Consider the following 72089-nt stretch of genomic DNA (forward strand, 5'->3'; position numbering starts at 1 on the left):
TTCCTGTAATGCCAAGTGCCTGCTATATATGTCCAATCGTCAGTGCGAACAGTTAAATTCATCGCGGGTGTGGAATTTAATTTGGACTGGGTAAATAATTCTCGCGAGGTGGGTTTTTAATGGGATTGCATGACATGAAGTGTCTGCAAAAGGGTTTGCGGATCACATTCATTGGGAAGCGCAACAGGCCTTTAACTAGGCATTGAACTCAGAGGACGTAATTGCTAAAGGTGGTGCCACCATGGAAAATTATGTTTTTGCGTCACACCAAGACAATCTTCCCTGCCTGTCAAACATCCCGCTGTGACGAAACGGCGACATTCCTCAAACTGGCGTTGCGTGTTATTGATAGGGTATGTCATTTAGATAGCGGTCGGAAGGAAGGCGAATCTCCAAAGGTCGCTTAAATTTCAAATTAATGAATAAATTCTGATAGCACGCCTCACGGTGTTTGGACAAATGGTCACTGATGTGTTCATCGAAGCAGTTTCAAGCTGAGTTTAATGAAGAATGAAGTTAGAGGAGGATCGTGCTTTTCAGCAGGCAATGGGCTCAGGCAGCAGCAGGGTACGCTTGTCATGTGCAGCTGGTACAAATTGATGCTACATGAGCCCCAGTGAAAGAGCAGTGCAGTGGTGTGAAGAGAATTGCAGACACATTCAGCGATGATGGAGTTTGCAACAAAGGATTTATGTTCTTTTTAAAACTGAAGACTTGACTGACCAGAGAGGCATGCAAATCAATAATCATTGAGCTGATTTGCAGAGAAATCGAAGCTGAGATAACAGGGACACATTAGAGAGCCTGACTATAAGGTCAGTCAAGGTGTTCGGATTTGAGGAGGCTGAAAAATTACAGAGTGAATTAGTAGCAAATGTTTTTGATGGTTGAAACCCAGGTAGTTAAACAAATCTCTTCTATTGTGGACAGAAGTGAATGACCATGAGAACGGTACAGGGATGGCGGAATGCAGATGTCGATCAGGTTTGCGTTCTCAATGGACTTCATGAAACGAAGGAGGGACGGTGCCATATATCAAACCCTCTGATAGCAATTTTGGCTTGGGAATTCTGGAGAAACGGAAGAAATCAGCCTATCGCAGATCGGCTACCGAGCATACATTTTGCATCAAAAGGAGATCGTTAGTTGATTGCTTGTGATGTTAGAATTTATATTCATATTAGATTTTGGGAGTGTTATCGATGTTTGAAACATGACGTTGCTAAATGAACCGCTTATTGTCACCGAAATCATAGTTGGAATAGGAAAGTGCCAAGCAAATATTATTTTGGACTGTATTTAAATTGTTTTTTAGTCTTCTGAAATTGCGTTCTCGCGGTTGGTTTTTGGTCATAATGATATTCTTACACTTAAAATAAATAAACAGGGTTGGCATATAAACATTTTCAAACCTGACCTAAAACCGGCATAGCTTGCTAAATCAACACTGGAAAGTATCTATTTTAGCCAAAAGCAAAGCATATTGTAATTTGCACCCTCTTTGTTTACATCTCTCTTCCCCCTCTGTAACCTCTTCCTCTCTAATTCTTCATCTGCCAATCGTTGTCTCTCCCGTACACTCCACACGATTGTTAACTTATTTGGTGTCACTCTACAACCTGGTGATGTTGCACACTACCATTAAGCAACACAATAAGTTATTTCAACTCTCAGGGGAAGTGGTAGCTTCTTGATTCTCTGTAAATGTGTGATATGCACCATCTTTTGCATCCTCATGGCAAATCTGAAGTTCAGTGATTAATAACGATTTAGTGTACATTTATATTGAATTATTGTGAACAAACACGACTTTAAAGGCAACATTTTGTTTGTCATTAAGTTTATTGCTTAATTTCCTCAGCACCGAACGAGGGATGAAACAACAGTATTATTGTACAGCCCGCTGTATTATAAGCATACATCAAGTTGATGTTGTTCCGAAGAAGGAAAGGTCAAGATTTGGAACCTAATGCTGAAGAAAGAGGTCGGTTTGAAGCTGTGGTCTTTAGGAGGAAATTTAGGTGATGTGATTTAGACCTTGGATGTCAGAGATAATGTCCCAGACGTCCGAATGCACTTTCGTCAATGATCGAACTCATGGAGTGACGAATAGGTTGTATGAGAGATGAGATGTGAAGGAACGCAGAGATACGGAGTGATAGTCAGGTGTTGAAGGAAGAGTCACTGCTTCAAAATCGAGATGATGGCAGAGAAACAGCCGGGACTGCATGAGGAGTGGCAGTTTGTGTGAGTTAATAAATGGGGTGCTAAAGCTCAGGAATAGTGTGGCAGGTGGAATAGTGGGTCTGGATCAAACGAGACCACGGGGTACATGGACACCATATGGCCTCACACGAGTGCAGAGACTGGCATCAATATGGAAGTGCTTTATGTGGTCCTGGCGATGGAAGGGAAAAAAATTACATTGTCATAATCAAAAGATCAAGTCCTGAATATTCGCATCGGCATCTGTGCAGAGAAGCCGAATTATCGTTGTGAATCTAAATGGACCTTCTGTAGAACAGATTTTATTCTGTGCTGTAATGAATAATGGAACATGGCTACTGAATTTCATTTTTAAAAAATTTCTACAGTACTGTAGAAGGATCATTTAGATCCCAATCGTTAACTTTGTTTCTCCACAGCCAATTCTCCCGAGTTTATAAATGATGCTTTATATCTTATTTAGGCTTTCCAGCATCTGCAATATTTTATTCATACGTGTATCACTTTCTATTCAGACTTGTCAATATTTGGCAGAAGAAGGATGGTATCATATATGTTCCAAGATGACCAATCAACATAATTGTTCGCAGCAGTCATGAATGAATGTCATTATTTGAATTATAATGTTAGCAGTGGCGATTTGGGCATTATCATTTCAAAATTAATCGTAAAATGCCATCAGTGCAGAAGGAAGCCATTCGGCCCATCGGGTCTGCAGTGACTCTCCAACAGCATGTTTCCTAAGCCCCATCCCCGAAACCTCACGTCTTTATCCCGCTTATCTCCCTATATTCATATCTTCGGAAAATAAGTGAGGCCAATGCACCTAATGTGCAGGTCTATGGATTGTGAGAGGAAACTGGTGTACCCGACACAGACACAGAGAGAACGTTCCAACTCCAGATAGTCACCTGAAGCCGGAATTGTTCCCGGGTGCCTGCTGCTGGGAGGCAGCAGTGCCGTCCACATCTTTAAGTTTAAAGTAACATGCAGGATGCCTTACAATCAGCTCATTGTCATGTTCTGCTCTGTCATTCATACACACGACCAGATTCCGTCCTGAAGATCCAGCTTATTGTTCTATGAATGTGATAAAATAAGGTTTCTTTTGCGATCTTCTTGACGTGAGCTCTGTGTCATTCAGAAATTCTGTACTGTGGTTTGCGAAATAGGCGCTCCCTCCGTCCTCTTGCGCTTCGGGCTCCAGACCCTTTTGTAATTGAAACATACAATATTTATACATAATTTCCTAACATCAGTTTTCTGTTTCAAAGCAAGCTCGCTCCTATGTATGTGTACACGTGTGCGTAAAGCTGAGTGTGTGTGTGTGTGCCTGTATGGGTCTGTATTTGCATGTATTCTTGAATCAGTGTTTGCTCTTGTGTGCCTGCGTGAGTGTGCAAGTCTGCTTGCTTCTGAACTCGTGCTTTTGCGTCTGCCTGTGTCAGATTATATCTGTGTGTTTCTCTGTGTGCATGGACGCATGCCTGAGTGAGTGTGTTTGTTTTCCTCTGCCTGTGTGTGTTTGTGAGTATCTCTCTCTCTCTCTCTGTGTGAACTTGGGTAGATATATGTTTAGGCGTTTGCGTGTCAATGTGTGCTTGATTTGGAAAACGACTATTGATCTTCCCAGTAATTCTGTTTGTTTTACAATTTATTCAAGGATACCCTATAAATTCGTACTTGAAGGTCCCTGCTTTGAAGCAGTCTACGACACCATTAGTTTCTTTTTCGGTCGTTGTTGAAGGGATATTTAGAGAATAGGTTCAGAGGGAATAATATAATTGGTTTATGTGCCCGTATAACAATTTATATTCGTAGGTACCTGTATAGCAATTTGTATCGGGAGGAATAAACAGTATATAATAAATATGTATGAATTTATTGTTATACGATCACAGAAGACATGCATGTAAGCTCAACCATGTTAATAGGAGTTCAGAATATTAAAACGACACAAAATGGATACTCGCTGGGTTAGCCACTTTCCTAAACACCATTAGTTGGCTTGAGCATAAGCTTGTTACAATAGATCATAGATACTGGTGACTGGTACCAGTCCATGATGCGAGGTCTCGGATGAAAACCAGACACGGAGGATTAGGGAAGACAGTCATGGAAGATGATAAGGAGGCCCACTGGACAAGGAGTATTGTACACGCAAGGACTCCAGATGGGAGAAAGAAAGATAATATTGATGAGGTACCATGAGTCGTGTCCATGAGACCACGTACTGATCAAGCATAAGCCCACCTTACATGATGCCTTTTTCATTGGATATGTGACTGCTGTATGTAATCTGTAATTAATATTATTGGACAAAGTCCAGCCGTGGTGGGCTGGATAGATGTTTGAAAAATGTATAAAAATTGATGTTTTTCCTTTGTTCGTCGGAGAGAGGCACTGGGTTCAACAGAAGCCATCTCCCCACCGTCGAAAATTAATCGTGTGATGCGAGGACCAACCCTGAGCGTTGAGTGATTTCTTTGAAACTCTCTCCCGCAAACAGTTGTTTTAAAAAGCAGCCTGATATATTCGTCATGATGAAATAGAAAGACATATAAATGAAAACGTTTCCCGTAGAGAGTGGAAATGTTCAATACGGACATAAGACTGGAATAATGAAAAGCCCGAATTGTACGGAGGAATGAATAAAAGTTGCAAACTTACTCGTGAAAACCTGAAGGACTGGCGGTTGTTCATTGTGCCTTTGGAAGAAGAGAATATTATTTAGCTTGGGTAAGAAGGAAGGCATTTTCCAGGGTGAAACAACTATAAATGGATACATTTTGTTAGCCTCCTGGGACCCAATGCTGCAGGCCAAATGGATACGCAACAAAAGGGTAATGTTGCTTCGCTAATAAAGCCATTGCAAACACGTGTCATGCTAAGAGATGTCAATAGCTTAGTAGTTATCGAAGGTAATGACGCCGATAAAAAAAACGTTTTTTAACCAATTACGTCATTTACTCAGACCTCAACGTTTGAAGGATGTTCTTTCAGATCGCGTGTCCATTTTGCCACCTGTTCATTTTTTTTACTTTCTTAAATAATTGCAGTAAATGTTTTGGGAAGTACTCGATAATGCAATTTATGTTTTGATCTTATTTATTGCGCCCAGAGGAAACCTTCAAATGTGCGGCCTAAGTCATACCAAAGACTGCTATATAAGATAAAGATGCACGGTGTTACGGGTAATGTATTAGCATGGCTAGAGGATTGGCAAACTAAGAGAAAGCGAAAAGTGGGGGTAAATGGGTGTTTTTCTGGTTGGCGAACAGTGACTAGTGGTGTGCCTCAGGGATCAGTGTTGGGACGGCAATTGTTTACGATTTACATAGATGATTTGGAGTTGGGGACCAAGTGTAGTGTGCCAAAATTCGCAGACGACACTAAGATGGGTGGAAGAGCAAAGTGTGCAGAGGATGTTGAAAGCCTGCAAAGGGATATCGAGAGTCTAAGTGAGTGGGCGAGGGTCTGGCAGATGGAGTACAATGTTGGTAAATGTGAGGTCATCCATTTTGGTGGGAATAACAGCAAAATGGACTCTTATTTAAATGGTAAAAAATTGCAACATGCTGCTGTACAGAGGGACCTCGGTGTCATTGTGCAGGAATCTCAAGGAGTTGGTTCGCAGGTGCAACAGGTAATTAAGACGGCACATGGAATGTTGTCCTTCATTGCGAGAGGGATGGAGTCTAAAAACAGCGAGGTTATGTTGCAGCTGTATAAGGTGCTGGTGAGGCCACACCTGGAGTACTGTGTACAGCATTGGACTCCTTACTTGGGAAAGGATATACTGCCACTGGAGGGGGTGCAGAGGCGATTCACTAGGTTGATTCCGGAGTTGAGAGGATTGGCTTATGAGGACAGACTGTAGATTGGGGCTATACTCATTGGAATTCAGGAGAATGAGGGGAGATCTTATAGAAACATATAGGATTATGAAGGGAATAGACAAGATAGAAGCAGGGAACTTGTTTCCACTGGCGGGTGAAGTTAGAACTGGGACAGAGCCTCAAAACAAAGGGAAGCAGATTTAGGACTGAGTTGAGGAGGAACGTTTTCGCACAAAGGGTTGTGGATCTGTGGAATTCCCTGCCCAGTGAAGCAGTTGAGGCTACCTCATTGAATGTTTTTAAGGCAAGGATAGATACATTTTTGAACAGTAAAGGAATTAACGGTTCTGGTGAGCGGGCGGGTAAGTGGAGCTGAGTCCACAAAAAGATCAGCCATGATCTTATTGAATGGCGCAGCATGCTCGAGGGGCCAGATGGCCCATTCCTGCTCCTAGTTCTTATGTTCTTATGTTCTTACACTGAATATGATTGCTCAAACTTCAAATGTACCCATATCTTGCTGGTATTAAACGTTTACACTTCAGGTAACATTGTGTTAGTTTACTTCTGCTGAAACTACAATGCCGTCATCACATGTTGGTATCCCAATGTATTTTCATCAATTTATTTTTTATTGCAGTTTCGGCATTATATCTATGCCTCTTTTTTTTTCCAGTACCATATCTTAACGAAGAAATTGGTGAATATGGACAACCATATTGTAGGGATGGCAAATACTTGCAGTAACTGGCCCTGTTGTTTAAGGTTCTGGCTGAATAAGAGACACTGGCATTTATGCTGCTTGTTATCAGAAGTACGGGAAGCATCTGCAGGCTGATGATCAGCCTGTTTGGCCACGTTATAAGCACACCTTCGTGTACAGCAGGTCTTGAATTGGGTTGTGAAATCAGACAATGTAGAAGCCATACCAATGCAATATAACACAACAAATCAATGATTAAATTTACATGATTTTAAATCTCTTAATCGTTTCCTTGCTCTAATTTTTTAATGCATATTTTCCTGGTCTATGTTATAGGAGACCTGCATAAACCAATCCCTTAACTTGAGTTTGGCATGTATTCTATTCAATGTCGTGCGCCTCATAGAAACTTAGTAAATATGAGCCCCTCGGCCCTTCGAGCCAGCTCTGCCATGCATTGTGATCATTGCTGATCATCCAGCCCAATAGCCTGACCCCCACTTCCCACTATATCCTTTGATATCCTTCGCCTCAAGTGCTATTTCTAACAGCTAATTGAAAATATAAAATGTTTTTGGCCCTCACACTTTCCTCTTGGATTCCATAGGTTGACCACTTTCTCAGTGCAGATATTTCTCCTCATCTCTGTCCTAAGCTTGCTACACTGTACCCTCAGACTGTGATCCCTGGTCGTGTACGCCCCAACCATCGGGAGCATCCTTCTTGCAGCTACCCTGTCTAGTTTTTTGGAATTGTGTAGGTTTCTATGAGATTCCCCCTCATCTTTCTGTACTCCAGCGAATATAGTGCTAACTGACTGAATCAGTCCATGAATGTCTGTCCAGCCATCCCAGAAATCAGTCTGGAAAACTATCTCGGCACTCCCTCCACAGTAGGAACATCCTTCCTCAGATAAAACGTCCAAAAATACACAGAATATTCCATGTGTTGGCTCACGAATGCGCTGTTTAAATGGATTTAACCTGTTGGACTTTAACCTGGTGTTGTTAAACTTCTTAAATGGATTGAAGCATCCGTGTTCCCGTATACGAATCCAATTTATATGAAGGCCAAAATACGATTCGGCTTTTTTACTGCCTACTGCCACTGTGTGGTTACCTTCAGTGACTTTTGTACGAAGACAACCAGATGCCATTTTCCACGTACATTATTCATATTTTCTGAAATATTCTACATCAACCTCAGGGATCAGTGCTGGGTCCACTGTTTATTTGTCATTTATATTAATGATGTGAATCAGAATATAAGAGGCATAGTTAGTACGTTTTCAGCTGACAACAAGATTGATAGCATAGTGGACAGTGAAGAGGGTTATCTCGGATTGCAACAGGATCTTGATCAATTGGGCCAGTGGGCTGAAAAATGGCAGATGGAGATTAATTTAGATACATGCGAGGTGATGAATTTTGATAGCTTAACCAGGGCAGGACTTACTCAGTTAATGATAAGGCTTTGGGGAGAGTTACAGAGCAAAGTGATCTAGAAGAACAGCTTCATAGCTCCTTGAAAGTGGAGTCATCGGTGGAAAGAGTGGTGAAGAGGGCATTCTGCTTGGTTTCATTGGTCAGAACATTGAGTACAGTAGTTCGGATGTCTTGTTGAAGTTCTCCAAGACATTGGTAAGGCCACACTTGGAATATTGTGTACAATTCCTTTCACCTTATTATACAAAGGATATTATTAAACTAGTAAGAGTTCAGAAAATATTTACTATGATGCCACCGAGACTTGATAGTTTCAGTTATAAGGAGAGGCTGAATAGATTGGGAATTTTTTCTCTGGAGCGTAGAAGGCTGAGTGGTGATTTTATAGAGGTCTATAAAATGATGAGGGGCAGAGATCAGCTAGACAGTCAATATATTTTCCCAAAGGTAGGGGAGTCTAAAACTAGAGGGCATAGGTCTAAGGTGAGAGGGGAGAGACGCAAAAGTGTCCAGAGGGGCATTTCTTTTTCACACAGAAGGTAGTGAGTGTCTGGAACAAGCTGCCAAAGGTAGTAGTAGAAGCGGGTACAACTTTGTCTCTTAAAAAGCATTTAGACAGTTACATTGGTAAGATGGGTATAGACGGATATGGGCCAAATGCGGGCAATTGGGACTAGCTTAAAAAAGTCCAGCATGGTTACTTTGGGCCGAAGGGCCTGTTTCCAGACTGTACACCTCTCTGACTCTATGACTCTATAACCGGTGCTGCCTGTGGTGCCCATCCACAGCAGAATGTTTGTCTTTACAGCCAAATACAGCGCGATGTCTGACCTGCTGGATTTCCCTGCATTCTCTGCTGCAAACCTATCTATGCATCAAATATTCGTCTGAACACGCACATGTGTTTTATAGTTGTAACCAAGATGTCAATCCATAATCTAACTTAATGCAGAGTCTACATGCTGAACGATAGTCTTTGTCAACTCTGCTGAATTATCAGCGACAAACCTTGCATCAAGTCATACGCAGAAATGAATAGTGTAGAATTTTACATAAAGGTCGATCATAATGTGTTCCTTAAATGCTTTACCGCTGTTAAATTTATCAGAAGTATCGAGTGGAAAATCGGCTAACTAAAATTTAATTGCCTTTTTCTCTACCGACAATTTTGAAATGTCACTTACGTTCCTTCGATTGTTTTGAAGCACCTGGCGGTGCAAAATGTATTACGTAGAAAGACGTAAGTAGCTTTGCAATTTCTGTGATGGTCATGTTGAAATGTTTTGTGATGTTGTTTCAGATATTTCATGAATAATATTAATATTCGGCAAAATTATGTTGGATATAAATGTTTAGACTTACTTGGACTGCCAATGTTGCTGTCAAATGTCCACAAATTGGAGCTAAAAAATAAAGCAGATGGCAATTTTACTGTCAAAGGTCCTCAAATTTGTAGTGATTATTTCAGTTTATAGAAGAGCTCAAAACCTTGTATTGATTACATTACTTCTTCATTACTCATAAAGTCATAAGAACCATGCAACTTGAAGCAGGAATAGGCAATATAACCCATCGAGCCTGCTCTACCATGTAATGCAATCATGGCTGATCACATCACGGCCTCAAATCCACTTAACTGTCCTTTCGCCATCGCCCTTCTAACCTTTATAATTAAAACTCCGTCCAGCTCTTCCTTAAATTTACTCAAATTTCCGGCATTCACCACGCTCTGGGGCACAGACTCACGATCCTTTGAGCGAACTAATTTCTCCTCATCTCTGTTGCAAACCTGCCACCGCTTCTGCTAAAACTATGACGTCTTGTTCTAGATTGCACGACAAGAGGAAACATCCTCTTCACGTCCACGTTGTGAATCTCATACAGCACTTATTATTCCAGACTCCAGGAAAGTATAGATCTAAATTCCCCAACCTGCCTTGGTAAGGACAAGAGATCTGTAAAGTCCCTCCCTTAACTGGGGCTATCCTGTCTCGTCTCACATTGGTTATGAAACGGCATGGATTATCCATGTGGCTTTATTAACATTTTATATGTTGAGTCCCACAAGTCTCAATTTATAGTCTGCATAATGGCCTTCGAACCTGCAAGAGTCAGCATTCAGAACGAGACCTCATCACATTTTCATTATCCACGTCATATATCTCGATGTCAACATTTTCGGACATCCACTTAGCTCGCCAGACCTGCAAACTTGCTTCTTATCTTTGCTATACACTTTACATGAGAAGTACTATTCAGGATCATTATGGAGCACTCGCCACTTCCCTTGATATGTGTTTGACGCCATACCTTTCTAACTAGCTCGCTTGATTGTCATAACATGCAACACAGCTCCCTCGATAAACAATCATCTACAAAATACACAGTAGCATTTCCTCCACACTGTGATATACGTGTAAAAGAAGACATAAACTCAAGTACTTTCAAGTAACAAATCAACACATTCTCAAGATTCATTCGGAATGGTCAAACAAGGTTGGTCATACCAACAATAATTACATGCTGTTGAGCAATAAAGCAGCACAACCGAATTCCCTGCCTTAGTTGTCGTGAGGATATCAAACAGGAGATTACATTTAGTTTGGGGGCTGCTGAGATATTAATCTCCTTATATTATTGTGTATAATCTATGTTTTACTTTCTATCCTATACAATAGCGACCTGGGTTCTAATTAAAATTTTGAAAATTTTGTCTAATGTTTTGGTGGAACATTTCGAGAATGAAGTAAACAGCTCTTCGAAAGTCTAGAAGCAGGGTATATGCTCTTAATGTTAGATGCACTGTTAGAGAGAACTGCAACACTCGATGTAGTAATCCAGAAACATTTCACACAAAAATATGCATATACTAGTTTAGTTGTACCTCTGAAGACATACATTGATAGACTATATGAATATGATGAATGGCCATTAAACTAGGAAAGCAGATGGATTGACAATACAGCTCGGCAATCATCCATTGGAATGGCCGAAGTGCGCTGAGATTCTTAACGTTCTGTACATATATTTCTCCATAAGGATAATATTTGAGGACAAGGACTGTGAACAAGTGACTGCAGAAAGCTGCTCAACGTATCAATCGCCATGATACTAACAGTAACATCAATTAGATTCATTTCAGAATGCTGTAGGAAATGGAAGGCACATGGCAAGATGCAAGTATTAAAATGTTGTTCGATATGCGAAGCCTATTTTGTCATTTAATTGGATGTTCACTAATCCTGCCTGTCACATAGGCACTTTAAATCTGCGTTCTCGTATGTCCTTGTCTGAATAAACAAAAATGTTAGCTGTATTGGAAACCCGATCTGATATCCAGCATCCACATTCCTAAATAAGATGTCAGTTCAGTTTTCCAACTATTTTAATTAACATGTGCATTTTTTGCTTCTGAATTGTCAAATCAAATTTTGCAATCGTTTCTAATTTCGCAGAATTTCACCAGCAGGGGGCATTGCTTCGTTATGCCATCAAATGGGAAAAAAAACAACAACTCTGAATTCAGATGATAACTTAGTGCAAATTCCAGAAGTAAGGCAAACTTAAATGAACATATAACCCTGGGTTTATTTATCAGGAAGCAAAAACATATACATTTCCATAAACTGCCTCACACTATGTTGCTGAAGGTGATTCCACGACATTGAACTTTAATTGAAAGCTAAACGTTTCTCACCCATCATTTTTCCTTCTCCTGGATTCGGCTATAAGACAGAAAAGCAAGAGCAGTTTAACTGTCGATCCAAATTGAAAGTTAATAAAATGATGTGTGTTAGCAGAGAGAAAGGAAACAAAACAAGACATGGACCGTTGATGGACGAAATTGCTCACTACGTGCAACTGTTACAAAGTATTCTTAAATGCGTGGTATTAATATATTTGGGCCGATAATAAAATAGACCTTTTCGACTTGAGCACGTCCCATCCAACATCCTCATTTATGAATTCAATGGACAAGTCAAGCGACTATAATCCAAAGAGTAGGCTAATAGTAGTAAGATCACGAAAGGCTAAATTGATCCAAATTATTTTGAAACTTAAAAGCCAGTGGAATCGATATCATCCTCGTAAGGAAACAGCCAATTTATATTGACTCCCGGATTTATAGCCTCTGGCAGAGATTCAATTTCTGCCAAAGGTGTTCTTCTTTCACTTACAATTTAGCACATATAATGCAAATGGCACATAAGACCTGTTTTAAAATATTATACAAACAAGTTATTTTAAATTTGAATCTTGGATGAACAAATTGGAACGTAAACAACTCTGACAAACATCAACATCCATAAGACTAATGTTACTGGACAAGGTTGTCCATGTCCTCAGAATACCACAATGCAGAGGGGATGATCAGAATTTGCCATGAGCAACCACCTGAATTATCCCTTAGTGTCGATGCTGAAGTATTAATTTCGAGATAACTTGATTGTACAGAGAGGGCATGCTGATAAAGGACTCTATTAAAGCGATGGTACTCACCTTTCTTTTTGCAGATGCACCACACAGTCACTATGACAATGACAATCAACACAACCACACCTGCCCCAGTTGGGATCCATATCCACTTATTTTTCATTCCTAATGGATGAAGTTGACAACGCATAACTAGTAAAACAAATCGACATGCTTCATTCCAGAAGTCAAACAATATTACTTTCTTCACAAGGCCATGAATTAAATATCATGCTTTTGGCAACAATGTGAAGAGGATTACCAACAGAAAATCATTGTTTAAATATAAACTGTTGACATCTCTATAGCAACAACGCGAATGACTGACTTTGTGATATTGGCAGCCCCAAAGCCATCGAAAAAGACGTGCATGGGCTATTAACATTTCAGCACCAATGGTTAATCGTCCCAAAATGTCACAATCATGAAAGTCTGTCTCGTTACTTGCCACACTTAATACTTCAAGGTTGGTTCCATATGATCCAGATGTCAGAAACAATGCTTAAATAATAAATCTTCCTCTATGGCACACTTGTACAGCAATAGCCGACAGATTCAAATAAAAACAGACAAATGTATCAACACGCCGCAGTGTCGCCAACATCTGCGCAAAAGGAAACTTAGCTACCATTGAGTTTGATGGCAATTCAACACATGTGGATACAAGAACTTTTGAAATCACAATAAATGAAAAGTAAACCGTGTTCTCTCTGCACGGGTGCTGCGTCACTTTTGAAGTGTTCAGAGCAATTAATGTCAGTATTGCTAATTACTGGCAACCGCAGAATTGTACTTATACTTTGGTGCATTCATCTCACTCTGATAATATGCACATCCAACCCTTTAAACACTCCACAACCAATTTCACCTTCGTTTCTTTGGTGCAAAGTTTGTCATCAAAGTGCCTATTAATATCTACATAAAATAGAGTTCTCTTGATTCCAATGTTAGTATTCAATGCATCCTATAATCCTTGGGCAGAGACAAAATACCTTCGGAAAACATGGCCAATGTGTGTTTTGAAGTAACTAATCATTAATTGCTATCCAAATGTTCTCGCCGCGGGCCTTACAACTCTTTACGTTCCGACGCACTTTGAAGTTCTGTATCATATCTTAAGATGGTAAATGCTCAACTGACGAAGAATGCAAGCAACTGATTTATTTCCTGGTACTTGCATTAATGCAAATCTCGAATGAGATTAGTCACGCCTTCCCATCCGGCCCCCAGCCGCCAGCAAACACCCTCCACCACGTCAGCAATTTGAGACGAGATACGTTGGATATGTCAGGATGCCACTATACAGTGAAGTATGGAATGCTGGGGCATCAGACATCCTTGGAGTCCGCAAATAGGACAGGGAAAAAAATAAATGCAATCCCATTACGTCATCCATCATTTATGTAGATTCCTCTCTTTACCTTGTATTTCTGGCTATTGTGGTTCCAAATAGTCATCAGGAAAAAAAGGAAGTTATTTATCAGTGAGTTCCTCTTCATACATAAGATGCCATATATCGTTCAAGGGGATGTCAGTCAAAGTTTGACGAAATCGGAGCAATTGTTTTTTTGCCTTGGAATTCTATTCTAGTGCCCAACAAAAGCATTCTATTTATTTTAACTTTCAAAGGGAATCTGCTTTCGAACTGAATATCAATGCGTTATGCTTCTTTCAAAGATAATCGTGAGCTGCTCCCCCTGCAGAAATGATTCCCACTGTATTGGCAGAGATCATAAAATCTAATATATTCATCAGTTGCGCATACAAGATTGATGGTTTGCGCAGATATATAATTTTGTATTTCTCCTTCGAGTTCTAAAATGTATCGCCAATGTCTGTTCATGAAGTAACCTCTTGCGGCTGTTCAGTCTACCTATGTCATTAAATTTGTTTCAGAAATGCACAGAAGTCTTCAAGTTACTGAATCCATGTAATACTTTACAGCACCTGATCTGACGGTCTAACATTAACATTATTCTTAAACCCCCCACCAGAAATAGGGGGGGTTGAGTCAGTTTTCTAACTTTACTGCCAGAAGCGGGAAGACGTCTGTCCTGTGGCAATTATATCCGCATGTTGGTTTTTTAAATACAGTGAAATTTCACTCGGATCTCTGAAGTTTTTGAACTACTGTATAATTAGCACCCGCCTATTTGGATATATTTTCCCACTTCCCTACTTGGATATATTTTCTCATTTCAGAAAAACATTGAAACTCAAACAAAATACTGCATGCACGTCTAACAGACTAGCAAGTGAAAAGTTCAACAATCAATGGCGTTGAACTTACCCATTTTTAAAATCCTCTTTTCACTCCCAACCCGAGGAAACAAGTGCATTTTCGGGTGGAAGAATGAGATTTCATAGGCATTCTACTTTTTTTTGGAAAAACATTGTCCAAAACCGTCTTACCATGCATGGTTAAGTGAACTGGATCGCTGAGACTTGAATCCTTCCATTGGCCTGACTTTTTATTTCGGTAAAAGCAACGGTATTCCCCTTCATGTTGAGCGGTGAGGTTGTGGAGTTCAAATGTAGCCGTCTCCTCTCCATCTGGAACGGTTTCTTCCACAATTGGCATGTCCTTCCCCTCTTGCATCAAATAGAACATGCTGCCTGCATGGTAGCTGGGGGTCCTGCATTCAATGCGAGCCGAACTTCCTTCCCCAAATGATCCATCCTTTGGATCTATCGATATTGTTGGTGATGGCAACTCTTGGGCATCATCTTTCAAATAATGAGAGAGGAAGAAAGTTGAAGGGAAATATCAACATGGAAACTGGAGTATTGTTGAGAAAAAGAGAAAGACCATTACAGATGTTCAACTGTCATCTGAATAAATTTCCTTCAGAAACCGTAGAGCATCAATGGATGTTCAGGGGAAATGTTACCATATCCTGGCGTAATAGCAACCCATGTTGATATATTACAGGTTAATAGAGCAGCTCATCCAGACAGATGTTGATACAATATTCTCAATTTCGCAGTAGCAAAGGCAGCTAGCTGTGCGACTGCGTGTTCATTTCTAACATTAAAGATGTCGCGAATGAATTTTGGGAGAGTCACACGAGCGCTGAAACAGGCTTCATTGCAATCCCATTGATACACCGATTCATTTTGCTTATTTTATCTACAAACAGCGAAAAGGCCGTCGTAAATACTGCTATTGTTGGGAAAGATATCTTGATTACATTTCAATCTAGCCTTTTGATTAATGTCACTTGCTGTGATTCCAATCAATTTTAAAACAAATTGTTTCTAATTAATTCTTGTGGTTTGTACAACTATGATACAATCATACATTTCGATCTGATGCTTGTTGAAAACAATGTCCTTTCATTTTTTTAAAGGTTCACGTGCATGTACTGGCCAATTTCAATTCTCATCCCAATTCCATAGCTGCCCTGAACAGGTCGTTAGACTGCTGCTCGGGGCTGATGACACATTTCACAGGAAGCGCTGGGAACCTGGAGTCTCTTGCGCTCTTACCCCCAATTGAAGCATTTACAGGTTGACACGCTCAAACTATTTGACCTCCCTTCATCATTTTCTTATGGGTTGGTTCGCAATTCCAGAGCTTCTAGCTCAGAGGTAAGGATGATATTACTGCACCACAAGACTTTTTTCGCCAACAGTTTAGTTCCGATTCATATATGCAATCCTTTAAATATATTGCATGCATTTATGTATAATATATATTTAAAGAAGTGCGTATTATATATATATATATACGTATATATGTGGTAAACCACGTTAAGATTATTGCCTGTGTGTGGTGTGTAACATGCCTGGGCATGCCCCTGCCGGCCCGGCCTGAGACTCCTCCCCCCCGGTCCGTTATAAAGGTGACTGCTCCCAACACCCCTGCCTCAGTCGCCGGACCAGTTCATCAGCATGGGTGTGCTCCAAGTGTTTTAGTGGGTAAATATGTAGGGAAATGTGGATAGGGCTTGGGTGGGATTCTGGTTGGCGAAGACGCAGTGGGCCGAATGGCCTCTTTCTGCATTGTAGGATTCTATGATTCTACCTTTGCACTAAACGTAGAATCAGGCTCTGATCCCAAAGCTATCTGTGGTAAGTGCGTCCAAAGATTCTCAATTCGTTTTCTTGTCCCGTGCACGAATAACCCAATGTTTCAACAAGAATTGCAGGCGGGAAGTAAAATAAGCAGGCTGACAATGGAAAGTGGGAACAGAAGGACAACAGAAGTAAGAGCACTAAAAGGCAAAGGCAATAACGAAGACGCAAATAGGGACACAGCACAAAGAAAAAATAGAGTGACTATAGATGGAACAAAGGTTGTCCAAAGGATTATGTACCTTAATGGACGAAACATTCAAAATAATGTTGACAAACTGACAGCAAAATTCAACGTAAATGGAAATGGCATCACTCACATGCTTTAAAGGAGTTCTAAACTGGGAACATAATTTCCAGGGATATTAGCCATTTTGGAAAGTTGGGAAGGAAGGAACAGATGGTGGGTGAGCATACTTAACAAGAGATGCAATTATGTCACTTGTGAAAGTCGAAATATATTCGGATGATGTACAGTCATAGAGTCAAAGAGGTTTCCAGCATGGAAACAGGCCCTTCGGCCAACTTGTCCATGCCTAAGCTAATCCCAATTGCCCGCATTTGGCCCATGTCCCGCTATACCCATCGTACCCATGTAACTGTCTAAATGCTTTTTAAAAGTCAAAATTGTACCCGCCTCTACTACTATCTCTGGCAGCTTGTTCCAACCACTCACCACCCTCTTTGTGAAACAATGGCCCCTCTGAATACTTTTGTATCTCTCCCCTCTCACCTTTAACCTATGCCCTCTAGTTTTTGACTCCCCTATTTTTGGGAAAATATATTGACTATCTAGCTGATCTGTGCCCCTCATTATTTTATAGCACTCTATAAGATCACCCCTCAGCCTCCTACGCTCCAGAGAAAAATAGTCCCAATCTATCCAGCCTCTCCTTATAAGTCAATCCATCAAGTCCCGGTAGCATCCTAATAAATCTATTCTGCACTTTTTTCTCGTTCTTATAATATCTTTTCTATAACAGGGTGACCAGAATTGCACACAGTATTCCAAGTGCGGCCTTACCAATGTCTTGTACAACTTCAACAAGACATCCTAACTCCTGTATTCAATGTTCTGACCGATGAAACCAAGCATTCCGAATGCCTTCTCCAGCACTCTGTCCACCTGTGACTCCACTTTCAAGGAGCTATGAACATGTTCCCCAAGAACTCTTTGTTCTGTAACTCTCTCCAACGCCCTACCATTAACTGAGTAAGTCTTTCCCAGGTTCAATCTACCAAAATGCATCACCTCGCATTTGTCTAAATTAAACTCCACCTGCCATTCGTCAGCCAACTGGCCCAATTGATCAAGATCCCGTTGCAATTGGAGATAACTTTCTTCACTGTCCACTCTGCCACCAATCTTAGTGTCATCTGGAAACTTACTAACCATGCCTCCTATATTCCCATCCAAATCATTGATATAAATGAAAAATAACAGTGGGCCCAGCACTGATCCCTAAGGTTGATGTACAATATTGGGTGGAGCTAAAGGAAAGCAGTGAAAATAAGACATTCGTGGGAGTAGGATATAGACCACCAACCAATAGCATACCGTAAGAAAGGGTGGAAAATATAGGAGCATGCATAAAGAACAGAGCGATAATTATGGGTTACAATAATCTTCATGTCAATCGAGTTAATCAAGTCAGAAACATTCGCTTCGACCACAAATTCATAAAATGCATTAGTCGCAGTTTGCTCCTGAAATAATTCATGGAACCAACTCAGGAGCAAGCGATCCTAAATCGTTTAATAGGGAATGAGGCGGGTTTAACGGAAGGCATCAGAGTGACAGATCCTCTAGAAATATTGACCATGACATTACATAATTTCATATTCAATTTGAAAGTTAGAAACTTGGGTAGGAAACAATTGTGTTTGACTTAAATAAAGGCAATTGCAATGAAATGAGGATAGTGTAAGATGGAGTGCACCGGGCGGATAGATTAGCACGAAAGACAACAAGCATGGTTAGGCATTCGATGAGGTAATTCATGACCACCAATGTGGTGTTATCTGCAAATTTGGCTAATCTACATTGGCTTCCTCCCTCCAATCATTAATTATAACTATTTGTGGTTCCACAACTGATCCCTGTGGAACCCCACTGATTACAGGTCGCCAACCTGAGAAAGAACTTTCTAACTGCACTCGCTGTTTCCTGCCAATTTGCCCATTCTCTATCAATGCCAATATATTACCTCCAAAACTATGGGCTCTGCTCATACGTGAGGTACACGGACGGAACATAAATGCAACACATTTACTGTTCCCCCTCTATTCACTTTGGTTGAGACATGCACGAAAAATGCAAACCAACACATTCAGACACGTTTCCCCATTCATGAGGCCTTGTTCATGCTGTTTGGTCAGATTATAATTTTTCGAAATGTGCATGCAACTACTTGTTTAATAATTAATTCCAGCATCTTTCTACCAACTGGTGTAACGCTCATCGGACTATAGATGCCCGGATTTTTCCTGTCTCCCTTTTTCAATAAGGGTGTCAGCTTGGACGTTTTGCAATTCTCCATTCTGTCTGAAGACTGCAAGGAATTTTGGAAAATTACAAGCACTGTATTCCCTATCTCTATAGTTACTATTTTTTAAATCGTTAGGTTCAAGTGGTCAATGCCAGGACACTTCCTTGCCTTGAATTTCCTCAGTTTCTCTAACACTGCTTCTCCAGTGATGGTGATAGTACTTAATCCCTCTCCCCTTTTAGTATGGATGAGATGTTCGAAGTATCTCCCCACATAACGACCGTTGGACATTTTCTCATGAATTCCCCCACTGTTTCCTTTCTCCCCATGACTTTCTCTGAAGATTGATGTTCTAAGAGGCCCATGTTCTCTTTGACCTCCCTCTTCATCTATGTTACTTTAATCTGACTGTAGTTCTTTATTTTTTATATACTTCACTTGTTTACGGTTGTAGAGTATTTTCTCTCTCTTTATTATATTTTCAGTCCTCGTTTGCTGGATTCTGCATTGATTCGAGTCTTCAAAGCCAGCACTGACTTATGCCTCTGCATATATTTTTTGTTTCAACTTAATATCGCTCTTAAACTCGTTGGTCAGTAATAGTTCATTTATCGCTCTCATGGAATCTTTCCTCCTGAACGGATTACTGAGCATCATGAATTGCCACACCAGATGTCTACCATTGCTTGCTTGCTATCTTTCCAGCTAAGCTATCCAATCAGTTCAATTTAGCAAATTTTATGCGCATTTCATTGACATTTCCATTATCAAATTGAAACACAATTCTTCCTGATCCATTTTCTTCACTATCAAGCTGTGGCGATATAAACAGGGCCTAGTTTTAAGGCTGATAAAATTGGATATCATAAATTAAAGAATTGGACATATTGAAAACGAACACAGTCAAACCTCAGGCATGCCAATTGTACAATACACAAATGTGTCTGGGCCTGACCCATCAACCACCCATCAAAGGTCGTTACACTTTACTTGAGACTTAGCAAGAGATCATGGCACCTCATTGAAATCCTTTGGTCTATTGTTAGAAGCCCAGATCGGGCCAGACTTTCTGTCACCAAGAGTTCTGATAACAAGTTCAACAACATGGAGATGGACACCTGGGGGGCGGACCTTGGTGTCCTGTCAGGCAGACATCAAGAAAGCCATTGGGTATTGGAACCCCATCCCGTGACCTCATTGGCCGGAAGCCAGAGAAGTTTCTGGAAAGGCTGGGGATAAAGGGACACACTCAGAGGCACACTGCAGCGAAGACTCGATGAGGGAGGAAGTTGTGACCATTCAGAAGACTGACCAGAGAAGAAAGAAGCTGCCATCGAGACTCACCTTCGTGATGACAGACCAGAGGGACTCAGAGAATCTGGCCTGCAGTTTAACCAAGCCATCTTTACGGGTAGTATACTTGAATCTGGGGTATCCTCTTGTTTTATGTGGGTAATTTAAGGGTTAATAGTGTTATTATTAATAAACTTGTTGAACCTTTACTTGTGTTTGTCCTTTGTCCACCTTGCAAATAAGGGCACCGGGGTAAAACCTTGGAGTAAGTAAACTGGTTGAAAGTATCTGAGAATTAACAGGTACAACAGTGGCACCCCAGATGGGACTTCGATAAGAAGTAATATGTTGCTCCGAAGTCGAACCTTCAGTCCGGTATTCTCCAACACTCCGTCTGAGCCTGAATTAAGAGGGCAGCTGCCCCACGTGACCCCCAGTCTTAAGTGAGTGAAGGACTAATACAGATTCAACCAGTAAATTGGGCCATAAACCCGGTGTCTGTAACACAAAGTGGACAAACTGTGTAGTTAGAACGAGAACAGTCTAGGGATTTTGGGTAAAATCTGCGAGAGGGCATTTAGTGAAAATCGGACCCCTACGCCGATCCCTTACCTGTACTCAAGTGACGAATCCTAAAAGGAAATAATCATGGCCAGTCATGCTGCATGGGAGGACCTCTGGATTGGGGTTCAAATGTCCAAATCCACCCATGGGTCCGCATTCTGTCACAACTGGCCATAATAGGAATCCTACTTATGATAGTGTATCTAACCATCATCACATTTAAGTGCGCCCGATGGAAGACCGCGCACATACAACAATTGGAAGCGGAGGTGAGCACAGGAGAAGCAAGGAACCAGATTAACATGGTAGACATGAGCCAGTTCCAGGCTCAATGTGATAAAGCCTACCAAAAGGCACGGCGTGCTGTCCATGAGAGAGAGGCTGCGCTGCAACAGGTAGAGGAAGTTAAACGTAAATGCAGCGACCGACAGGCTGCAATAAAAGTTTTGCACCAAGCAGGAAAAGTAAATACAGCCCGCGCAACAGACCACTCCAAATGCCTGCGCGAGATTGAAGATTTAAAAGCACAACTGGCCATAAAAAGTGGGGTAATGTGTGCATACACGACTGAAACAGGGGATAGTGACCCAGGGGTAGAGTGGGGGGATTTAGAAGAGGATGCCTGCCATTATGCAACAGCTCGCGTCACTGCCGACTGGGGACCCCCACCTCCCTCCCCGGTAGTGGAACCAACCGCATCACCTAATCCAGCCCCCATCTGGGGAAACTCAGTCTCAGCTCGTAGTCCTTTTACCATCCCAAAAAGCCCAGTCACTAATCCGGTTCCTGTGCAGATGAATCCGGTCACCACCCAATGACAGGACTGACAGAACCACAATGTGACTTATGTAACTCCATACACCATGACACAGCTTACTGACATAGCTAAAATGATTGGAGTATTTGAACCCTCCGGGGATCCACTTGCTCTATTTGACCAGGTTACCCAATATCGTGTTTCCGAGACCAGGCAGAAGTGGTTAAACCTATTCTGTTATGTTTAAGTCCTGCCATCCGTTCCGCCCTACCCGAACCCCAGAACGTGTCCGGGGGAACCCTACCAGAAATGAAGGCGGCCGTTCTGGCCGCCATAGGCTACAATAGGGATGACCCGGTACAAGGCTTAAGCAACTGCCAACAAAAGAGAGGGGAGCACCCGACAGCCTATGCTGGCCGACTATGGAACCAATTTGTTGCGGTTTTTGGCCAATTAAATCGAGTCCAATTAAATGCACACCACCGGCCCATATGGATCCGGACCCTGATAGCACACGCCACCGAGGGCAGTCGGAAAGGCTTTGAGAATTTTGATCCCGATGATAATACACACAGAGAAGCCTGGGCCATCCGCAATATGACTCGTGTGTGGGAACGGGAAGTCAGACAAACAGACACCCCCAAGCCCACAAAACACGGAAAGATGAACCCAATCCACACAGACCTGGCCCCGGTTTGGCGTAACGAAGGGGGTGGTGGAAACAGGGGATCGGGAAACTCACCCCCATATACCCCTGCCAATCATCGACCCAGAAAACCACTGCCCCATGCAGAATCCCAATATATCCCCAACCCCAGGTACAGGGAACAATACAATCCAGATATCCACCCCCACAAGTGCAGTATTATAACTGTAGCCAGATCAACCCTTTTGCCCGGGACTGTAGGGCACCACCAAATTTCAGGGGACCAGCAAACCCCGCACACCCATACACTATTGCTGATCGCCGACACAGGGAACCACAAAGCCGCACAGGACTTAGGCCCAACCCCCGACACCGAGAACTATATAGAGTTGAGCCCAGAGGCCCACGCCCACAAGCACAGTGTTATACCTGCGGGCAACCCAACCATTTCGCCCGGAACTGTAGGGCCCGACCCAACGACCCCACATGGCCATCTCAGCGGTTCCCCGATGATGGACCCCGACCCATGCCCCTTGAATGACCGGCCCGACAAGCAGCTATAACCCCTACATTCCTGGCAGACAACCTAACCGACGGCGGGGAACCCCATGAATGCCAGGTTCCGGCAATAAAAGACCCCAAGGGGCCATTTTTGCCAAAACAAGAGGGGGGGGGAGCCAGGGGAATCAGCCAAACCCTGGCCCAGGGGACCCCGACGGAAAGAATGGGGAACCCGCAAACCTTACCCCCTATGGCGCCCCTGGTACCGGGACTCCCAGAACCGTTTGACCCGGCGCTCACTACCAGAGGTGGTAATGCAGTGGGTACCTGGCAGCCAAAGCCCGCCCATGTAGGTTCTCTCCACTAAGAAAGAATCAGGACATCACAGTCCAAATTGTAAATAGCTTTATCCGTCCACTCCTCGCATCACCCAATTGAAACGGCTTTCTTATCTGCCCACATTATACTGCGTCATAATCTTCCAACACGCCACAGTATGGTTCTGGGATGAAGAATCTATTGTTATACCGTGCCATAGTCCTCCAACAAGGACACATGCCACATACCCAACATTTTACTTTAACGCTCTGCACACTCTTTCGTATCAACACTTCATATGAAACTATTGGGCCTTTATTATTCCTTTACTTCTTTCTTTGTTTTTTTTTAAAAAAGAGGAGTCAATACGGCATTCTAGTAAAGAAAAGGAAAAGAGAATCAGATATTAATAAGAATTAACAGGTGCTACGTTGATCTTCCCCAAAATGAACTACATACTTCCCTGTAATCTGGGACTCCTCGTCTCAGACCGAAGCACAGACACCACATCAACCAAAAGATCAGCCTAAAATACCCCGGATATATGTGGTTCACCCCACGCCCAATGGAAGTACATTCGTCAGAGATCAACCTTTTGGCACCCCTTAGAAACTTTCTGGAAGGGGACTACAGAACAATATCTAAAGAACGTAAACTCTTGCAGAATAAAAAACTTGATTTAGATGCAGCAAAAGCAAGACTGAAGAAGGCAAAGGTCTCAGAGGCCCGTTCAGCAGCAGAACAGGAAATGCGAATTACACAAAGTGAATTTGATCGCCAGGCAGAGATCACAAGGCTTTTGCTCGAAAGAATTAGCAGTACACATGCTCATCACCTTCGTTGCCTGCATGACTATGTTGATGCCCAGTTGACCTACTACGCTCAGTGTTACCAGTATATGGTTGATTTACAGAAGCAACTTGGATGTTTTCCAACCATGTTTTCTTCCAACAACAATCAGATTGCTCCGGCTTCCCTATCGCCCTAAGGAATTTCAGCAAGTGCCATCCGACATCGGGAGAGTATCAAGAGCCTTGATACTCTCCCATCTTGGTCACTTGTCATTTTGTACTGTTTATTGATTTGTTTTGTATATACCCAATTGACGTATTGTTTCTTGTTGTTTTTTAAATTATTTTACTTCATTTTGTACTGTTTATTGCTTTGTTTTGTATATGCCGTATTGCTTATTGTTTTATTAAATTATTTTACTTCATTTAAATTTGTTGGTACGATTGTGGGTTAGGGATGATACTGTCAACTCCAGATTCGGGGTACTTGCTTGTTGAGATGGTTTGGTGAGAATTGTGTGATCCAGTTCGCTGACGCTCATTGTATCAAGAGGAGGGAATGAGGTGATATAAACAGGGCCTAGTTTTAAGGCTGATAAAATTGGATATCCTAAATTAAAGAATTAGACATATTGAAATCAAACACAGTCAAACCTCAGGCAGGCCAATTGTACAATACACAAATTTGTCTGGGCCTGACCCATCAACCACCCATCTCCTGCTAAGTCTACTTGAGACTTAGCAGGAGATCATGGCACCTCATTGAAATGCTTCGGTCTATTGTTAGAAGCCCAGATCGGGCCAGACTTTCTGTCACCAAGAGTTCCTGGAGATACCTTATCTGATCACAAGTTCAACAATATGGAGATGGACACCTGCGGGGCGGACCCTGGTGTCCTGTCAGGCAGACATCAAGAAACCCATTGGGTATTGGAACCCCCTCCTGGGACCTCATTGGCCGGAAGCCAGAGAAGTTTCTGGAAAGGCAAGCAGGCTGGGGATAAAGGGACACGCTCAGAGGTACACTGCAGCGAAGACTCGATGAGGGAGGCAGTTGAGACCATTCAGAAGGCTGACCAGAGAAGGAAGAAGCTGCCATCGAGACTCACCTTCGTGATGACAGACCAGAGGGACTCAGAGAATCCGGCCTGCAGTTTAACCAAGCCATCTTTACGGGTAGTCTACTTGAATCTGGGGTATCCTCTAGTTTTATGTGGGTAATTTAAGGGTTAATAGTGTTATTATTAATAAACTTGTTGAACCTTTACTTGTGCCTGTGCTTTGTCCACCTTGCAAATAATGGCACCAGGGTAAAACCTTGGAGTAAGTAAATTGGTTGAAAGTATCTGAGAATTAACAGGTACAACAAAGCCAAAAAATATATTTCATGGTATGATTATGTTTTTTCCTATGGGACCGTTTTGTCTTTATTTGAACTGCTTCATCACCCTTCACCAGATTCAGGCAGTCTATTCCATCGTTAGTTCCGTTACATATCGCCGTAGGAAACTGACCCCAATGCTCTCTATGATTTATTTGCCACCGGCAAGCTTTCCAACATAATTGACTGAATCAACATGAAGAGCATAAGAACCCATAATTGTGACATCTTCCTGTTATTATTTGGTTTATTAATTTCCTCCAGTTTGGTTACTGGTTTATGTGCACCAATACTGTCACTGTCTTTATTCTGTTGACGTTTTTCTTACCTCTACGCAAATTGACTCTACATCATTCAAGCTTAGATTGTCTCCCAAAACTGACCGCATTTCATCTCTCCAGAACAGTGCTCACTCACCATCTTTTCCTTCCCGACTGTATTTCCGAATGTTCAAATATCCCTGGATTTTAAGCTCCTACTTTGATCTTCTTTAAACAATGTCTCCGCAATGGTTATGGAATCATGCCCATATACGTTGATTTGCACCGTAAGTTTTTTTTTCAGAATACTCCTTGCATTAAAGTATAAAGCATTGAACTTTGTTTTTTTTTGCCATTTTCAATCATCCTTATTTTTATTTGTGCTTTGGCTCTATTTGCTTCTCGTCCTCGATTACCTTCGCTATCGTTTTTGCAATTTACTGTACATTCTTTCAATATTGTTTTGTGTCAATTTTCCTTGACATCCTGCTTAGGTTTCCATGCCCATGCATTTCTGGTTTACAACCGCACAACGTTGGTTAGGCCACAGCAGGAATACCGTATGCAGTTCTCGTCACCTCAATATTGGAATGCTGAGATTGCACTCGAAGGTACAAAGGAGTTTCACAAGGACATTCCTGGGATGTAATACTTAAGCTTGAAGGAGATACTGCGGAGAGCCAAACTGTTTTCTTCAGAGCAGTGAAGGCTAATGAGGACATGGCTGAGGTGTGTATAATTCGACAGGGTGAATAGGAACAAGCTGGTCCCATTTATTGAGGGGGCAATGACAAAGGGGCTGGCCTTACGGATATATAGTAAGAGATTCAGAGTGAATCTGAGTTTCTTTTTCACACAGCGAATGGTGAGAATCTGGAATGCATTGAACGGGTAGATAGTGGAGGCCAGAATATCTCCAAACCTTTAACATGTATTTGGATGGACATTTTAATATAGCAAAACTGAATAATGTGGGCATGTTCTGGGAAATGGGAATAACACGAATTGTGTGGTACTTTTTATCAGTGCAGGCTCGATGGGGTGGTGTCATTTCTGCGCTGTACGAATCTGAATAGGAAATATTCGGTCTGGGACACTTGTACTATGCCTTTGGAAGAGGTTTCCAAAATGACAATTTGAGATGAGGAGATGATGAGTTGTTTCTGATTTGGAAAATACTGCTTCCAAATGTTCTCGAACTAAATTTATTCGCACATTTCAGAAGGTCGCTGCATGGAGTCTTTGATGATAAGACAAGCAGTGAATGTTAGAGCCTCAACCTGGTAGATGCGATTAACTGTTATGTCTTCAAATTTGATGGAGCAGGATCTACATTTCTGGAACGGGGGTGGCACGGTGGCATAGTGGTTAACACTGCTGCCTCTCAGAGCAAGGGACCCTGGTTCTATTCCCGGCTTGGGTCACTGTCTGTGTAGAGTTTACATAGTTTCCACGTGTTGCCACGTTTCCCCCTGGTTCTGTAGTTAGGGAAGTGGCAGCCCTCCGGACTCAAAGTTAACTTAGGCCACTTTAGATTGTAACATTTCTCGTACTTCCTGATACCCTTATTAAAAATGCATATATTGCTTCATTGCAACCCGCCCTACTTCTTCCAAAACAGTCTTTTGTTCATAGCGTTTTTTTCCAATCTATTGCAACTTTGATATATTTTCCCTCCCTTCAGTTCTGACTCCAAACGTCAAATTTGCTCGTGCTTCTTGCAGATGTTGCCACTCTGTTTTTATTTCTCTCTGGCATTTTTGTTCACACCATTTGCTCTTAAATTGCACAGTAAATACTCAACTGGATGTGAACTTGGACGGGCGACAGATGTTGGCCTAGCCACCGACGTCCAGATCCAAATAATCAATTATTTCATGTACATATATGTTTTTTCCCTATATTTCCTATATATCCTTGTGGTTCTTTGGAATTATTGCACATGAATACTACTGACACGCCTAATGTTTATTTCTCATAGAATCCCATAGAATCCCTACAGTGCAGAAGGAGGTCATTCGGCCCATCGAGCCTGCACGGACCACAATCCCACCCAGGCCCTATTCCCGTAACCCCACATATTTACCCTGCTTATCCCCTGACATTACCAGCAATTTAGCATGGCCATTCAACCTAGCCCGCACATATTTGGATTGTGAGAGGAAACCAGAGCACCTGGAGGAAAACCACGCAAACACGGGGAGAATGTGCAACCTCCACAAAGACAGTGGCCCGAAGCCAGTATTGAACCCAGGTCCCTGGCGCTGTTAGGCAGCAGTGCTAACCACTGTGCCACCATGCCGCACCTCAGGAAATACCGTCATGCCTTTCTTGAGCCAACCTTATAAATTACAAGTTAAAATCGATTATGCTCGCGTCTAATAATTAAATGCACTTGAATGAACATTTCCTTCCCTCCCCTGCTTTTGTACATTATAGTTCTTCAAACATTGTATTCCTGCTCTTCCTGCGTCGAGTGGCCTTGTGAGTCAAATGTTAAAGACAACTTTCTGCTTTGCTCTTGAGAAAAGCTGCAGGAAATATTGCGACAGTTCCTCTTTATTTTATCTCTATTAGTTGCATTAATCGCCCTAACAAGCAGATGCATTCACGTAGCTTTGGTAACAAAATATACTTCACCATTTAGATGGTGCATTGCGTATATGCAAGAGAAGTCCATATTTATAACTGTGGCTATCCAAACACAGATCGGCAGAAACATCTATCATTTTAGATTCCCATTTTCTATCGTATCTCAGCTCGTCGCGAGGATATTATAACATATTTTTAAAACAAATTCTGAATTATGCTCATGGCATTGTTACTCAATTCCTTCGCCTTTGTGACTCGCCGGATTTGAATAGCAGAACTGAAACACAGTGACTCAGGGGGTCAATTACTAAGCCAGCTTGGGTAGCAAAAAAAGAGGCTGCAAAACAAGCAGAGCATTTACAGCCGTTTGGGAACACATGCTTTTGAAGCAGCTATTTTAAATCACTGTTTTTTTTAAACAGACAAAGTCATTGGCTTTGGATTAGGAGGCACTAACCTTTGTTGGAGATTCTCTGTGCTTGTGAAAAACAACCTGCAAAGATCGAGGAGATACAATGTTCGTCAAATAGTCCAAATAGTGATCATTTGTTCGCTCTAATGCGCAAATACAGCGATTTTACAGATATTTTTCCCTGGGGCAAGACATTTTGTCAGCCGATGAGGAAACGATTTTGGCGAAATTACTAAGTGAGACAGTGAGACGCCAGCATCCCCATTCTGTGACAGGAATACTAGCATTGTGCAAAGGCTTACAAGATAAAATAAGATCGACCCATCGTCGCTCTCTGCCTATGAAAGCAAGGCTCTCCAATGTCTAGCAAAACCGACAGCATTATTGTTAATGCCTTATGGCACTGGGAGAAACAAACTTACCCAGCGTAAAGAAAAGCAGTTTGAACAACATTTTGAGGTGATATTAAATACGTTGTAAAGACAGAGAATGCTGAGGAAACTGCACTGAAACTCATTTCCTGTTCGTTTCAACGTCAGGCCAAATCACTTTTTTTTCGAAGCACACTTCCCATAACTGAATGTTAACACAGTAGTTTCACAAGATAACGTGGTTGAGTCATGACATTTGTCATGTATAGAATATGACAAAGCTTTGAACATGTCCAATCGTAGGCAATTTCAACTCCAATCAGGAAATCAGAAGATTATGAGTCAGATACCAAGTAGCTTAGCAAAAATATCCAAAGTAGTGTCAATCGGATGTGGACACTTGTTACGTTTTACAGTGTCTAAACTAGCGTGGGAATTGAGTGCGTAAGTGTGTATAAATATGTATAGCCTGAATGAAAAACGAACCTTAATATTGACTAATGTCTCTCTCTCTCTCTGTTGGGCTTGTAGGCAGGCCCTCTTGAGGTACAAATACAGAACGCAGGGAGGCAGCGGAGGTTGAAGAGAGGTGCAATTTCAGCACAAATATGTAACTCCATTAATTGTGCATAAGATGCTCAGTATACTGAATGCACCCTTTATGCAATGCACCATGAAAAGGAGACAGTAAACGTCAAGTCCACAGATTCGAAAAGGTGACACTAAGGGAGCATGGAATGGTTGGGGCCGGTGGAGCAGATAGTAGTGTGGATGCGTGTATGTTCGGGGCGCAGGGTGGGGGGCTGGGGGTATGGCTGCAACACTTTTGTTTTGAAATGCAGAATCCACCATCAGAATAGAATACAGGAAAGACACAGTGAATTGTTTGCAGGACTTTTCGAACATTGGAAACCAAATATGACAATCTGCAGGTGACAGTCTCACCATGTAAAAACATGAAGTTTCGGGACATCCTTTTCAATAAGGTTTTTCGACGCTTTAGTCATCATGTAAAATCATATTATCTGATAAGAAAACATTATTGTGCCAATGAATGATGAACTATTAGGAGATTGTTTCAGTAATTTCTACTCAGCTCTTTTGTGTAGTTTGCGGGTATAAATAACAACAAGAGCAGTTAATGAGCAGTAAAGCATGCACAGCGACCTGAGTGTTCCGTTAGCACTGCTGACGTTTTCAAGACCACAAAATTAATGTGGCGATTGTTCAGAGCGCCAGCATACTTTTGATATTTCGGGGTCATTTTTTTTGTGCAGGATCAAAGTTGACAATTTGACAGCAATTTCATTGATATTGAGTGTGATTGTGTTCACGGGACCAATTGCCAGCGTTACAGTTTTCAGAAGAACACTGTTCACGCTGAATATATCCATTCAGCTAGTACTGTGTGTTGCAGTTCTTGTGGTCAGACTTGCTGTTGTGAATGACAAAAATAGGCAAGGAACAGTTGTTAGTGTGGCATTTCGCACCGAAACGGTTGATGATGTCACGTTCATCGGGATAAGAGTTCTTGAGTGACAACACTTACAATCTAGGTCCTCATTGTAAAAGTTAACAACATGTCGGGTGACAGCAGTTATTTTGTTTAGTCAGTGTGACAGTGGTCAAATATACGATTTTCAGTGTGTGGGCAGTCAGAGTGAAGGTATGATTGACTGTTAATATGACAGTAGTGAGGTATGCATTAGTTGGCATGAAGGTTAGAAACATATCGGTGATAGTTGTGCCAGTGGCCAGGTACTTACTAACAATTTGAAATGTAGGCTGAGAGGCAGAGGTTAGCATGAAAATAACCAGTCTTACAGGGCACAGAACCAGAGCATGAAACCTTGACAATAGCATACAAAATTAACCAGAATGATATCTCCCATGACCCTGCCCTCCGCTATATAAATAATATGTCCAGGGATTGTTCCTTTTTCAATTAAAAAAAATGAGGGGTCACGGTGCCACAGTGCCACCATGCCACGAGACAATGCTTTGATCAATCAGAGTTGACTTGGGCCTCTGAATAAATATAAAATAATTGGGCAACTGTTCGCTGGAGATTTCCCCATGTCTATGCCTCAGCCAATCAGAGTAGAGTTGCCAAAAACATCATTACCATTTGTACATGCAGTATGAATATATTTCCTCTCTGAAATTTGTATTATTTTGCCTGGTATTTTGTGTGCAAGATGAAAAGATTCAACAACATGGCTCGGTTTTCAACATCACTCTGAAAGTGGTTGTTGAGCAAGTGTAAAGGTGACAACTGTTCAGGTGGCAGTATACTACATGATATAATTCTGTAATAACAGCAGTTAGATACATCATTTGAGTGTCATTGATATAACTTCGATATTAGGGTATGAAAAGACCAACAGAGCTAAATCATTCAGACGTATTCACCATTACCAGAGCATTGCCACAATTTGATTCAGGTTGGGAACGAAATATCAACACAAGAACATTTTATATTTCTGCATAAACAATGTTTGGAAAAAGTAACCAGAATTTCAGAAGAGGTGGGGAAATACTTACAGAAAAGGATAACTCTCAAGGACGTTATTGAGTAAGGATCTGGGATCAGACGATCATGAAGTGGAGTCAGCAACTATCGAAATTCGATATAGCACGTGTCACAAAACACTGTTGGGCATAGTTTGTAAACTCTCTCACTGTAGTTATAACATTTGAAAGTGCATCAATTAGGAAATGATTGGCCCACGAGTGGAGAAATTCGTTAGGTTAGAAAAATTTCGAACTATTCGTGATTTAAAACATTAATAAACTATCAGCGCTAAGTGAAATGACCTCAGATCATGCTCACAGATTAGCAGGTGATCTGTCTGCATGAAGACAGTATGAACAAAGTAAGATATTTAAACACGTATGTGATTTGAACAAGTATTTCTGATTTTAACATGTATTTTGGATTTTAAAATGTATTTCAGGTGTGTTTTTAACTTTAGCCAAACTTTAGCCAAATGCAGGCTGTTTTGCGACATGATGGGATGAAGGCTGAGCAGATAAACTACATCCTTTGGAATAATGAAACCACAGAATACACATAGTTTTATCAGCAAAAGTTATGAACTGTTTTGTTCCCAAAGCCACTTCATGAATCGGGCTGTTGAAGTTGTCCTGACAAGACAGTTCTCCTCAGACGTGATAATTTCAGCTGGCTAGTTCGGCCATTGAGAAAATGAGAGTTGGTGGGGATAGTAATTTGACCTTTGTAGCTAAGTGTATGGGTTTGGGCGCCAAGCAGGCACAGTGGTTAGCACTGCTGCCTCACAGCACCAGGGACCGGGTTCAATTCAGCCCTCAGGTTACTGTCTGTGTGGAGTTTGCACGTTCTCTCCGTGTCTGCATGGGTTTCCCCTCGGTGCTCCGGTTTCCTCCCACAGTCCAAAGCTGCGTGGGTTAGGTGGATTGGCCTTGGTAAATTGACTCTTAGTGTCAGGTCTACCAGCTAGGGTAAATGCATGCGGCTATGAGGATAGGGCCTGGGTGGGATTGTGTTTGGTGCAGACGAATGACCTCCTTCTGCACTGTAGGGTTCTATGATTCAAGGTTTCTATGATTCTAAGCTACAAGGGGAAAAGACATCCAGATCCCATGACCAACGAAATCCCATGACGTCAAATGGTAGAATGTATTTGACTAAAGTATATTACAACTGTTCACAATGATTAACGTGTACTAATGATGATTGCTTCATAACTAATGAAAGGCAGGAAAAGCAAAGTTGAGAAAAGTATAAGATTTTTAACGGATGTATAGTTAGTTTACTGATTGGTCAAAAGTAGGCTTACATTAACACTGCAATAAAATTCCTGTGAAAATCCTCAAGACGTCAAATTCTGTTGCCTGTTCGGATACACTGAGGGAGAATTTAGCATGACCAATGCACCTAAGCAGCATGTCTCTAAGACTGTGAGAGGAAACCGGAGCATCTCGAGGAAACCTACCCAGACACAGGGAGAACATGGGGAATCCACACTGTCAGTCACCCAAGCTGGGAATCGAACCCAGGTCACTGGAGATGTGAGACAGCAGTGTTAACCACAGTGCCACCGTGCCGCGACTGCAACCTTCGAGTTGAGTTTGAATGCTGAGGGCATTCTCTTGAGAAAGGTGTTGCCCAGTGCGAAATCTCTCCGATTGTTCGTTGGTCAAATAAAGATACGACTTTAACCGGGACATTGGCTTTGTGAGTCATTGTATTTGCTGAGGATTTTTGGTGATACCTAGTCTCTGAAAAGACCCCACAACACAATGTAAACATTTAATGTAATAACTGTGGGGTCTTGGGGGGAGGGTGCTTAAATCTTCCTATAGACTGGCACAATGTGATTGGCAATAATGGTGCAAAAGTTCCGTCTGTAGCAAATTTTCATGGAAGATACAATTATCTTCGACCTAATATCATAGAACGTGACACAGTTAATCATTAATCATGTAACATAATCCATTGGGGAACAGTGATATTAATACAATTCAATTTCTAATTAGATTTGAAGGTGACGCATTTTGATCACAGACACCATTCTTGAACAAATCCGATTACACAGGTATGAGGGGAGAACAGGCCAAGTGTAAATTGGAAAAAAAGATAAAATGCATGAAGGTACCTGAACAACAGAAAACATTTAAATAAACTATCTAATTTGTTCCAAAATATATGCATTGAAAAATAAAATTTCAGCGAAACATACAGATTCTTTGCTCACTCAGGAGGTCAAGGACAAATTAATGAAAGGCTGATGATGTTGCGATTTGCAGTGAGGAATCTTTGGATTTGGAGTTATCTTCAAAACAACGAAAGTTCATAAAAAGGGGACAATAGAATATTACTGCAAACTATCCAGAAATGTGAAAACAAACTTTATAAAAAAACATTAGTCAGTACATAAAAAGTAATGTACACAAAAGAAAGTTATTCACCACGAAGCTGAGGCAGGATTTTTGTGACGAATGAGGAAATGAGGGAGACGTTATTTTTGTTTTCTGCATTCCCATGAGCAAGCACAAGTTTCGTATGAGAAATGGATAGTAAAACATGCATAAAAAGACTGCAGAACTTAAGCAAAATAGGATCAGCAGAAAAATAGCGTTGGAGAGTTCTAAGAGATAGAAATCTGACTGAACACCATACCTAATTGTCTAGAGCTAGTGGCTCCAGACGAGATAGCTGCAGAGATGGTGGTAAAGCTTCCTATGATATTGTAATATTTCTTTATTTTGCCTTTGGTGTCATTGCATACTACACACACACTTGATCTTAGGTAATGAATTTTGGAAGGTCTAATAAAGACAGGAAATGTACAGTAAACGACAGAACCCTTAAGAGTATGGATAGGCAGACGGATCTGGGTGTACAAGTACTCAGGACACTGAAACTGGCAAGGAATGTTCAAAAGGCTGTCAAAAAGGCATACGGCATGCTTGCCTTAATCGGCTGGGACAATGAGCTTTAAAATTGGCAAGTCGTGTTGCAGCTTTAGAGAACATTAGTTTGGCCACACTTGGAATATAGTGTTCAATTCTGGTCGCCACTATACCAGAAGGGTGTGGAAGCTTTGGAGAAGATATTGGAAATATTTCAGGGTGTTGTCTGGTATGGAGGGCGTTAGCGATGAGGAGCGGTTGGAGAAACTTGGTTTGTTCCAACTGGAACGGCGGAGGCTGAGGGGCGACCTGATATAAGTCTCGAAGATCATGAGGGGCATGGACAGAGTGGATAGTCAGATGTGTATTCCCAGGGTGGAAGAATCAATTACTAGGGGGAATAGGTTTAAGGTGCAAGGTTTAAAGAAGATGTACGAGACAAGTTTTTTTTTTTAAACATAGGGTGTTGGGTGCCTGGAACTCGCTGCCGTGGGAAGTAATGGAAGCAGATACGATAATGACTTTTTAGGGCGTCCGGACAAATACATGAATAGGATGGGAATAGAGGGATATGGAACCCGGAAGGTCCGGGGTTTACATTCTGTCAGGCAGCATGGTCGGTGCAGGCTTTGAGGGCAGAAGAGCCTGTTCCTTTGCTGTAATTTTATTTGTTCTTTGTTCTTTGTAGATTGGAAGTTGGCCAATGTTATCTTGCTTTTCCAGACATGAAGGAAATAATAAATACTAAACTTTAGGCCCATAATCTTATGTTAGATATTGGAGAAAAATTGGAGGCTAATCCTGAGGAAGTGTTATCAATGCAAAGTGGCAAAGAATTATAAAATCATTGTCTGATTAAAATGAGTCAAGATGGTTTTACTGAATGGAAATTCATTTTGCGAAATTCATTCGAATGTTTGAGGATGTAATCAGTAGGGTGAATGAAAGGCAAACATACATGCAATATACCTGGGTTTGCAAAATAAGTGCCTCACAAATCTTCAATAGTTAGGATAGGAGCTTATGTAGCTTGGGTAATGTATTAACATGGATAGATAATTGCTCAAAGCACAGAATGCAGAATGTCAGAGAAACCTGGTTTTATTCAAGGTGGTGGGTGGTGAATAATGTGTTGCCCCACGGATCATTGTTGGGGCCCCCGCTATTTACTATCTACATTACTGTGTTTGCTGAAGGGACAAAGATTAATTCATTTAAGCTTGCTGAAAATAAACTAACTCAGTAATACAGATGGAAGGTTAAGTTTCGGGGAGGACACATGAAGGCTTCAAAAATGAAAGGGTCGAGGAACTGGTGATGCATCAAGATGTCAGGGGGAGTGTAACATAGGGAATTCGGAAGTGATCCTTTTTCAATTTCAGAAGAAACATGTTTTTCCAAACGTGAGAAGCCTCTTAGTGTTGATTTTCAAAGAAATCTGTAGATGTTCATGCAACGAAATAAGAATTTGCCGCGTAGTTGCTACAAGCAGAAAGGCGTTTTGATAGAAACATAGAGAACATAGAGAAACACACACATTAGCGGCAATATACTGGATCCTGGGAGCCTTATCTGCCATTCAATATAATCATGGCGAGTCATCCAACTAAGTAACCTCTTCCCGCTTTACCCCATAACCTTTGATCCCACGAGACCCAAGGATATATCGAACTCCTTGTAAATCTATCATGTTTGCCCACAACTGCTTGCTGTGGTAGAACTTTCCACGGCTTTGTCAATCTCTGGGTGATTAATTTTCTCCTAATCTCAATATAACTTTTTCCACGCCCGATGCTTAATCTGTGACCCCTGGCTCCATCTTCCTCAGCCACCAGAAGCATCCTTCCGGTAATCCCCCCCTCCCCAACGCCCACGTCTCTCTCCTCTCCCCGTCCCCCCTCCACACATAGCAAGAAAGCTCTTCCTCTAATAAGCAGACCGAAACTCCACAGAATGTTCAATGTGTGGTCTCCCCAATGATCTGTTTAGCTGCACAGAGGCATCCCTCTGTGAGTACTCGGAACGTCTTGCGATGAGCGCCAACATATTTGCATTCTTTACACTCTGCTGCACCTGCATACTTACTTTCACCGACTGATGTACAAGGATTCCAGAGTCGCATTACAGACGCACCTCTCAGTCTTTTGCCATGCAGAAAAGTAACTGTTTTAGAACCATAGAACCATAGAAAATTACAGGTCAGAAGCAGGCCTTTTGGCCCTTCTTGTCTGTGCCGAACCATTTTATGCCTAGTCCCACTGACCTGCACTTGGACCATATCCCTCCATACCCCTCTCATCCATGAACCCGTCCAAGTTTTTCTTAAATGTTAAAAGCATTTACCACTTTATCCGGCAGCTCATTCCACACTCCCACCACTCTCTGCGTGAAGAAACCCCCCCTAATATTCCCTTTAAACTTTTCTCCTTTCACACTTAACCCATGCCCTCTGGTTTTCTTTCTCCCCGAGCCTCAGCGGAAAAAGCCTGCTTGCATTCACTCTATCTATACCCATCAAAATCTTATACACCTCTATCAAATCTCCCCTCAATCTTCTACGCTCCAGGGAATAAAGTCCCAACCTATTCAATCTCTCTCTGTAACTCAGCTTCTCAAGTCCCGGCAACAGCCTTGTGAACCTTCTCTGCACTCTTTCAATCTTATTTACATCCTTCCTGTAACTAGGTGACCAAAACTGTACACAATACTCCAAATTCGGCCTCACAAATGCCTTATATAACCTTACCATAACACTCCAACTTTTATACTCGATACTCCGATCTATAAAGGCCAATGTACCAAAGGCACTCTTTACGACCCTATCCACCCGTGACATCACTTTTAGGGAATTCTGTACCTGTATTCCCAGATCCCTCTGTTCAACTGCACTCTTCAGAGTCCTACCGTTTACCCTGTACGTTCTTCTTTGGTTTGTCCTTCCAAAGTGCAATATCTCACACTTGTCTGCGTTAAATGCGATTTGCCATTTTCCAGCCCATTTTTCTAGTTGGTCCAAATCCCTCTGCAAGCTTTGAAAACCTTCCTCACTGTCCACTACACCTCCAATCTTTGTATCATCAGCAAACTTGCTGATCCAATTTACCACATTATCATCCAGATCATTGATATAGATGACAAACAACAATGGACCCAACACCGATCCCTGCGGCACACCACTAGTCAGAGGGCTCCACTCAGAGAAGCAATCCTCCACAACCACTCTCTGGCTTCTTCCATTGAGCCAGTGTCTTATCCAATTTACTACCTCCCCATGTATACCTAGCGACTGAACCTTCCTAACTAACCTCCCATGAGGGACCTTGTCAAAGGCCTTGCTGAAATCCAGGTAGACAACATCCACCGCCTTCCCCTCATCCAATTTCCTGGTAACCTCCTCGAAAAACTCTAATAGATTGGTCAAAAATGACCTACCACGGACAAAGCCATGTTGACTCTCCCTAATAAGTTTTCTTGGGTTTTTTCCCACCGAAGTAGATAACGTTACATTATTCTACATTATACTGCATATGTCATGCAATTGTCTGCTTACTCATAATTTCCAAATCATACTGAATCATCTCTGCATTATTTTCACAGCACATGATCAAATCCAGCATTGTCTCAGCTACAAATCTGCTGGTTTTACATTTAGTTCCCGCATTTAAATCATTTATATGCATTGGACACTAATCCTTGCTGACTCCATTAGTCAATGTCAGTCATTTGAAAATTGACCCCGTTTACTCCTACTGTTTGATGTTGCCTGCCATCTTGTTTTCTACCCATCACAATAAAATACCCCCAACCCCATGCATTTCACTTTACAGGCCAATTTGTGACATAGAAACATCGAAACATTTGGCCCTTCGAGCCTGCTCCGCCATTCATTATAATCATCCCACTCAATAGCCTAATCCTGCTTTTTCCCCATAACCTTTGATCCCATTCACCCCAAGTGCGATATCCAGCCGCCTGTTGAATACATTCAATGTTTTATCATCAATTACTTCGTGCAGTAATGAATTCGACAGGCTTACCAACCTTTGGTTGAAGAAATGCCTCCTCCCCTCCATCCTAAATGGTCTACCCTGATTCCTCAGACTGTGACTTCTAGTTCTGGACTCCCCCACCATTGGGAATACCTTCCCTGCATCTACCCTGTCTAGCCCTGTTAGATTTTTATAAGTCTCGATGAGATCCCCCTCATTCGTCTGTTTTTCAGCGAAAACAATCCTAACCTAGTCAATCTCTCCTCATATATCAGTCCCTCCATGCCCGGAATCAGCCTGGTATGCCTTCGCTGCTGTACCTTCATTGCTGCTCCTGTACTCGAAACTTCTCGCAATGAAGGCCAACGTGCCATTTTCCGTCTTTACCGTCTGCTGCAGCTGCATGCTTAGCTTCAGTGACTGGTGCACAAGGACACCCAGGTCACGCTGTACACTCCTCTCTCCTAATTTACAGCCGATCAGGTAGTTGTCTGCCTTCTTGTTTTTGTTTCCAAAGTGAATAACATCACACATATCCAAATTACACTGCATGGGACATTGAGTAGCCCACTAGTACAAGCTGCCCACATCATTCTGAAGGATCTCTGCATCCCCGTCACAGTTCACCCCCCGCCCCCCATCCACCCCACCGATCTTGGTATCGTCAGCAAACTTTGAGACATTGCGTTTTGTTTCCTCATCCAAATGATTAATATATATTGTGAAGAGCTGGGGTCACAGCACCGATCCCTCTGGCACCCCTCTAGTTACTACCTGCCAATTTGAAAAGCACTTATGAATTCCTACTCTTTGTTTCCTCTCTGCCAACCAGCATTCTATCCATCTCGAAGCTCTTCCCCCAATGTCATGCGCTTTAATCTGGCATGATAATCTCTTGTGCGGCACTTTGTCAAGCCCTTTCTGAAAGTCCAAATATACCACATCGACGGGTACCCCCTTGTCAACTCTACCAAGCACTTCTTCAAAGAATTTCAGCAGATTTGTCAAGCATGATTTCCCCTACATAAATCCATGCCGACTCTGTCTGATCCCGGTACTGCTTTCGAAATGCTCCGCTATAAAATACTTGAGAATGGATTCGAGATTTTTCCCCACTACCGATCTTAAGCCTACAGGTCTGAATTTCCCTGTCTTCCCTCTCACTAAATCTTGCAATCTCCAACGTTTCTTGCATTTGATTTGTGTCCTCTTTTGTGAAGACAGGACCAAAGTATGTATTCAGTTACTCAGCCATTTCTTTGTCCCCTATTATACATTTCCCCCTTGTCAAAAGCCACCTCAAATTTCAACTAAACAGCCACATTCATATGCTACCCCTCATCAACTCGAAAAATTTCAGTATACTTGTGAAGCATAAATCCATGCTGACACTTTCTGGTGCTGCTGGGTTTTTTTTAATGATTGCTCTGCTGATAACATTTTGATAATGGGCTCCAGCATTTTCCCCAGTACTGATGTCAGGCTGACTTCTCCATGCTCTCTCGGTTTCTCTCTATCTCACTTCTCTAAATGGTGGGCTTGAATAAATTACCCTCAAATCCGCAATAATTGTTCGAGAGTTTTAGAATGCTGGAAGGTGAACAGCAATGCATCCATTATTTCTAGGGCAAATTCCTCATGTACTCTGGTATGTAGATGGTCAGGATCTCAAGTTTATATCGACTTCAAAACCACCAAATCCCCCAACACATTCTGACTACAAATACTGATTTCGTTCAGGTCATACCTATCATAAAACCATTTGTGCCCAGAATATATCTAAGAGGTTATATTGCCCTCTTTCATGAAGGGAGAATCAACGGGTATCTGTAGTAGGTCAGCATTGATCTGTTCACCACTAAATAGAAACGTTGTAGGAAGGACAGGGAGGGAGGCAAGAGAGGGGGTGGAGTGGCACTGCTGATCAGGGATAGTGTCACAGCTGTAGAGAAGGTGAATGCTGTGGAGGGATTGTCAACTGAGTCTCTGGGGGTGGAAGTTCAGAGCGCGAAGGGGCCGGTCACTTTGCTGGGAGTTTTCTAAAGACCACCCAATAGTAACAGGGAGGTGAAGGAGCAGATAGGGAAACAGATTCTGGAGAGATGCAGTAATAGCAGAGTTGTTGTGATGGGAGACTTTAACTTCCCAAACATAGGTTGGAATATCCCTTGGGTAAGGGGATTGGGAGGGGAAGAGTTCGTTAGGTGTGTTCAGGAGGGTTTCCTGACACAGCATGTGAACAAGCCTACAAGAGTAGAGGCTGTACTTGATCTGATAGTGACCAATGAACCTGGACAGGTGTCAGATCTCTCAGTCGGAGAGCATCTCCGGGATAGCAATCATAACTCTATCTCCTTTAGGCTTGCATTGGAAAAAGAGAGGATCAGGCAAGCTAGGAAAGTGTTTATATGGAGTAAGGGGAGATAAGAACATAACATAAGAAATAGGAGCAGGAGTAGGCCATCTGGCCCTTCGAGCCTGCCCCGCCATTCAACAAGATCATGGCTGATCTGAAGCGAATCAGTTCCACTTACCCGCCTGCTCCCCATTTCCCCTAATTCCCATATCGATCAGAAAACTACCCACCCGTGATTTAAACATATTCAACGAGGAAGCCTCCACCACTTCAATGGGCAGAGAATTCCAGAGATTCACTACCCTCTGAGAGAAGAAGTTCCCCCTCAACTCTGTTCTGAACCGCCCCCCCCCCTTATTTTGAGGCTGTGCCCTCTACTTCTGGTTTCCCTTCTAAGTGGAAAGAATCTCTCCACCTCTACCCTATCCAACCCCTTCATTATCTTATATGTCTCTATCAGATCACCCATCATCCTTCTAAACTCCAACGAGTACAGACCCAATCTGTTTAATCTCTCCTCATAAGCTACACCCCTCATCTCCGGTATCAACCTGGTGAACCTTCTCTGCACTCCCTCCAAGGCCAATATATTCTTTCGCAAATAAGGGGACCAAAACTGCACACAGTACTCCAGTTGCGGCCTCACCAGTGCCTTGTACAGTTGCAGCAAGACCTCCCTGCTTTTATATTCTATCCCCCTCGCGATGAAGGCTAACATTCCATTCGCCTTCTTGATCACCTGCTGCACCTGCAGACTGAGTTTTTGCGATTCATGCACAAGGACCCCCAGGTCCCTCTGCACAGTCGCACGATGTAATTTTTCTCCATTTAAATAATATTCCAATTTACTATTATTTCTTCCAAAGTGGATAACCTCACATTTGCTAACATTATATTCCATCTGCCAGATCCTCGCCCACTCGCTCAGCCTATCCAAATTTCTCTGCAGACTTTCCGCGTCCTCCACGCAATTCGCTTTCCCACTCACCTTCGTGTCATCAGCAAACTTGAATACCCTAAATTCAGTCCCCTCCTCCAGATCATCTATGTAAATGGTGAACAATTGAGGCCCCAGCACCGATCCCTGTGGCACGCCACTGGTCACCAACTGCCAACCAGAAAAGCACCCATTTATCCCAATTCTCTGCTTCCTGTTAGATAGCCAATCCCCAATCCACGCCAACACCTTACCCCGAACTCTGTGGATTGGATATGAAGACATTAGACAGCAAATTAGAGGAGGAAATTGGAAGGAGGTATTCTCGGGGAAATGTACTGAGGAGAGGTGGCAGTTTTTCAAGGAATGTCTGTCTCGAGTTCTACAGGACAACGTTCCGAGCAGGCAGGGAGGTGTTTGTCGGTTAAAGGAACCGTGGTGCACGAAATCTGTGCGGGACCTAGTTGAGAAGAAAAGGAAAGCGTACAAAAGGCTCAGAGAGCTTGGCGAAGATAGGGATTTAGAAGAGTATACGGCTTGTGGGGAGGGACTAAAGAAGGAAATTAGGAGAGCCAGACGGAGTCACGAGAAGGCCCTGGCAGGTAGGATTAAGGAGAACTCAAAGGGGTTCTATAAATATGTGAAGAGTAAAAGGATGAGACGTGGAGGAATAGGGCCTATAAAAGGTGAAGGAGGGAATGTCTGTATGGAACAAGTAGAAATGGCAGAGGTGCTCAATGAGTATTTTGCCTCAGAGGTTTTCACAGAGGAGAAAGACCTGGGTGGATGTACTGCGGGCGTGCGGTGGACTGAAAGGATTGAGTATGTGGACTTTAAGAAAGAGGTTGTGCTGGAATCTTTGAATGGCATCAAGATAGATAAGTCGCCGGGTCCGGATGGGATGTACCCCAGGTTACTGTGGGAGGCGAGGGAAGAGATTGCAGAGCCTCTGGCCTTGATCTTTGCGTCGTCGATGGAGACGGGAGGGGTGCCGGAGGATTGGAGGATTGCGGATGTGGTTCCTATTTTCAAGAAGGGCAATAGGGATAACCCAGGTAATTACCGACCGGTGAGTCTAACCTCAGTGGTTGGTAAACTGAAGGAGAAGATCCTGAGGGACAGGATATATGAGCATTTAGAGAGGTTTAGTAGGCTCTAGAATACTCAGCATGGCTTTGTCAAGGGCAGATCGTGCCTTACGAGCCTGGAGGAGTTCTTCGAAAATGTGACTAAACACATTGACGAAGGGAAGGCGGTAGATGTGGTTTATATGGATTTTAGCAAGGCGTTCGATAAGGTCCCCCATGCAAGGCTTCTGGAAAAAGTGAGAGGGCATGGGATCCAAGGGGCTGCTGCCTGGTGGATCCAGAACTGGCTTGCCCAAAGGAGGCAGAGAGTGGGTGTCGATGGGTCTTTTTCTAAATGGAGGTCGGCCACCAGTGGTGTGCCCCAGGGATCCGTTCTGGGACCCTTGCTGTTTGTCATTTTCATGAATGACCTGGATGAGGAAGCGGAGGGATGGGTTGGTAAGTTTGCCGACGACACGAAGGTTGGTGGGGTTTTGGATAGTCTGGAGGGATGTCAGAAGTTACAGAGGGACATAGATAGGATGCAAGGCTGGGCAGACAAGTGGCAGATGGACTTCAACCCAGATAAATGCGTCGTGGTCCATTTTGGTAGGTGAAATGGGATGAAGGAGTACAATATAAAGGGAAAGACTCTTAGTACTGTAGAGGATCAAAAGGACCTTGGGGTCCGGGTCCATAGGACTCTGAAATCGGCCCCGCAGGTGGAGGAGGTGGTTAAGAAGGCGTATGGTGTGCTGGCCTTCATCAATCGAGGGATTGAGTTTCGGAGTCCGGGGATAATGATGCAGCTATATAAGACTCTCGTCAGACCCCACTTGGAGTACTGTGCTCAGTTCTGGTCGCCTCACTATAGGAAGGATGTGGAAAAGATTGAAAGGGTGCAGAGGAGATTTGCAAGGATGTTGCCTGGATTGAGTGGCATGCCTTATGAGGAAAGTCTGCGGGAACTCGGTCTTTTCTCCTTGGAGAGACGAAGGATGAGAGGAGACCTAATTGAGGTGTATAAGATGTTGAGAGGCATAGATCGGGTGGACTCTCAGAGGCTTTTTCCCAGGGTGGAAATGTCTGCTACGAGAGGACACAGGTTTTAGGTGCTGGGGGGCAGGTAGAGGGGAGATGTTCGGAGTAAGTTTTTCACACAGAGGGTGGTGGGCGAGTGGAATCGGCTGCCGTCAGTGGTGGTGGAGTCGAACTCAATAGTGTATTTTAAGAGACTCCTGGATGAGTACATGGAGCTTAATAGGATGGAGGGTTATAGGTACGTCTAGAAGTTAGGGATGTGTTCGGCACAACTTGTGGGCCGAAGCGCCTGTTTGTGCTGTAGTCTTTCTATGTTTCTATGTAATCGCAAAGGAATTGCATTTGTTTACAACATTCTGTTTCTCTACAGATACATACAGAAGTTTTTACAGTTTGCTTTTACGTTAACCGCCAGCTTATACTCTTATTCTATTTTCACCTTCTTAATCAATCCATTTGTCTTCCTTTGCTTAATGCTGAACCGTTTCTAATCCTCAGGTCAGCTGCTTTTCTTTTTAACCAGCTAAAGTGTAAGTCTCTTCCTTTGATCTAATACCATGGCTAATTCCCCTTGGAAGCCATGGCTTGGCAAAACTTTCCCGTTTCATGTTTTTTCTGAACGGAAATGAACGAATTTTGCGGTTTTCCCTGCACTCTTTGAATGTTTTCCATTACCTATCCACGTAATCCATTCGAGTAAAGTTATGCAATCTACCATAGCCATTTGGCGCCTCTTACTTTCATAGTTTATTTTGTTTGAACAAAGAACAATCAATAAAATTATTGTTATAAATAAAATCACAGCACTGTAACAGGCCCTTCGGCCCTCCAAGTCTAATTCGATCATGCTGCCCGACTGAACTAGAACCCCTACCCTTCCGGGACCATATCCCTTTATCCCCATGTTATTCATGCATTTGTCCAGACGCCCCTTAAAAGTCACCACTGTATCTGCTTCCACTATCTCCCTCAGCAGCGAGTTCCAGGCATCCATCATCCTCCATGTTAAAAACTTGCCTCGTACATCTCCTTTAAACCTTGCCCTTTGCACCTTAAACCTATGCGCCCATGTAACGGACTCTTCCACCCTGCGAAAAAGCTTCTGAGTATCCATTCGGTCCATGCCCCTCATAATCTTGAAGACTTCTATCAGGTCGCCCCTCAACCTCCATCGTTCCAGTGAGAATGAACAAAGCTTCTCAAACCTCGCCTCATAGCTAATGCCCTCCATACCAGACAATATTCTGATAAATCTCTTGTGCACCCTCTCCAAAGCCTCCACATCCTTCTGATAGTGTGGCGACCAGAATTGAACATGGTATTCCAAGTGCGGCCTAACTAAAGATCTATAAACCTGCACTATGACTTGCCAATTTTTAAACTCAATACCATGGCACATGTCACATGCCTTCTTGACTACCTTCTCCTATGTTGCCACTTTTAGTGAACTGTGTACCTTAACACACAAATCCCTCTCCCTATCAATACTCTTAAGGGTTCTGTCAATTACTGTGTAGTTCCCAACTGTATTAGACCTTCGAAAATACATTACCTCACATTTGTCTGGATTAAACTCCATCTGCCTTCTCTTCGCCCAAGCCCAAACAGAACCATATCCTGGTGTTTCCTCAACCGGTCCTCTTTGCTATTCACAATTTCACCAACCTTTCTGTCATCCACAAACTTTCTAATCAAACCAGTTTCATTTTCTTCTCAATCATTTATATATTTATCTATATATTACAAACAGCAACGGTCTCAGCACTGATGCCTGAGGAACGCCAATAGTCACAGCCCTCCATTCAGAGACGCACCATTCCACTGCTACTGCCTGCCTTCTGTGTCCAACTCAGTTCTCCATCCATCTTGACATCTCACCTCTGAGCCCGTGCGACTTCACTTACTGTACCTTTACTTCCAGGACACTGGACTCCGAATCAATGATGTCATTATCCGTCTTGATGACAAATTATATCATGCAATGCTGATGATCCCCTTTCTTGTTACAAAAATAAACTTTATCAAATGCCCTGCTCTCTAGCTGGCCCGAAACTGAACTCGAAAAGCCAAGTAAAAATGTGGCGACAAGAACAGGTCAAAGGTGGCCTGTATCTCACCTCTGGACTCCCAAAACCTGTCCACCATCTCAAGGTACAATTCATGAATGTAATGGAACACTCTCCAGCTGCCTGGATTAGTGCAACATCAAGAACAGTCAAGAGGCTCCACACCATTTAGGGTAAAACAGCCGCTTAATTCCTATCCTTGCTACAGTGGTAAATAGCAAAGAGAAAAGCCTTATGTGACAGAATGACATAGAAGTGCTGGTTAGATGAACAGAGAAGTGGCAAATGGAAGCTAACCATCGAAAGCGTGATGCAATATGTTTTGGGAGGACTGACATGTCAAGGGAACATACAATGAATGGTAGGTCAGTCGGAACTACAGAGGACGAGAGGAGCCTTGGGGTTCATGTGCATAGATTACTGAAGGCAGCAGGACAACTGGATAAGGTTTTTAGAAGTGCATATAGGAAACTTGCCTTTTTTAGCCAAGGCAGAAAGTATAGGAGCAGGGCAATTATGAATGAGTACAAAGCGCTCGTTAGATGGCAGCTACGGTGCAAGTTCTTATTGCACCATGCAGGAAAGATGTGCTTCCACTGGAAAGGATGCAAAGGAGTTTCACCAAGACGTTGCATGGGCTGGAGGGTTTCAGTTCTAAAGAAAGGCGTGGGTGGAGTTATTTTCCTGCAGAAACTGATGATGGAACCTGATCGAAGCTTATAAAACGAGAGATATAGAGTAGAGAGGAATACACCCTTCCCCTGATTAGAGAGATGGATAACTAAGAACAAACAAAGAACAAAGAACAATACAGCACAGGAACAGGCCCTTCGGCCATCCAAGCCCGCGCCGCTCCCCGGTCCAGGATTTAATCCTGAATCCAGGATCCCCGCCCAATTTTCCAGCCTATCTACATCCTAATATCCTATCCACCGAGCTGTCCCTCACAGCTACGATGCTTTGTTCATCACAACCTATTAACTCACCCCCACCCCCCCATTCCAGACCATGTGATCTCCAGGGAGAGGCGAAAACCCAGAGTGAAAACCCCAGGGCCAATATGGGGAAAACAAATCTGGGAAATTCCTCTCCGACCCCCTGAGGCGATCGAAACGAGTCCAGGAGATCAGACTGGCCCTGATCAGAAAATGCTTCCCAACCCTATTCATTTCCACTTCTGCTTTACGAACACCATCTGAATTCCCTGCCCCCGAGACAGGTTCCCAACTATCCGCAGTCTCGCTCTGTACTGGCACCAGCAAGATGATCATAGAATGAAGCCTTGAAACGAGAAACAAAGAACAATTAGCCCGCGCCGCTCCCTGGTCCAAACTAGACCACTCTTTTGTATCCCTCCATTCCCACTCCGTTCATATAGCTGTCTAGATAAGTCTTAAACGTTCCCAGTGTGTCCGCCTCCACCACGTTGCCCGGCAACACATTCTAGGCCCCCACGACCCTCTGTGTAAAATATGTCCTTCTGATATCTGTGTTAAACCTCCCCCCCCTTCACCTTGAACCTATGACCCCTCGTGAACGTCACCACCGACCCGGGGAAAAGCTTCCCACCGTTCACCCTATCTATGCCTTTCATAATTTTATACACCTCTATTAAGTCTCCCCTCATCCTCCGTCTTTCCAAGGAGAACAACCCCAGTTTCCCCAATCTCTCCTCATAAACAAGCCCCTCCATACCAGGAGGGATAAGGGGAATAGATTTAAGATCAGGACAGGGTTGTAGGGGTGATTGAAGGAAAGATCTTTCCACCCAATTCGTTGCGGGAATCTGGAACCCGCTGTCTGAAAGGGTGGGAGAGCGGAGCACCCTTGCAATATTTAAGAAGCATTTAGATGAGCAGCTATAACGCCACAGTACAGAAGGTTATTGCCTGTGTATGGAAATTTGATTAGAATAGATTGGTTTTTAATGAACGGCGAGAACATGGTGGGCCAAAGGTCTTTTTCCGGTGCTGTAAATCACTGTGATTTTTATAACGTTTTGGTGTATTTACATGTGGGATATGGCGTTGAATTCCTTGGTCTCCACATTACAGAAATTGTATAATTTCATTGGAGGAGGCACAGTGAGTTTAATTAATTTGTTCACTTGCATGAAAGAATCAGATAATTCCTCTCTTACACTTTCAATATTGGAATGAAAGACGATCTCATTGAAACTGACATAAATCTGCATTGCCTTAGTGGGGTGGACGCTAATAAACTACTTTGACTGATTAATGCATCTAAAACACCGCGGCAGAGTCTCAGTTTAAGGGGTTTATTATTTTCGAGTGCTGTGAGGAGAATTTACTTAACTCCAGTGACAGGGAAACTATGGAATTCTGTACCTCGGGGCGTTAAGGACGTCCCATCGTTGAATGCATTGTTTGATTTTAATAGGGAGATTCTTTCCTCTGGTGGAATGAAGGGATAAGGGAAGCGCACAGATAAATGGAGGGAAATCCCTAGATCGAACACAATTGCCTTAAGTGAAGAAACCAGCTCGATTAGGCCTGGTGGACAAGACGAGCTACTATTCATGGTGTTCTCCGGTAAATGCAGAAAAGTGATGTTCAAGGCCAAGTCAGGTCAGCCAAGAACTGCTTTATTGGCTAAGATGGCTTGGTGGGCAGAATGGCCTCATCCTACTTTTACTTGGTCCGATCACTGGAGTGAAACCGTTCGGTGTGGCATGAGTTGTGGAGATAAAGGGACATCGATTGACAGCAACGTACAACAGATACACTGGATCATTCAGGGAGTTTGTTTTCGTAGAGAAACGGGCGTAAATGCATTCCAGAGGTAGAGAAACCAATAACATTTAAAATGTATCTGTCTATGCACTTGACATGACATAACCTACAAGGCTATGTATCTCAAGCCGTACATTTTCATGAAGTTTGATGAAGCAATGTCGGCTAACGTAACCATAAAGTATAGATTATACAGTTCCATGCTGTAAATGTTAAATCATTCAAAGATTTTCATGTGCCACAAAAACAAATGTCACTTTCTATGACCTGCTATTGAGCTGGGCAGAACGTCCAGAGTTTACACCGCAATTAATCCTAGGAAGGATCGTTTCAGGATGATAATTCATGTCGCCGTCTACAATAGGAGGAAACTGAATGGTTGTTCATTCTAACCACTGCAAAAAGAACATATAGAGAGAAAGCTTTTTGTGGTATGCATTGATAGAACACCAAGTAACGCCTGTCCTGCATGAAAGGTGAGAGATGCATTACCCAGTGGCAGGTAAATTTGTGGTGAACAAAGTGAGTTTCAGTCTCCCTTCCAGCGATTGAGTTCAATAATCCTGTCTGCATGTCAGAAATGAACGAGATTTGGAACTAAAAATAAGATAGTTTTATTCCACTATTGCGACACCCTATCAAACAACGAATGTTTCTAACACTTTTCATCCTCTAAATTCCAGGGAAAACCGAAAGAAAACACAAAATGAAGACAAACTGAAAAAATATGTCGGGAAAATAAAGTAGAATCTGCGCAAGCCAAATATCTATACTTGGATTTTGAGGTCACATTTCCTCTTTAGTCACGGTGACCACAATGTCCGATATCTGCCAAGACACAGTTGTGCTGTGAAGGCAAGATAGCCGTCCTCACACAGGAAAATAAATCAGATGCGTTTGCAACGAGCTGCTGGCAAACATGGAAGTGGTTATTGTTAAGAGGACAGGGTATCAATCTTGCTGATTTAAAGTACCAGCCATCTGTATGAATTATGATGATGTGATGAAAGATTAACTTACCTTTGTTTTTTTGTTTGGCAGCATTTGTAATACTCAAGTCTTTAAAAATTGCAATACTGATGGATTAATCTGATGAGATTCAAGAACAGGTGGATTGATACGGAATATAAAACTATAAAAATTGAAAAAATGGCATGCGAAATATTTTTATTATTGTTTGGAATGCCCTGCAATATAAAACGGTGGACAAACGTCTAATTACAAACTTTAAGTGAACTGGGATACCCATTTGAAATACGTTATTTTTAATGTGGAGAAATTTGATAGCTGCGACATTAATTGTCTCTCAGACAGTAAAAAATAGGAATAGCAATAGGCCTTGGAGGCCTCCGAGCCTGCTCTACCAATTAAAATGATCACGGCTGATTTAACAATCACTAACTGTTCTGAATGAATGAATTGTAGGGCGTTATAAGGGGTCTGTTACTCAGCACCTGGGGGTCAGATAGCTCGGTTGGCTGGACAGCTGGTTCGTGATTCAGAGAGATGCCAAAGGGTTCAATTCCCGTACTAACTGACGTTAAACATGTGGGTCCGCCTTCTCAACCATGTCCCTCGCCTGAGGTGTGGTGACCCTCAGGTTAAATCACAACCAGTTAGCTCCCTTGAAGGGAACGAGCAGTCTCTGAACATTATGGATTATGGCAACGTGAGAATTCTTCGGTAGGTAGTAAAATGTTAAGAACCCCCACTTGTCACGCTGGTGACCGGGGTTCAATTCCACGACGGGGAGCTGCAAATTTGTTCAGAGTTGCGCTGGCAGTCGAAGTTTGCACTGCCCCCTCACTGCGCCAGGGACCACGTTCAATTCCGGCCTTGGGTGACTGTGCGTGGAATTTGCACATTCTCCTCATGTGTCTGTGGCTTTCCACCGGATGCTCATGTTTTCTGCCATAGTCGAATGATGTGCAGGTTACGTAGATAGATCAAAATTGACCTTCAGTACCGCAATATGTGTAGGCTGGATGGATTAGCCATGTGGTGTTCTACGAGGACGGGGTAAGATATTTGTCAGAAAGGTGGCGCTGATTCAATGGGCTGAATGACCTCCTTCTGCACTGCAGGGATTCTATGAAGTTCAGTAGGCTTGGTTTATTTTCACAACCCAGGGGTAATAATCTGGAAGTAACGATTTCAATCATACCACGGATTAAGTGATTTTGTTTTTATATTTCCAGAGATGATCACAAAACCATTGCCAAACTATATTGTTTAATGACCTTCAGGGAAAGAAAACTGCTGTCCTTACCTGGCTGGGCTGACATGTGTCTCTAGGCCAGAATAATGTATTTCACTCTTAAATAAGGAATGGTGAATAAATGCTGGCCTCGCCAGTGCTGCCCTCACCCCATGAACAAATAAAACATTCTCACTGACTATTAAGTCACAAATCGATTAAAATTATGTCTATTTTATCACACTGCCCCGCAAACAACACCATCTTATTTCCTCTTGTCCTTCACACAACTATGCGTTGAAATATCCTCTCGACATTCATCCTGTCTCATCTTTCTCGTAATATCTAACTGTCTTGTTGGTTCCTATCATGTTACCTCTCATCCTTCTGAACTCCACCAGTACAGAACCGAACTGTTAAAAACCTTTCCTCATATGGCAATCTCTCCATACCGGGGATCATCCTAGAAAAGTCCCTCTGAACTGCCTCTGCTGATGATGACTTTTAATTTGGATGTTCTGGAAGGGAGATGAATGATTTCAATTCTATTTTTATCTTCGGAACAGCCAGAACAAACTAATAACAATGGTCAATACGGGTGGAAGAAAGACAGGTTGATATAATAAGTAGAAACATAAGCATTTTGCAAGAGAGGATTGAGGTAAAGAAGTGTCAGCAACAAAATATTAGTGGCATGAGCAGGTTATTCAGGTTCTAGAGCAACGTCCATCATTCTAATAGATCGTGAATTATATCTCTATATTTCTAGAATATGTAGTTTCTTAATTAGCTGGACGTACGCTGTGCGATTACGGTGCATAGTGTCACATTCGGACAATTTGTTTATTGAGGCATTAAATAAAACTCGAACTGACTCCGCTTGTGAATCTTAATTTCTAAGAAATTTCAATAAGTCACATGAACAGTCAAGTCTGTTTTGAGTAGAGTATTTAATATACAATTAAGCTGTGAGTCCCACGTGTGGGATGTGAACGTGAATTCCTGGAGCATTACCGTTAATTTACTGTTTAGTTGCGCATGACAATTCAAAGCACAATCGAAGTCAGTGAACCCAATATGGTTTTATGCTGAATTCTGGGACATAAGCTCAACAGATGACTTGGTCTTAGCAGCACACTGAAAATCAATAAGGAAGAAAATTGCATGCACTAATTCTCGTCAAGGCGTCCATCGTGAACAATTGCCACCCATCGAAATTACAATTATCAGCTTCATGTTCTAAATAAACGTCCCACTGAGCAAAGGAGAAACAAATATTAATATGTATTCAATCATTAAGCCCTGTGTTTTAATAGTGCAGCTTAATGCGTGGTGTGTAAAGGAGGACACTTTATTTCAGAGTATTCAACCACCTTTGTTTTTTATTGGCATTACGTTCTGTACTTAGCATTTGTACCTCTATAGTTCCTTTAAATTTCAATATCCAGGAGTTGAAAGTGTTATACTTAGCACAGCAATCACTTACGAGCATTGATGTGCAACTTATACTGACGTCGTGTAGTTGCTGTAAATATCTACATTTTGCAAAACAATCATGTAATTTCAATTGACTTATACTAAACATTGACAGATATAACGACAACCTACTAAAGCAATGCGGTTGTTTCAGCAGTAACATATTAATCAGTGAAGATTTTTTAAAAAACGTTACCTACAGATCAATTAGACTCCCCAAAAATTCCATGTTCAGAGGCATCATATGCTGTCTTATCACAGGTAAAAGCAAACATCAACTTTGTTCGCACCAATATTCTGTACAGATGCTATATTAACACTTTGTAAAACGATGTATTAGTTTTAAGGATATAAAATGTTTGTACTGAAATAAAAGTAGCTCATTGTAAGTAACCAAATAACAACAACCTTTAAATGACATATCCAAATCATCGAGTCTGTGATAGGGATCTGAACTAATATAAGTCAAATAATTTGTTGAGGAGATGAGCTCAAGACATCAAACATGATGGCATCACAAAATGTGTTCGATCCTGAAAAGGTGGTCGAGGAAAATATGATAAAACGTTTGTTTATCCAAGGAATACATTATTACAGTAGCAATATCAAGTTTTAAGGCCTTGGATGGTCCCACGTGTGACTAAAAATGAGTAATTATATAAATATATGACCATCATACCCAAAAAACTAATTTCAAATTCATCGTGTCCAACTGGACCCATCATTGATTGAGCACGCTTCTCTTATGCCAGTTCAGAATTGGTCTTGCCTCATTTAGGTCATTCCAAATGTCGTAACATTGTTGATCACGCTATGCATTGTGGTTTGGCATAAGTTAGTAAATCGGCGCTTTGACTGAGAAGTTGCCTGTTTGCCTGAATTATTGTCTGCTTTCCAAATGGAAGTATAAGTTATGGAGAGAGAATTAATTTTGAGAGAAAACCTGGGTCCAGGGGCGATCAGGACACCAAGACCCGCTATACACTAATAAATTCCTGCCCTCTCTTTAATAGATGCAAATTTACGATTTATTCCAGGTTTTCGCAGAACAGTGGCAAAGTGGTTAGCACTGCAGTCACACAGCTCCTGGGATCAGAGTCCAATTCCGGCCTTGGGTGACTTTCTGCGTGAACATTGCACATTCTCCCTGTCTATGCATGGGTTTCCTCCGAGTGCTCTGGGTCACTCCCACAGTCCAAATATTTTCAGGTTATTTGGATTGGCTATGCTAAATTACCCTTTGTGTCCTAGTATGTGTAGGTTAGGAGGATTAGCCACAGAAATTGAATGGGGTAACGGGGATAGGATGGGGGCAAGGGCCTGAAAACGATAATCTGTCAAAGAGAGGTGTAGATTTGGTGGGCCGAATGGCCTCTTCAGTAATGGAGGGATTCAGTGATTCTATGATTCTTTGTGAAGACAGAAAAAAAGTATTGAGTTACTACACCATTCTTTTATTTCGCGTCTAAATGGTTAACATCTCAAATGAATACGATTAAGCTTTAAGCTCAAACGATTCATCAGACCGACACCATCAGCGGCCCATGTATTGCCAATAGAGCACGCCCTTCGATGGTACAATTCCACATCCATTTCACTGGATTTAAATTACACCATCGAACCTGTTTCCGCAAGAGCAAAGAATAAGAACAAACCTGACCTTAGAAACATTATTTTGTTACATTTTTTAAAATATTCTGGCGTTCAGATGACATTGTGGGGTTGACACACGGAAATTGAGGAGCCGACAATTGCAACAATGTGGTATTTGTCTAGAAATGTTTAAACAAAAACACAACTTAACTGAAGCTGCTATTTTTTATACATTGGTCACATGAAACTATATTTCTTGCGGTTGTGTTATTTCTATTTTCACATGCAATGGGTACATTTGGGAAATCAGCTGCTGAGTTTTTAACATGCATTTCGGCATAATGCTAACCCATAGCTTATCAATCGTTCCCCAGGTTGAGGAGCTCAGGAAATTCACAAAGCAAGGCGCGGTTCGGTTCCCCTTGAAGAATTGCTGAAGTAACCGGCTATAATTAGTGAACTAAGTTGCCAAGTTGGTAAATATTTGCACAAATCTTATTTGAAGACTGACAGAACTGCTTGATAGAATATATAAGTCCCTTTCATCGCAAGGATTGTCGGGTTACATGATGTCCATGCAGCTCAGACGTGCTGTTTTTGTAACATGCTAAATTCGAAGATATTTTGACGCACAGATGATTTGAGAACCTCATAATTGATCCCTAAGAATAAGGCGCCATCATCTGGAGTTCAGTGGTAAGGGATGGACTGACGTTCACTGTCACCTCCCAAAGCTGGAAGCGATCATGATAAGGACAGCTGCTGTGCGTGGTGGCAATTACACATTACCAAAAGGCATCCATAATAATTTCTAGACGTCCCAGTCATTATAGTGGGAACAATCAGACACATTGTGGAATCAGAAAATACTGAGTCTAATTACTTTGATTAAATTGCTACATGATTATATACTTCTGGATGTTAATTTTAATAGAGGGAGATTCAGCGTTAACTACTAACACGTTGAAAAAAATGGTTTCCGTTTAAAAATGAAACATTAAAAAAGATCCAAATGTACTATATCTCACGACCATGCACCCAAAATTGTATGATCATTAATTTCTCAGCAGAATTTGCATACGATGTTTCTTTTCCTTTTTTTTGAGGAAGCTAGTCGTGTTGCAATGGAACTGCATGAACGAATTCAAAAATTACTTCCCGAGTGGTGGAGGCTTTCATCAAATACAGGTAGAATACAAATCCCTACATCAATTCCCTGTTAACAGTTTTGTCATCTCATTTGCTGATCTTTACCTCCATTTCACCTTGCAGATCTTTTTCTTCATCGATCAGTGTCCCTTCAATTACAGAGTTCCATCAGTTCTAATCACACAGAAAAAAGAACCTCAAAGACAATTTTTCAACACGCGCATTCAGTTCCAAAAAAGCATTTAGACTGTGCTTGATCATATTGCATGTTTACTTGGAGGTGGTGGCACAGTGGTTCTGTTACTGCGTTAGTTCCTTCAAAGTATCGGCTTATTTTCTGGTGGCATCAATTAAATTCCCTCCATTTTTGTCTATCTGAAAAGCTAGCACTTGCACAAATAACAAAAAAAAAGGTTCACTAAAAAATTAAGGAAAGGGTGTCTCCAATCATTATCTGGTCTGGCCCACGTGTGACATCGAAACCATTGTAATTTGATTGACTCTTACCTGCCCTCAACAATGGGGCGAAATAGTCTACCAGCTCCAGTTATGTTATAGATGGGCAATACATTTTGTCCTTTATATCTCTGCCCGATTTGAAGAACCCATGATAGAATAAATTAAGATACAAAGAGTCAATTGATACCCAAACTCTCGTGATTTCATCTTGCTTTTTCGGGTCGGTCATCCGCTTTTCTGCTACACCACATAGGTTCCTGAAAGGCAAGACTCATCGAAGATCTTGTGCTGTTGTTAAAATGATAAGGGCGTTGAAGTAATTCGAACATTAGTACAAAAACTGACATAACGAAGGATAGCAGTGAGAATTTTTTTTTACATTTGTATGAAAACGAAGGCTAGCAGCAGAGGGCGTAATTCCAATACAGAGTGAGATACAGAGCAGTTAACGATGGGAAACAATGGCAGAATCTTGGAGGTTCTTTTTTCCTCAATCTACATCGAAAATATGAACATCATTTGAATATAAGAAGGGAGAGGAGAATGGTGGCAAAGTACCTTAAATGATGAAGATCACTGGAGGGACAGAATAATAGCTGTTAGGAATAATTTTGGTTGCTAATATTGACGATGCACGTGGAAATGACGGCACACATCTTACGTTTTCAAGGAAGTGGCTGCAGAGATAATGGATGCATTCCTTACGTGTTCTAAAGATAGCCAAATTCTGGAAATGTCCCAGATGATATGGAAACGAGACATGTCACATGAATGTTCAGCAGCTGAAGGAAAATGTTAATCCAATATCTGTCAGGGACAAAATCCGAGAACCACTATTAAGGAGGTAGCCGCTGAATATTTAGTGAATCACAATATAACCAAGTCGACGTGGTTTCGTGGAAGGGAACTCATGTTTCAAATTCATCTTGTTCTTTGACGATGTAAAACAATTTAATAGACTCGATGACCCGGGTGCAATGTATTTGAATTTCGAAATGTAGACATTTGACAACATGTGAAATAAAAACTTCCTGATCAATGTATCAATTCATAACTTTGGGACTGGTATATTAGTCTGAGAGGAGAGGTAGCAACAAAGAGTTATTCTCGATTAATCGTGTTGTTCAAATTGCTAAATTGTAGCTGCTGGACTGCCACTCGGCTAAGTAATGGAACCTCACACCATGTGCCATCTGTATTAATCACATGTGTTATAATTCAGCGCAGAATCTCCAAAGTGTTTCATAAAGTCTGCCTGGATCATAAGTTTTGCAATTTGAATTTGGATAGGGTAAGCATGGAATATTACACTTCAGGTATGATTCAAATGACCCAGCACGGAGTGTTTATCAAACAAATTGTTTTTAAGAGTACAGTTAACATTTAGCAATAACTTTTACCAATAACAAACAAGAAAGCAAAAAAACACCCATGATAATGTATAACGCTTAATAAATATAAGAAATATTCTAATCAAAGAAACTTCCCGATAGAAAGCCCTTGCCAAATGTTTAGCACAGAAAATACGAATGTTCACGTGACTCTGCAAATTATTCCCTTGGTTGGAGGATTGAAATTCTGACGTTTCAGCTTTGTAACTTCGATATGCCCTCTTGATGCTCACAGAGACTGCCTGCCATTTGAAAACCAACACAGTTTATGACACTAAAATCAAAATACAAAATGAGTCCTTGGATTCTTCTGGGGAGGAAACACCTGACTTCGACTTGTTAACCAATCTCCCCCCTCAAAATGCAGGGTCATAAGATATGCCAGAAAGTACCTGAGGCCCAAAGTACACATAATCAGAAACCCCATTTAAAACACTGAAACAATAATAAATGACTTCTAGATGCAAACGGTGCCGCAATTAAACCAAAAACACTGCTTATAAATTGCACAGAACATGATTTTTTTAAAAATCATTTATTAAAGGTGCACGAGCATCACATCTGGACGAAGCAATAGACTGTTGTTGCACAAATTTCTATTTTAATGCGAAGATAATTAGGAACATTGTCTCTGACGAGAGCACAGATAGTCCAAAAAGTCATAGTGTCTGCATATGGTCAAAAAATAATTGCACTGTGAAGTAAAACGTAGGATAAATTAAATTGCCAAATATAGCCTGAATAATGCGAAACGAGGAGTATTATTTAACTGCAGAACTGTGCAGTACAAATCATGGGAGTTACACTTACACATACACCACACAAAAGAGGATAAATGAAGGAAGTGACAGAAAGTGAAATTGTGGAAAAATATTATTACTTTTGCATTGAACATTAGTGAGAAGGCACCTGGAGTACTGTTTGTAAGATTGGAAAAGTTCCGTAAGCAATGAAACAACTGTATTGGATGCAATTCAGAAAATGTTCATTGAACTGTTGCCTGGAATGCAATTGCTGTCTTTTGAATAAATTGAAGCTGGTTCTACCAATGAACGCAATGATTAGTGGCATGCCATCTTATTTCATAGAAAAACAATATAGTTGTGTGGGCAGTTGATATTTGCACGATGTCTCCCTTCAAGGAAGATCTAGAACTCGGTGACGCGCGTGTTTGTGCGCGTAGCATGTGTGTGTGTGTGTGTGTGTGTGTGTGTGTGTGAGATGGGGGTCGGGGGGAGGGGGGGGGGAGTGATTTCTAAAATAAGGAAATTCCCATTTCAGGTTGAGATGCAAAGGATTGTTTGTCTTGATCAAAGGATCATTTTGTCTCTTTAAAATAGTTATTACTCTTTGGCACTTGTTTCCACAGAGTGGAGTGAAAATTGGCTCACTGAACATGTTCAAGACTGAGCTAGTCAGATGTATTTTAGATAATGGAATTTTGGGGAACATTGAAGAAAATATGGCTGAACCGTCAAAATTATCTTCCCGAATAATGAATAGGCTCAAAGGACCAAATAGCCTTTTCCTGCTCATTTTTTTTTAGACGGGAGAGGGGGAATCATATATCTAACCAGTCGAATCTCATGTGTTAGAATTTGCATTGTATTAATCAGATGCACTGTTAACCATTAAATTTCAAGCATATACCGTTAAACGGCGAATAAACTGTTCTTCTAAATTGGTTATTTTGGCCTTGCTGTTTTCCAGGTGTATTCTAACTTATTCCATTACATTCTCACTAAGATATTGTGACCAACAATATTACAGAGCGTTAGCTAGTAATTGCTGAAGATATACAACTGCGTTTCTCCTTATTTGTATTGATTGACTCTGAACTGAGAACACTATTCGCCATGACTTGCCAAATATTTCTATAGATACTTTTTTGGAAGAAAGACCCATGGCGATATCAAGAAATGCTAAGGAGAACTGTGATAGCAATGTTTGGCATTATATGGAGCAATATTACAAGAAGTTCAACTTACATAGCAGTGTCTCTGCAAAGAGTTAAACCTGGAGACTTTGGTGAGTGGGAGAATTTTCTAGGTTTCAAATGTTGAGTCATTTCTTTTTTTTGCAATTCTCGTTTTGTATCAAAATGAATGTGAACCATATTTTGCATTGTATGAGCTGGTATAATCAGTAATAACACTTTCTGCTTTTTGGTCTTGAACATTTACTTGATTGGTTGGCCAACGTCGAATAGGTAATTACTATCTCTATGGACGGACTCAAGTATTTGTATCTCAACTTGTATAACTACAGAATGCTTTTGCGAAATCACAGAATAAATATATTGACATCCAGTTCTGTGAATGCAGCTCCACAGAGTAATAAAAGTTGTGCGCAAGGAAATTTGGGGTAGTTTTGGAAGAGGCTGTTTTCTGATATGGAAAAAAATACAAACAGGGTGTTCCGATAGAGCATAGGGTGATAATGAGGCCAGAAATCTGAATTGTAGATGCACGAACTAAATTTAACAGGTTAAATAAGGTGCAATCTGGATTAAAACATGAATGAATAGACAGATCGCTTCGTCAGATCATGTTTGTTCATTTCAAAGAAGTTGTTTGCAATGCCATTCCCTATGACAAATGTAATACACTCCACGCCTTTAAGGAATCATTTGTGCAGGAAATGCGTGTAGCGTTTTGCGCTGTAAAGACATTGCACGAGTCACAGGTTCAGTCAGGTAGATGGGTGACCGCCAGGAGAGGCAGGCAGGTAGTGCAGGAGTCTCCTGTGGCTATTCCCCCTTCAAACAGGTATACCGTTCTGGATACTGTTGAGGCAGATAGCCTATCAGGGAGAGATACCAGCCAGGCCTGTGGCACCACAGCTGGTTCTTCTGTGGAGCACGGTGGGCAAAGAGCAAGCGAGCAGTAGTAATAGGGGACTCGCTAGTTAGAGGCACGGGCAGGTGATTCTGTGGCAGTGATCGAGACTTCCGGATGGTGTGTGGCCTCCCTAGTGCCAAGGTCAAGAATGTCTCTGTGCGGCTGCAGGACATTCCTAAGGGAGAGGGTGAGCAGCCAGAATTCTTTGACATATTGTTACCAACGACATAGATAGAAAAAGGGATGAGGTTCAGAAGTGTGAATATAGAGAGTTAGGCAGACGGCTAAAGTGCAGGACCATGAAGGTAGTAATTTCTGAACTACTACCATGTGTTAGTGAGAGTAGGAATAGGAAGATTAGGCAGATGAATGTGTGGCTTGAGAGCTGGTAAAGGGGGCAGGGATTCGGATTTGTGGATCATTGGGATCTTTTCTGGGGAAGGGGTGACCTGTTCCAAAGGAACGGGTTACATATGAACTGCAGGATGACTAACATCTGGCGGGGAGATTAGCAAGAGCCACTCGGGAGTGTTTAAACTAGTTTGGCAGGAGGAGGGACACAACGCAGTCGGGAGACAGAAGAGAAGTTTGAGGATCGCATAGAAGTTAAAAAGGGCACATTAAGTAGTAAAGGCAGTGTCAGTCGTCCTAGTACCCGACAGATCAAGCACAAGCAAGACAGCGAGCAAGGGAAGTCAAGATTAAACTGCTTTTCTTTCAAGGCAAGAGGCCTGACGGCCAACACAGTTCAACTCCCGGCATGGATGGGTACGTGGGACTGGGATACAATAGCAATTTCTGAAACATGGCTAAGAGAGGGACAGGACGGGCATCTCAATGTTCCAGGGTTCAGAAAATACAGAAAAGATAAAACAGGAGGTAAGAGAGGAGGGGGAGTTGCAATTTTGATTAGGGAAAGCAGCACAGCAGTACTGAGAGGGCATATATCTGAGGGTTCGGCCACTGAGTCTACATGGATAGAACTGAAAAATAAGAACGGATAAATAATTTTGATTGAGTTGTACGATAGGCCCCAAAATAGTCAGCAGGAAATTGAGGAACAAATATGTAAGGCGATTACAGCTAGCCCCAAGAACAATAGGGTGGTAATAGTAGGGGATTTTAACTTTTACAAAATTGACTGGGACAGCCATAGTATTAGAAGGTTGGATGAAGAGAAATTTGTTGCTTGCATTCAGAAGGCGTTTCTCACTCAATATGTGGGTGGGCCGACTAGAAAGGGGGTGAAACCTGACCTCCTGTTGGGATATAAGGAAGGGCAGGTGATAGAAGTGTTAGTGAGGGATCACTTTGGGACTAATGACCATTATTCTATTAGTTTAAATATAGCTATGGAGAATGATAGGTCTGGCCCAAAAGTTAAAGTTCTAAATTGGGGCAAGGCCAATTTTGATGTTATCAGGCAGGAACATTCAACAGTTAATTGGGGGAGTCTGTGGGAAGGCAAAGGGACGTCCGGTAAGTGGGAGGCTTTCAACAGTGTGTTAATCAGGGTCCAATGTAAACACATTACTCCCAGAGTGAAGGGCAAGGCTGGCAGAAGTAGGGAACGCTGGATGACTCGGGATATTGAGGCCCTGGTCTCGAAGAAGAAGGAGGCACATGACATGCATATGCAGCTGGGATCAAGTGAATCCCTTGAAGAATATGACGGGTGCAGGAGGAGATTGAAGAGAGATATCAGGAGGGCAAAAAGGGGACACGAGATTGTTTTGGCAGATAATGCAAAGAGCTGCCACAAACCCATCAAGGGCAAAAGAGCAACTAGGACGAGAATAGGGCCTCTGAGGGATCAACGAGGTAATCTATATGCAGATCCACAAAAGATCAGGGAGATCCAAAATGAATATTTCTTATCAGTATTTACTGTTGAGAAAAGCATGGATGTTAGGGAACTTGGGGAAATAAATACTGATGTCTTGAGAGGTGTACGTATTACAGAGAAGGAGGTGCTGGAAGTCTTAAAGCGCATAAGGTAGATAAATCCCCGGGACCTGATGAAATGTATACCAGAACATTGTGGGAGGCTAGGGAGGAAATTGCGGGTCCTCTAGCAGAGATATTTGAATCATCGATAGTCACAGGGGAGGTGCCTGAAGATTGCAGGGTGGCAAATTTTGCGCCTTTGTTTAAAAAGGGCTGCAGGGAAAAGACTGGGAACTACAGGCCAGTGAGCCTCACATCTGTGGTGGATAAGTTGTTGGAAGGTATTTTGAGAGACAGGACATACAGGCATTTCGAGACGCAATGACTGATTATGGAAATTCAGCATGGTGTGTTAAAAAGCACGTCTCACAAATTTGAATGCATTTTTGAAGGGGTAACCAAGAAGGTAGATGAGGGCAGTGCAGTTGGTATTGAATACATTGTCTTTAACAAGGCCTTCGACAAGGTACTGCATGGCAGGTTGTTGCATAAGGTTTAATCTTATAGATTCCAGCATGAGGTAGCTAACTGGATGCAAAATTGGCTTGATGACCTAATGTGGAGATGCCGGCGTTGGACTGGGGTAAACACAGTAAGAAGTTTAACAACACCAGATTAAAGTCCAACAGGTTTATTTGGTAGCAAAAGCCACACAAGCTTTCGGAGCTCTAAGCCCCTTCTTCAGGTGAGTGGGAATTCTGTTCACAAACAGAGCTTATAAAGACACAGACTCAATTTACGCTCGACAATCACCAGGCAAGACTGTTCTCTTCCTGTTGGGGAGCACTTCAGCGGTCACGGGCATTCGGCCTCTGATATTCGGGTAAGCGTTCTCCAAGGCGGCCTTCGCGACACACGACAGCGCAGAGTCGCTGAGCAGAAACTGATAGCCAAGTTCCGCACACACGAGGACGGCTTCAACCGGGATATTGTGTTCATGTCACACTATTTGTAACTCCCACAGTTGCGTGGACCTGCAGAGTTTCACTGGCTGTCTTGTCTGGAGACAATACATATCTTTTTAGCCTGTCTTGATGCTCTCTCTACTCACATTGTTTTGTTTCTTAAAGACTTGATTAGTTGTAAGTATTCGCATTCCAACCATTATTCATGTAAATTGAGTCTGTGTCGTTATAAGCTCTGTTTGTGAACAGAATTCCCACTCACCTGAAGAAGGGGCTTAGAGCTCCGAAAGCTTGTGTGGCTTTTGCTACCAAATAAACCTGTTGGACTTTAACCTGGTGTTGTTAAACTTCTTACTTGATGACCTAAGCCAGAGGGTGGTTGCCGAGGCTTGTTTTTCAAACTGGAGGCCTGTGACCAGCGGTGTGCCTCAGGGATCAGTGCTGGGTCCACTGTTATTTGTCATTTATATTAATGATTTGGATGAGAAAATAGGAGGCATAGTAAATTTGCAGATGGCACCAAGATTGATGGCATAGTGGACAGTGAAGAAGGTTATCTCGGATTGCAACGGGATCTTGATCAATTCGGCCAGTAGGCTGACGAATGGCAGATGGTGTTTAATTCAGATAAATGCGAGGTGATGCATTTTAGTAGATTGAAACAAGGCAGGTCATACTCAGTTAATGGTCGGGCGTTGGGGACAGTTACAGAGCAAATAGCTCCTTGAAAGTGGAGTCAGAGGTGGACAGAGTGGTGAAGAAGGCATCCAGCATGCTTGGTTCATTTTGTCAGAACTTTGAATACAGGAGTTGGGGCGTCTTGCTGAAATTGTACAAGGCATTGGTAAGGCCATACTTGGGATACGGTGTACAGTTCTCGTCACCTTATTATAGAAAGGATATTATTAACCTAGAAAGAGTGCAGAAAAGATTTACTCGGATACTACCGGGACTTGATAGTTTGAGTTATAAGGAGCGCCTGGATGGACTGTGGCTTTTTTCTCTGGAGCGCAGAAGGCTGTGATCTCACAGAGGTCTGTAAAATAATGTGGGTCATAGATCAGCTAGATAGTGAACTTCTTTTCCAAATGGTAGGGGAGTCTAAAAGTAGAGGGCATAAGTTTAAGTTGAGAATGGAGATATGCAAAAGTGTCCAGAGGGGCATTTCTTTCACGCAGAGGGTGGTGAGTGCCTGGAACAAGCTTCCAGAGGTCGTAGTAGATGCGGGTACAATTTTGCTTTTAAAAAATATTTAGACATTTACATGGGTAAAATGGGTAAAGAGGGATGTGGGCCAAATGGGGGAATTGGGATTAGATTAGGTATTTTAAAAAGGCGGCATGGACAATTTGGGCCGAAGGGCTGTTTCTATGCTGTAAACCTCTATGTCTCTAAGAGATTTTGCATCGCTTGGACCGATATTAATGGCAGGTTAGTGGAATGAGAGTCAATCTCATTGAGACATCTCTAATTCTCAGAAAGTTTGGCAGTGTGGATGTTTAGATGTTGTCCCTGCTTGCAGGAACAGCTGACCTTATATCAGAGGAGGGGTCGTTCAGTTAAGACAGAGCTGAGGAGGAACCTCTTGTCTGAGCGGGTAGCACATCTGTGGAATTCTTTACCGCAGAGATCTGTAGAGGCTGCGCAATAAATATATATGTAAAGCTGAGATAGGCAGATGTTTAATCAGCCAGTCAATCAAAGGCTTTGTCGAAAGGGTGGGGAAGTGGAGTTAAACATCATCATATCAGACCTCTCGTAATCTCATGAAATGGCGGAGCACACGCTATGGGCCGAATGGCCTACTTCTTCCACTACATCTTCTGGTCTTCGAATGATAGCTGCTTGTGCAATAAGTTCTAAGATGTGGCTACTGAGATGCAGAGAACGTCAAGCTAGATAACCAGTGGTGATACAAAAGAATCAGCAGAGACTAGAAATGCTGGAGTTGCCAGGGTTCTTGTCACCTTCAAACTTGTATTCAGCACTTGCAATTTCCAGAAGTGGATACATTTTGAATCCGTGCAGTACAAACTATGCAAAGGGGTAAATGGTTGTGTTTCTGTTTGGCGATCAGTGACTAGTAGTGTGCCTCAGGGATCAGTGTTGGGACCGCAATTGTTTACGATTTACATAGATGATTTGGAGTTGGAGACCAAGTGTACTGTTTCAAAATTGGCAGATGACACGAAGATCGGTTGCAGAGTAAAGTGTACAGAGGACGCTGAAAGTCTGCAAAGGGATATAGATAGTCTAAGAGAGTGGGCGAGGGTCTGGCAGATGGAATACACTGTTGGTAAATCTGAGGTCATCTATTTTGGTAGGAATAACAGCAAAATGGATTATTATTTAAATGGTAAAAAAATCCAGCATGCTGCTGTGCAGAGGGACCTGGGTGTCCTTGTGCAGGAATCTCAAGAAATTGGTTTGCAGGAGCAGCAGGTAATTAAGAAGGCAATTGGAATTTTGTCCTTTTTTGCTAGGGGGATGGAGTTTAAAAACAGCGAGGTTATGTTGCATCTGTATAAGGAGCTGGTGAGGCCACACCTGGAGAAATGTGTACAGTTTTGATCTATTTACTTGAGAAAGGAAATACTGGCACTGGAGGCGGTGCAGAGGAGATTCACGAGGTTGATTCCGGAGCTGAGAGGGTTGGATAATAAGGAGAGTCTGAGTAGACTGGGGCTATACTCATTGGAATTCAGAAGAATGAGGGGAGTTCTTATAGGAACATATAAGATTATGAAGGGAATATCTAAGATAGAAGCAGGGAAGTTGTTTCCACTGGCGGGTGAAACTAGAACTAGGGGGCACAGTCTCAAAATGAGGGGAAGCAGATTTAGGACTGGGTTGAGGACGAACTTCTTCACACAAATGGTTGTGGATCTGTGGAAATAGCTGTCCAGTGAAGCAGTTGAGGCTGCCTCATTGAATGTTATTAAGACAAGGATAGATAAATTTTTGAACAGTAAAGGAATTAAGGGTTATGGAGAGTGGGCGGGTAAGTGGAGCTGAGTCCACAAAAAGATCAGCCATGGTCTTATTGAATGGCGGAGCAGGCTCGAGGGGCCAGATGGCCTATTCCTCCTCCTAGTTCTTACGTTCTTATAAAGAATGAGTGAGGCACTGAGCCGGAAGTGTGAGACATCAAAGCATAAAACACAGCTGCTGTCGGTGATTTAATGGTGAAGGGGTCGGACAGGTCGTTCTGGCTCTGCATTTTATGTCGCTGCAGTATTTGTGCTTGGTGAAGTAATATTCAGCAGTGGAAAGTAATGAGCCAGAAGTTGTGGTACATAAAAAAAAAGTACTGATGCATTAGATCCTTCTTACACGTGCAAATGAATGACTTAAATCGTAGGACCTGTGTAGAAATGATCACAGAATTATCCTGTGTCACACGGCAACGTGCGTGTAAATAGTAACAGAAAGATGACCATAGGTGACTGTAAGCATATTGCAAGATTCTGTTCAGATCTATTTGGGACAAGTTGTGGGCCCTAAACTATGTAATTTCGATTCAGAAGAACTGACCCCTCCACCATATAAAGACAGTTATCAGCATGCCATAGGACCAGGAATAAGATTGGCTCATTTTAGGTGTAGAAGTCAAACTAACATTGTAACATTCCTTTGCACCCGGCCCTGCCTCAGCCTCCCAGCAAAATCACTCCTTCTTGTCTCATTCACGGGACACAACTGTTAATGTTAATTTACTGTCTGTTGTGATTCGGAATGGTCAGTTACTGACATCAGCAGCTTGTCAAACTAAAAGCAAGAAATTTGAAATCCAAGCAAATTAGCCGTACTGGCAGCATTGAAATACGACGGCCAGTAAACAAGGCCCTGACTTAGAAATATATGGGCCATTGCTTTCTTCTTACTGGTTAAAAATCGTGGCACTCCGTCCCTATCCGCACTCTGGACGTACCTACACAACATAGACTGCTGCAGTTCACGAATGTCGCTCTCCAGCAACTTCTCAAGTGACAATTATGGTTGTCGAGGCAATGCTCGGCTCTGCAGCGCGCCCCCATCTCAAAACTGAATTTTAAAAAAAAGTTTTTTAATGCTTTGTCACGAGGGGTGATAGAAAACGCACGGTTTCTCAGAATAGGCACGGTTTCTCAGAAAACGCGAACAGTTTCAGACATACGGTGAGAAAACCAATAAAATAAAGTTCTTAATTTGGCCAGAGATGTATTTTTTTTGCGTTGGTCAATTGCGAAAAGTTTCATCGTTCTTTGCAAGTTGCAGTCATTATTTCCGAAAAAGCTATAGAATTTGATGATTCTCTCATATAGCCGGCACAGATTTAGTGGGTCGAAAGATCTCCTCCTGCGCCGTGAAACCCTCTGAACCGAAAAGTCTATCATACCACTAGGTTTAAAACTGATGGGTGCCATAGAAACCGGCCTTACTGACCTTTAAAGACGCAAGAGATAGATTATTTTCCACCAATGGCCAGTGACTTCCTGTCTGCATTTGCCTTGCAGCAGCAATTGTGGGCAATCAACCAGTGCCTTTCCTGGAACATTATAACAATTTCTGCTTAAAAATAGGCCCCTGATTTCCGGCCGAAGCGCGCAGCTTCATTCTACAACCTGCCACCTCGCAGTTCCTATTCTTCCACAGTTCTGAGTGTCCTTTACAGAAACTGTACTCTGATTATTTTGTGATGTGTTTGACAAAGATCCCGAACGTCCTGTTATTTGTAACTGGTAAGCATTTACGTCTAAATAAAGCAACATTAACATAATGTGTTACTTCGTTTGGAGATTGAATTTGGAGATTCGGCATTCTGATGCAGACCAGGCATTTTTCTTTCATGTGTGGTGGGTTATTAATTTTTGAAATTGGATAATATCTACCAGTTTCAATCGCATCAATATCTGTTATTGCTAAGTATAATCAATGCTGCCAGAGCTCTGCCCAGATAGCACTGCAGTTTCACTTGGACAAATACCGTTGTTTAAAATCATTTACTTTGATCGGAGGGAGAGAAATTGACGATTAGGTCAAAACTCCGATGTAAAATATGAATAAATAAAATGTTAGCTTGTAGACTCCTAACATACTGATATGGTTGAATGTAAACTTCAATTAGTGCGGTTTCTTAGCTTGAGGAAAAGAGAAACATAACTTGTTTGATAGTGTATCATTCGCCTCCTCAAGGAAGTTACAGATTGATTCACAGGCATTTTGGCCTTTATTTAAATGTGGTCACTGTTGTAACGTAGTGAATGGAGCAGTTAATGGACCTAGAACGACTGTTTGCAGTGCATTTGCTTGAATCTGGTGCAGAGGAGAATATGCCAGAACAATGGAAATAATTTTTCTGCTCCTCCTCAGGCTAGACGTATGCGAACTTTGCCATTCCGCTGAAAGTTTAGACTGGGGTTTCATGTCACGACCCACTGAATCATGGGAGCAGATGCATAAGGAGGACATTATTTCCAGTTTATCTGCATTAAGAGTGGGAAACAAGTGCTGCTTAATTCTACTATATAGGAATTTGTATTTAATCTTGTAGCTTCAGGGACTAAAATGAACCAGCATTATATATTTTACCACTGTTTCTTAGAAAGACAACGTCACTTCAGCAATACATTCGAATATCATCTTGCATAATATTGTTCATCCTGTGGAAATGAATTGCGAAACCATTTTCTGTTTTGCCAGTGAAAAGAACAGTCACACTGGATCACAGTTGATCTTTGTTTTCCCCTTCGGCTGGAAGAATACCACATTGTAACAACAGTGGGCAATTGTTTGAACACATGCCAAGGTTTTGACTGCATAGTGCTTTATAATACACTTCAGACTTGCATCATATTAATTGCGCGGGGGGTTGCGGGGGGTGGTTGGGGGAGTAGGGAGGTGGTGATGGGTGCGGCCAGTGGTAAGGTCACCGTGCTAAATATCTAGAGGTCGAGGCCTATAGACTGTGGACACGGTTTGAATTCCCACTACGACAATTAATAAAACATTAATTCAATTAAGAAATCTGACACTGAAATTTTGACTCGGTAATGAACCTCTCATTGATTGCCGTAAAAGTCCACCTGATTCAGTAATGTCTCTCTAACACTTTATGGCAGGAAATATACATTATTGGCCTGAACTAGCATACATGTGACTCCAATGTATATCAATATTGGTCACGTGTAAGTCGCATCTCAAGGCAAGCTCTGTTCAATGACAATTAAACTTTGGCCACAAATGATGGCCTTGGCGATGACACATAAGTGTCATGAACTAATCAATAAATGAGATTCATATTAGATGCCACAGGGAAACAAACGCGATGCAACAGTGATTTAGTGGGAATTTATTTTTCAATACATGAACTAAAGGTGCATCATTTTTTGCGTTGATGCATGGAACTTACATGGAGCATGTGGGGAGTTTTTACTGAACTAGTATGTCCAATAGTCTTTGTAACTGGAGATAATAAACACCCAAAATATTGAATTGTTACAAATACATAGATGTGATTTTTAATTGATGTACTAAAAAGAAAATTATTATTTATTTCATTCAGTTTCTTTATTTCATTCTTTCCTTCTGACTATCTAAATAACTATCCATGTATCTATGTATGTATGTATCTACCTATCTATCTGCCTGTCTGTCTGTCTGTCTGTCTGTTTGTCTATCTATCTAACTATCTATCTATCTATCTATCTATCTATCTATCTATCTATCTATCTATCTATCTATCTATCTATCTATCTATCTATCTATCTATCTATCTATCTATCTATCTATCTATCTATCTATCTATCTGCCTGTCTTAATTTCCAGTCTACCCATCTTCCTACCCAATCATCCATTTATTCTCCCTTCTTTCCAACCATCTATCCATGCTCCCACAAAAAATCCTACTTTCCTACCAGCCTACCTACATATCTTCCTTCCTAACTATATACCTGTAAACTGATGTACCGATTTAATACTTTGTACTGCCTCGGAGCCTTTATCCTGTACATGATGCATTATCATTAATGGAACATCTGTTCTAGCACATGTTGGATCACAATATTTATATAATTGATTGTCTTTATAGAAGCATCAGGCAACATTCAGATCAAAGATAGGTGTCATTTATTTTATCATGTGATATTCTACCTTTATTATGGAAGGAGGAAAATGCCAGAAAGTATTTTGTTCTTCCCGTCTGACTGATATATTCTCTTTTTTTTAATTGAAGCGTTATTAATTGAACAGAAGAATCAATTCATGACACGTAAGTGTAATGCTGTTTTTCTTTTTCAGATCCTAACATCCTTAAAGCAAAAAGTGCATAATCACAAATAAATAGGTTTATTTTTTCAAATGTCCTGTTTTGAGACCGGGTTCAACGCATTTAAAGGAATCAAACTCTCCAAATCAGTTTTCGGGATACTTGCCAATCACCAACAAAAAAATAGCTGGAGCAATGTGAATGCATTTGATACATTACATTATGTGTCAGAATTAGATGTCTGATTAGATGTCTGATCTTTAATATAGAGATGATGATGAGTTTATGATTTCAGGGGACAGAAAATCTTTGGAATATTGTACTCCAATGTGTGAGCTTCTACGTGAGCTCTTTAGCGAGTTGGGGAACCTAAATCTGTAGAAAGTGTTGACATAACGACATAGTTCTGGTGAATAGCGATCGTAAATTGAAAGGAAACATTGATAAGAAATGGAGGGAAACAAGGTTTTCTTTGAATATGTTAATATGGAGAGCCATAAAGAATGAAGAGGGTCATGGAGATATATATCAAGTTAAATGGCCAGGTGGCCCGATTCATTGTTGATTGTGTTACATAGCCTCATGAACTGAATATGCGATGTTCTAAATTTTCATTGTATTTGTAGATAATTTTTCGTTCTCATCCGGATTATTACACTGCCTCTGCAATAACTGTAGTATTATTGAAAGTTATTTCTATTAGCTCCAAATATCTACATAATCCTGCCTCTGCAGTTTTAGTGAATAACATTTACTAGTTGTCATCTACTCATTAAAATATTTGCTTAATGTGCCAAAGAATTCAGAGTAGAGGGTAAGAGGACCCTTCAGACACTCTTGAGAACAAATATTGTTATCAGCCTGAACGGAAATTCTGCATAAACAATATACAATGGTGCATAAAATAATGCATGATATTTGCCACTGGCATGCTTGAACGGCTGATAAGACTTGTGGTGTGTCCTGCATAACATTTAATTCGCTTGAGTCTGTAGACATTGCATGTGGTTCATAAGGTATAGACTTGGACAATGCAGCAATCAGTTAACAATGGGCAGGTTTGAGCTTTATTGATTAATCATGCATTTCTAATATGCTGGACGACAGAAAGTGCCTTCACCACTTTTTTTAATGACAAAAAAATCCTGTAATACATGAAGGTAAAATTATTTCCAGATAGCTTGAGAGAATATGTCTTTGGTGGAAGTTTAAAAAAGACATGTGCTGCATCTCCTGAGCGCTAATATCTCCGCCTCGTGTATAGTTCAATTGAGCTGGAAAAGTGTTTATTATCAAAATACACTGTAATGTCTTTCAGCGGGACGACCAACATCCAATTCGCACCGACTTTCTCCATTTGATTGAGAACGAAATGCTGCGACTTGTCGCCATAAACAAACAAATATACAAACAAAGAGATAAATCAATAAATGAATCAATAGATAAGTAGATGCTCTCCTTCACGTTATGTTAGAAATATGGGACAAAGATCTGTCCTGATAGATTCACAATGCATTCGAATCATTATACCTTGCATTTCTTCAGAGGCGTTTCCACGGCCAACATTATCTCTGGACTCACTCACGGATACAATTCTTAAAGGCGAACGAATTTCTCTCACGTGCAGAAGTCCGCGTTCAAGCCACAAACATTACTTCTTCAAGGATGGCAGGTTTATCCAATATTATGACGTTGCTGTGAACAGTTACACCACAGATTATGTCATCAGCAACATTAAAAACGGGGCCGCTGGAAAATACTTTTGTAAATATGTGGCACAAATCGGTGTCAAGTGGATACAGTCGCGAGCCAGCAATCAAGTGTATTTACACATACGAGGTCAGTAAAAACACAAATATCAGGGATAACAAAACCTTTGATCTGGATTTCTAGGCCAGTGTGACGTATGTTAGTGCTTGCCAGGTTTTAGATATAGATTTTCTAATGGGATGTGGGCGGTTCCTGGCAAGGTCAATATTTGTTGGAAATCCCTAACTTGCCTCAAAATGATTCATTTATTGGGCCATTTCGGTGGGTGGATTGGAGACATCCTCATTGCTCTGGGTGCAAAGTCACATCTTGGCAAGACGATGAAAAGAGGGCTGGTCACGTTCCCTCAAAGGGCATTAGTGAGCCAGCAGT

The 72089-nt window shown here is 41.9% G+C and overlaps 1 protein-coding gene across 2 annotated transcripts; it reads right to left on the reverse strand.

The window, feature by feature from the left end:
* Nucleotides 1-1827: 1827 nt before the first annotated feature.
* LOC144494207 (uncharacterized) lies at nucleotides 1828-29345 on the reverse strand. 2 transcript variants are annotated; one of them, XM_078213808.1, is made up of 8 exons: nucleotides 29190-29345; nucleotides 28813-28848; nucleotides 15099-15413; nucleotides 12714-12812; nucleotides 11911-11938; nucleotides 9576-9616; nucleotides 4897-4934; nucleotides 1828-3436 (listed from the first exon to the last, which is right to left on the reverse strand). In XM_078213808.1, exons 1-8 carry the CDS (start codon nucleotides 29218-29220, stop codon nucleotides 3299-3301), a joined length of 726 nt encoding a protein of 241 aa, XP_078069934.1. In that variant the 5' UTR covers nucleotides 29221-29345; the 3' UTR covers nucleotides 1828-3298. The 2 variants fall into 2 exon arrangements, with proteins under 2 accessions (XP_078069934.1, XP_078069935.1); XM_078213809.1 differs by lacking the exon at nucleotides 12714-12812 and having other exon boundaries at nucleotides 1832-3436.
* Between the last annotated feature and the right edge of the window lie 42744 nt (nucleotides 29346-72089).

Source organism: Mustelus asterias, chromosome 5 (genome assembly GCF_964213995.1).
Source record: "Mustelus asterias chromosome 5, sMusAst1.hap1.1, whole genome shotgun sequence".
In the NCBI taxonomy this organism is placed as follows: Eukaryota; Metazoa; Chordata; class Chondrichthyes; order Carcharhiniformes; family Triakidae; genus Mustelus; species Mustelus asterias.

Coding starts and splice junctions, on each gene's coding strand:
- LOC144494207 (XM_078213808.1), bottom strand. CDS start 29,220: ATGTTGTTCAAACTGCTTTTCTTTACGCTGG. Junction 11,939..12,713: donor GTGCATCTGCAAAAAGAAAG/GTGAGTACCATC, acceptor TCTGTCTTATAG/CCGAATCCAGGAGAAGGAAA. Junction 3,437..4,896: donor AGTCCTTCAGGTTTTCACGA/GTAAGTTTGCAA, acceptor CAATTACAAAAG/GGTCTGGAGCCCGAAGCGCA.